Consider the following 64,180-nt stretch of genomic DNA (forward strand, 5'->3'; position numbering starts at 1 on the left):
GGTGGAGAGGGACAATTCGATCTTGGACCAAGAGTGTAAAAAAGCTTGTCTTCATCTATGAGAAGACTTTGTTGACTAAGATAAATGGCAAATCACTTATTTGCTTGCCAAAAAAGCCTGGAAGACTCACCACTCCCCTGAGAACACAGAGGCTGGGGTTTAATGGTTGCGGATTGGTGCTCTGCGCATTACCTGAGAGAGATTTGTAGACTGCGGGCCTCATCGCCAGAGCTGACAAAAGCTCCCTAGAGCAGTGGCCAGGACAAGAGCAGAGGCTGGGGCAAACGCCCGTGTCCCGTCTTGGGTGCCACGTGGCCTGCCGTGACTGTGGAGATCTAGCAGCACGAGATACTTAGCTGTGCTGGGGGAGGCGGCAGAACCTCGCAGTGCAAAGAGCTGACAGCAAGAGGACAAACCGGGTTTCATAGCATGTAAGTTCCCTCCTCTGTAAAGCACAGGTCAGCCCTGGAGTTGGAAGATTACTTCATCACAGAGAGTAAGTGGCAATACTGAAGAAAACCTAAAAGCAAACTTAGTAACACCATACGGGTGCTGCTGCATCAGTATAGAGAACAGCATGTTTGCAGTCATGTCTTTCCATCAATTGCTGCACACAGAAGTTCCCGTTGTTTATTTTTCTGTCATCGGAAAACATGGATTGATTTGCTTAGGATCATGATTCCTAATTCAAATCTTCCTCTATAGCATCAGAGCAGAGGCGAAAAAGGGAATCCAGAAATAAAAATAAAGTAAATTTCCATTTAGATTTCAGAATAAAACCTTAATCACGTTTTCTTTGAAACACAGAAGAAGTATGTGATCCTGATTTTGTGTCGAGCAGTAGCAATACATTTAATATTATCTTAGAATTGTCAAAGAAAAACAATATAAAACTTGTACCAATGGCTCTGGAATCAGGCTCCCGGACAGAAAACGTGGACATACCGTATGGCCCATCAAGTTGCCTCTGGAAGCAGTTTAGCCATTTATTTGCTCTGTATTAATACTAGTCAAGTATGAAAGAAATTAACAGCCCATAAAATGCATAGGAAAGGTAATAAAAATGTTGGAAGACAAAAAGTTGGAATTTAATCCCTTCATAGAAACATTCTCATTGACCATTAAAATGCTGCCTTTATTCAGTTATTCCCATTAACAACTACTGCAGACTGCTAACGGACAGGCAGGTGGTTGCGCTGGGTCAGGTTTTCACTCTAATGGAAGTTCTCCTTTGAACTCAATACCTCCCTTTTAACCACCGAGGGCTGTTAGACTTTCCTGCTTCTCCCCTTTGGGATTCCCCTTGTGCCCTCAGATTTTTCCTCTTTCTGGCATCTTTGAGCTTGTAGCTCTGTTCCTGAGATCTCTGTGCTGGACCAGCGACCTAGTAGGTCTTTTAAAGGAAAATAAGCTGACCTTGATGCCTATTTATACAAGAAGTAAGTCTCTAAATAAAAGCCATGAGCTCGATCTACTGATCAGTCTTTTGAAGCAGCTCCTGCTGCATACGTGATGCCTGAAACTGCCGGAACAACCTTGGTCTAGACATTGAACGGACTTCGGCACGTCTGATCTCGAAAGCATAATCCAAAGTTTTCTAATACGATGCCATAAAATAATGCTCAATCAAAAGAGAACCTGCAATTAGATTACTTCTAGTTTGATTTAATGTTCTGAAAAAGGCTCCAAGCCCAGTGCCAAATGCCCTAACAACGGCTAGACTTACAGGAACAACCCAGGGGTACTAAGACTCCTACACAAATACGTCTGCCAGCCAAACAGCCTTAAATAATTACATACATGTAACAGTTAACTTTAGCACGTTGACAATAAAAATAAAAGAAAAACTCCAGATAAGTCTTTTTCCCATGACTGTGCCTAGGAATTTGATTTTGACAGTTCTCAAATTGTAGTTTTAGCTGGCGGTTGAATTACTATGTGAAAAGTTAGTAGCATAAAACAGAAAAACTTTGCAACCTTTTGCAACATAAGCAGGAGTAAGCACTGAAGAAATCAGGTAATGTCTCCTTTACAGGGCAGTTATTTTTATATTGATTATATTAAGGAATTACTGTCACTGTAAAGGTAAAGATGGCAACGATAGATGGTTGAATGATGTTCAAAATAGTTTATTAAACAATTTTTCATCAAATGTTGAAGAATGGTTTGTGAATCATATTTTCCTACTGTTAAACCATTTCTATAGCTAGTAAATAAGCTATTTCTGAATTTTTGCCAGCTTGCAGTGACTAATTTATTTAAATACAATTTTTTCCATTATTCATCCCCTTCTCACAGCATTTTTTTCTGTGACAGACCTTAATGTGACTTACTGACCAATTTCCCTTATTTCCATTAAACTGTAAATTGTATTTAATTTATTACCTTTTGTATATGTAGCAGGTAGTGGAGGATACACAGTACGGGGAAATGTAGCAACACAGATTGACCATTCAGCAAGATCCCACTCACCTCTACTCCCCCCAAACCCCAAGCAATCAACTAATCCCACAGAACACCAAACAATAATCCTTAAAATACAACCCATAATTGTAAAATCAAAGCCACAGATGCCACCTGAATTTTTACCCAAGAAGGCAGATGAACCAGGAGGACTATGAGGTCCATTCAAAGAACCTCCTGTAGTAACTGGACAGTATTTTAAGAGCCCTGGATAAAAAGCATGTTTGGTAACAACTTCAGATGAATCAAAGTATACACAAAGACCAAATAAACTGAAATAAACTCAATGTCCCATTAAAAAAACACATCCCCTGGCACAACAGGTTTCATCTACAGTAATACATTCTGTGACTGTATTTGCCTAAGCCTTGCTAACATAGCATAGGCCAGAAAAAAAATGTACTTGATTCCTGCGCCAGGCTGAACTCTTCCCAAACACATTAATTTCCCCTCTACTGTTTGAGTGAAAGCAGTTTCCCTTTATATGAAATAGGAATTGTCCTCCTGCCTTCACAGGAGTCCAGGAGTGAGCACCTGATGCCCACACAGCATTTTTACTCATCATCTCTACAAATAGTAATTGAGTACGTAAGCATCATACAAATCTGTAGCCTTTTCTTTTGTACCAATGCAGACTTTTAAATATGAGAATTTAAGCAGGAGAAAGGGGTGGGAGGTGGGGGAGAGGGAATCAAATCACTGCAGGCCCCTTGGCCTTACCGTTTTTCCAGAGTCTATAACAACAGGGACCTCTCTGCTTTAAAAAAGCTCATTCTGTTCTCTGACTGTGCTGTGATGAAAGGGAATTTGCATTCAGCATATAGCACCAGCGGTCAGGGGGAATCACTTTCTCCATCAGCGACTGTGCACTCTAAATCCTTTGCTAGTTCAACTGCTATATATTTGATTTTAATTAAAGTTCTGTCATGAATTATAAAAGACCAGATCTTCAAAGTCATTAATTAAGGCCCCTCGGTGTCTCAATACTAACATTATAATGACAAGCGAGATGTACAGTGCCTATCAACAAGCGGCTGCCCAGCAGCCGCAGTAAAGCAAGCAGAACTATTATTCTGACACGCTCAGGACGGCACTTGCCGATTGTTACGGGAAAGAGCTCTCCCATGAATACAGCAGGACCACGGCAGGCACAGTCCTGCTTCGGCGCGGCCCTACTTATAAGTAATGTGCATCTTCCGAGAATTTGATAAATGGCTCACTCGGGGAGGTACTCCTTAGGGTCTATCTCTGAAATTCAAAAAGCAGGACTTACAAAGCCTTATGTGGCTTAGGAGCTGAGCATGCAAGCACTTAAAACTTAGCTCTTGTTCTTACTACGGTGTACAGTGTATTGAGGCTACCCGGCTTCCCAGTCAAGGAGTAGACCCCATCATGCTTACTCACATCTTTCACTGCAAGATGCCTCGTTAAGATTAACAGGATCACTGACAAAATACGACGTTAGCCAACATCAACATGGATGGCAGGATCTGTCCCCAGAAGTACTTATGATCATGCTGAGTTTACCAAGCTTAGGCAAATAGAGCAGCAACAAGACTTCTTTCTTCTGCCAAGCCACCAGTGGTGTGGAGTTTCTCTTAAAAGTAAATTAGCTCTACATATTTTATCCATAAGATGCATTTCACTTTCAATTACAGAAGCCACCAGCCAGAAGCATCTCCCTTTCCTTACAAGTAACCCCACTTATTTTTTGGAGTCACTTCACAAAGTGAAATAGCACTCAACAAAAATAACTAGGTATTTTTCCCATGTTGAAACTGTCTGGGAAGCCTACTACAATAAGTAATAACCTCATTTGTAAGTTACTGTGGAATCAGACCCTTGTAAATAAGGGAAAGAGCCAAGAGCTACATGAAAAGGGAAAAAGGGAGTGTATAAAATCAGGTGCTAATAGTCATGATTTTTTTTTTGAAGGAATACAAGTTGATGCACACTTTTATGTTGTATGTTGAGCGCATAGGTTTACTTTGGAAACAGCTCATTTACAGATGCACTCTCCTCAGAGAATGCCAATAAATCAAGACTAAAAAAATCCTTATACAAATTAGCTTGACTCATTTTCCTAAACAAAGGTTTCCTCGTACTCCTCTGCAATTGAAAGCTTGAAACTAAAACCTTTCCTTACTGCACAGCTGAGGTGTGGTTTAAATTTTGTTTTCTCTCAGTGCACAACAAGATGCGTGGGCAGGCCAGACCTGCTGGGGCTAGCAAGCAAGGCCCGTGAGAACGCCAGGGCCATCTTGTCGCTCGAGCCTTTCTTTCATCAAGCCGCTTATCTTGACTGATAGGCCAGCATGACCCTCTTTAAACTCAACAGCCCTGCATGCTAAAAAGGGAGTCCTTCAGATTCACAAATAATGAAAAACATATCAACACACAATTTCGCAGTATTCCACACAAGTTGTTCACTCTGTGATCTCTGATATTAATTATTATTGTATAGAAACTATTCCTCTGAGTATTTTCACAGATTCACCCTGAGGGATAGCCTTATTTTGTGTCCCACTCATGGGGGTTTAGGAAAATTTCCACATCATTGTCATGCTATTGAATATGTTTAATAGATCTTTGTAAATACTGGACCTCCAGGCCATTTCTATATGCCCCCTAACAGGTTATATTAATTACACACTGTCAGTAAGATTTGATTTATGTTGCTTTTGCCATCAACTTGTCCCATTAATGAATAAATTATATGCTTTGCATAATATCTGAATTGTTATTAGTAAACAACAGAAGAACCTCCACAGCATCTGTGTACCCACTTGCTTCATTATGTACATCCATATGACTATGCAAAAACTCAGTTTTCTACAAAAAAAGTACGGCTTAAAAATAACAACATTCCTGAAAAAAACACCCGGAAGCAAAAATGCCCTTTACAAAGATGCTATGGCACCAAGACACAATGAAGTCTTTGACTTCCTGAAAGACAATTCTGGGCTACTGTCCAGCTCCGGCTCCCCATCAAGCTGATGGCAAATGTTCTGTTGGCTGCTGGGAAACCTTAGCAGAACCGTTCACCTGTGTTTTATGGGCTGCTCCTGAAACCTAGTCCTCAAGAATACAAATCTAGAACATGACCATAAAAGCATCACAAAAGGGTATTAGTAGAGCACACTGGAAAAAGTGGGTCCAAAAGTCTCCTCTCAGATTTTCTAATTCACCTAGAACATTTGAAATCACATAAGAGCTAGCAGGGCAATTTCACAAAGCTTCGCCAAAACACCATTCCCTCACTTTCTCTTACAAAATAAGCAAGTCATTGCATTTTTCATTTGCTAAGTGTCTTTCCCCAGTGGTACTGAAGGAAAAATTCTGGTAAGAGTTAAACTTCTATTCTTCTTTGAAAGCATCGGCAAGGCCTACGTCTTCAAAGGAAGGCCAAAGAGACCCAAGTATGTTCACACTGGATGAAAAAAAAAAAGTACAATCTCTCCCTTGCTTTATTAAACTATGGCTTTTTTCATGAAAGTACCATACTTTCGCTATTTCGCTCACTGGCAGAATTTTCACCAGAGACACATTTCTCTTAGTGACCTTAACAGTTAATAGCTCAGGCATTTGCTGCTTACTATAACCAGTGTCTAAACAGACACCTAGAATATATATTTTATTTTTATATCTATTACATTAATGATTGAAATTTTGGGGAGAAGAGCGGGCAACGACCAAGGAGGAGTAGTGGAAATCAGTTTGTAACGAAATCTGTGCAGGCCTCAGAATTTCTGAATTAACTAGCTAGTAGAATGTTCAACAGCAACGAATAACCAGAACGCCACAAATTCAAGTGAAACGAACTCAGACGATCTCATTTTGTCGTACCAGATACTTGAAACTAAATAATTAAAGGAGGTCTGAACTACGCTGCTCAGAATTAAAAAACTGAAAAATAGGAAAATGTGTAGAGATGACAGAAATTTCTCAACCGAGTTTGCACTTTGAAGCTTCCCTCGAGTGTGTGCCAGCGTTAGGTAGGCACACAGACGTTGGCGCTGGTGCCACACGTAAGCTTGGCCTGGGGTTTCGACTGAAGTCGCTCAGCGTAGTTCCGCTGAACCAATTCACCCAACAGAAGCTTTGCAATGGCAATTGACAGCAGCTGAGGACACAGGCTGGAATTTCTGCTTCAGACAGCAGTATAATGAACATATGCAATGGAAAATGCCTTGTCCAGAGTAACAGAATTACCAAAAATTCATTTCTAATTTAGCAGCAAGCTAACAAACCAAATCCATGTGTCAATGGAACTTCATGTCCTTAGGACCTAACTTCCCAAAACAGAGGAGATGAGAGAAACAAAAGCAAAAATATAATTGCTACCTTAAATGCTGAAAATCACATCTGGCACCAACTGCTGGCCCTTTGTACGTTGTGCCCCCTCATCCCTCCACCCACCCACACAGATTTCCAACAGTTTAAAGACTCCCTCATGTGGCGGTCGGATACTGTGAATGTGGATCACAGGGGTTTGAGCCAGCACTGAGCAGGCAGACAGGATATCCAGATAAGGCAGATATAAATGACGTGGACAGTTAAGTCTTACGCTCCCTGTTTGGATCAACTCTTCAGCATACGAGTCTTAGGTGAGCTCCCTTGACTGCAATGTAAATGAGCTCTTGCTGAAGTTATTAATCCTTTTAAAGTCAAATGGGGCCTGCTCTGGCTAATCATTGCTTCCTAGAGACATCTTTCCTGTAATGGATAAACTGCTAACACGATGCCTTTCGCTATTCCTACACAGGTACACGTCACCATCAGTCAACTGCAGCAATTGGTATTGCAGGCACAGAATAAAGCAGGTGGCAGGTACTTGCAGCTTATTGTTCTCTGGTGCAAAACACCCAGAAAAAAAGATGTATTCCCTTAGTATACTGGCATTACTATCTGCACAGATGGTCCATCTTTAGCAGCGGTATCCCTAAGGAAGCAGCAGTGAGTAGACAAGTGAGTGCATCCCAGGTTTGGCTGAGCTTCAGGCTGGCACCACTCTGGAAGCTTTGCTAGAAGTGCAGTGGCCTACAAGCCAGACATGGGAAACAGTGTCAGCTTCCTTTAGCTTAGGTGAATCCCAGGCTTTCTTCCCGGAGCTCTTTGGTTTTCCCCATCCTTATAAACTCCTCTTCCTCAGACAGGAAGGGAGGAGGCACTGGAGTGATGACCCAGAAGAACTTGCAGAACAGGATCAGGGCACAGAAAAAGGAGTTGCAAGGCAATCCTGGCAAATTGAGAAGGAGCCAAAGACCTGGATAAACTGGACCTGGGACAGCCCCAAGGGCACCTTTCCTCAAGCCCAGGCAAACTTCTCCATCACCTAAGCTTCAGGTCTCCCACTCCCTTAGAAGTTCTTCATGAAACACCCTTAGAGCGCAACTCTGACAATTTGCTGTTGATTTTAACATTTGATTTCTTTTTGAAGAATTCTGCTAAAATCTATGCAGGTCCATCTTCATTAATCAAATGGTTGGTTTGTTTCCTAAATGGGAAGCTATAAACTGACAGCTCAGAACCTAGAAGTAGCAAATGCAAGAAGGGGATATGTAAGTATAGCAAGAGCTTACTTGGAGATTCACCCTCCACTCCACCCTGTTATGGGCAGGTGACTCTGTCATCAGATGATCAGGCACTTTCTTGCAACCTTAATTTTCCTGATAATTATTTATTTATTTAGCCTAGTAAAAGTTTTCAAGTTAAAACATGAAAACGCACTAAGAATAATGAGAAGCCCACTAAGAATAAATCCATTATCCTCCCATGAACTGTGCTCATTGACACTCCACCTAACATATTTCTCTGGAACCACAAGGAAATCACCAGCTTTTGACATAAGTTTGGAATTAGTGACAGTAGGAGTTGCTACAGTGCTTTTCTGGGATGACTTACTCTGTCAGCAAATTACCCAGAACACCACCTGAAGTCTAATCCTGAAACTGCTGAGCACTCCTGAATCACTTCAAAAATAATGCTCTGAAAACAGAAAAATCCTCTGATAAAAACACCATGTTAATACATGCGCATGTGTCTGTTATCACAGTTCAACCTACTGAGATATGAAGCTTACAGCTTAATAACGCAAGACATGATGACTCCCTCTTTGCCATTCTTCCTGAAGTATGTCCTCAAAAGAGGCATCGGACATCGCCTTAATGTGTGGTTTCTGCCATACAGTTCCTATTAATGCATAAAAGTAGGCATTTAAAAAGCAAAGCTGGCATCTTACTCATAAAGTAGGTGGCTCTAAAATTTGGATATGGAGCAGTTCTAACCTGAAACAAACCTGGTTAACCGGAGAGCAGGGTTCCTCGCTCCTGAATCAGGAGAGACCAGGCATATAACATACATTTCTTCCTTGGTATGGAAGCTACACGCAACATTGAAGTAAAATTTTTCCACAAATAAAAACAAGGTGTAGCTGTAATTATAACTGTGTTCGCTTTCTGTAGCTAATCCAGAGGTAATAAATATGTACATAGACAAAATATTTTACAGACTGAGCATTAAGCTAAGAGAAAAAAAGATCTAGGTTTCTCTTTCAGCTCTTCCATAAAGTTGCTAGATGTGTCTTCTCAGTGGGTCCTCTTCCTCTGGTTTTTCTTCCCCCCCTCCCCCTTTTTAACTTCCATGAATCTATTCAGTAGTCAGTAGTCTATATAGGAGATAATCTCTGCAGAGTATAGAGGGTTAAGGAATGTTTATGAAGTAAATAATAACAGTAGTCAAACTCTCAATCTATACTCGTCAAAAGGCATCAATTTAAATGCTTCAGATTCTGCCTGGTTTTAAGCTTATCTAGTCAGAGAACAGAATGCAGATTGTGCCATGTCATTTCAAATTCAGAAAGGCTGGTAGGATCACAGAATAAGTCAGGCTGTAACATCTCGTTCATCTCGTCCCACCCCAGCTGAAAGCAGGGCCAGCTACGAGGTCTGAAATTCCCTATTTGGGCAGAATTTCCCTATTCACGGGATTCAGCAGCACTGCAGAACCAGGCGGAAGAAAATCACCTACAAAGCACGCTGAGGACAGGATGATCCCACAGAACTTAACAAAAAGTGTGAGTAGACAAGAAATATTTAAACCAGAATTTACTCATAGCATGGCAGAACTCCTTCTCTCACAAAGAAGCGTCATTAGCATTTAATTTGCTTTGATTACCTGAAGATGGCACCTCAGTTACGATCTTGTAAACTATTACTGATCTCAAGCGGTCACAGATAAAAAGGCCTTTCACTGAATGATCATAAAGTCAATATATGGGTTTACCCAGTACTCACAAACCCAATATTCTATTATTTATTATATTTCCTAACTGAACATAATTTGTTTCACTGCTCACTAGCTGAAATAGCACCAGCAAAGTAGTTTGCCAGCAAAATTGCAACCAGAGGTGAGAAACAGCATTCCACTGCAAGTCTGTATGGTTTCTGTTGCCTTCCTCATTTCTTGAGGTAATTTGTTTAAAAGGTGACCTCCAGGTCCTCTCCCTGCCAGCAAAGTTAAGAAACAAAATATAGTGAGATTTTCAAACTGCAAGGGTCTCACAGACCATTCCCAAGTGGCTTCATCCATTTCTGCGGCTATGTTCATTAGGACACAAGGAGCATGTTGGAGTGTTCATTAGGTTTCAGTGAGGTTTATGAGCGTAACAGGAATGTGCCAGGACACATTTAGCTTTAAATGGCTTCATTATAGTACCCTTCAAAATGAAAGCTACCAAGCTACCATAAATTAAGTTAAAATTCTTATGAAAATGAGATAGTTCTTATGCTCTTAAGATTTACAACAGCCTCTGGCCTACTGCACAACTTTGTGATGCAACATGTAATATTTTTACTTGTTTAATTAAGGATAAGCTAAGAGTGACTTGGCACATGCAGTGAAGGCTTCCTTAGCTTTTGTTCTCTTCCAGTTTCCTGTGGCCAAACGCAAACAGGAGCTGTCATCATAAACAAAGCAGGAGAGTCGTTTCCCTGAACCAAGTGCCGGGCTGTGGAAAAACCGGATCAAATTTTCAGAATTGCTCTTGATTAAGGCAACTCTTAGAAGTGACTGCTTTCTTTGCTGAAGAGGAGGTTGAAAAAGGAGATGCAATTTCAAAGCTGAACCGTTAGGGGAAAGCTGTTCATTCATTTAACTCTGGTGCCACTGGACTCGCACATGGAAGGATGAGAGGGGCTTAAACGCAAAGCTACTTTACACAGAAAGGTCGCTCTGCATTTGAAGTTTTTTAACTCCTCTTCCTCTCCTGCGTGTTAAGTGCTGCTTCCCACAGCTGATTCACCCAGGGGCCATACAACTGCAGTGGTTGATTTTCATCCGAATGAATTCTTTGAGCAGCAAATGCTTCAGCTAGCGCTTTCTCTCTGAACCACCTGGCCCACAGTCCGAAACCCTTGCCCTTGTAAGACTACTCAGTTCAGGGATGATCGGGTGTAGGTAGCAAAACTGATATTAGAGTAAATCACAGAATTGTAAATATTAAATATTTTCAATCAAATAACAAAATATTATGAATAAATACCAAATAGCCGCAAAGTATTTCCTTTTCATTAACAGACCTATTTGGTAACAAGAGTCATATCCGCAAAGCTGTCACCGGTAACGTTCAGAGGAAAGCCGTAGCAACCTCTGTGCTGACACACGGCTCAGAGGAACCTTGGTGGTGGGAATGAGGGTTAATAGCCCCGGTTCTGTGACATGTGGCTGGCTAGAACACAGTTTTCATTCATGCAGAACTGCCAGCCTCCAGTCTTAGAGAGTCATGAGCCAAGCCCCTAGATTAAGGATATTCAGCTAAAAAAACATTCAGCTTGCAGTAACATCTCAAAGCTGGCGATATTATGAACGAAACAATAAGAAGACTGTCTGTGACGATGGCCACATTTGTACCAGTGCTTTGACTAAGGCAGCTACAGCAATGGACCAACCTCCTGCATAAGCGAGTCGAGAATTTGGTACAATTCCCCCGACATCAACTGCTGGAGATCATTTGTATTTGCCGAATCTGCCCGGTTCTCTCTTACTCCATAGAGAGACAGGGGAAGGTGACAGACCAAGCTCGCAAGGTGAATGCCAAGCGCCTGGGAGCCCTGCGCACGCAGCCCTGCAGCCCGCGCAGCCTAGGCGGGAGCGGACGGGCAGCGCAGCCTCGCGCGGCTCCACCGCTCCCTGCACGCTCTGCCTCAACATCTGTAATCAAAATGTTGACTGAAAGGAGAGAAAGCACATACAACTAGAGCAGATTCTCATGTCTGTGGCAAAAAAAGGGGCTAAAAAATAATACAAATGCTTAGCCGAGAAAGTAACGTTTAGGCATTTTTTTAAAACGTAAAATGAACCCAGGACACTTGAACATTAGCTTAGATTTTGCCCTTTGCTGCTCTCTGGCATAACTAAATGTGTTCACATATGCAAACAAGGAGAAAACGTGGCCTCTTTCAGCAGTAATAAGTATCTGCCTGTTGCTACCTTAAAATCACAGCAATCTCAAATCGTAACTGCCCTTTTCTCATGTTTCCACTAGTTTTCAGACTTCCTCTTGTGGTAGCTTGAGGCTGCGCATCTGGATGTTTTAAACATACAAAGGAATTGCTAGAGCAAGCAAAAGAGAAAACGGTGCAGAGAGCTAAGATGTGCAGATAAGCAACTGGTGTACCGTGCAGCTAAAGTAACCGGTCGGGAAAACCTCTCTCCAAGGAGAATAGCGCAAGTTTAGGCAGAATGAAGACCCACATTGTCTTTGGCTTCATTTTTAAAGTACTATTAATCCACGTCTATCTTTTTAGCAAAACTTTAGCTGCACCGTCACCAATCATTAAGTTTCCTGGAGACAGCACTCCAAAAACAGACAAAGAACTAGCAGTGGTAAGTCTTGGTTTCGTCTTTGCTTCAGATTTCTATTATTGTTCTTCATAAGCAGATGTTTCTTTCTTGTTTGAGCAGAGGCTAGGAAACGACTGTTGCATTCTCTCGCTGGAGTCTCTGGAAGAGCAAGCTAGCTAGCAAAGGTATCAGCTTTCAAAAGTAAAAACTAGAGCCAAGTAACGTTTCCTCTCTTAAAATTTTTAAAGCCAACAAAGAGTCTGGTTTTTTTTTTTTTTGCCTTAAGTCCGAACATACAAAATAATTTCACTAAATCACTGTGACTATAGTCAAAAGACTCCAACAGTTAAGAGGGGAGAAGGGCAAAAAGATACATATAAGATTTGACTGAAACCATTTAGAACGGAAGGTTGCGGAGGCACACTTACATAAAACTGGGCTTAATGCATGCAGCACATAGCTTTGCAGAATTTTGTTTTCCAGGTTGTTTACCATGCATTGCATAAGCACAGCTTTAAGGAGCAACTACAGCCGAAAGCTGGCTCGAGTTTCAGAAGCCATAATGACTAGTTCTAAGTTTGAAAAAAAAAATCTTATCACAGCTTTGAAGACATATTCTTCTCTAAATTCGATCTGGAACAAAAAAAGGAGTTTAGGTTTCTGAATGTGACATTAGGAAATTACAGCTATAGCTCTACAGCATTTTATTCTAACCTTATTTTAGCCCTGTGGACCTTCATAAAAATGACATTATGGAGAAGTCCATTTAAGGGGAGATTGAGATGGATTATCCTTATTTTAGCATGTAAATTATAGACATTTCTCTTCTTCAGCAGTAACTCCATTTTAAGGAAGATTGAGATAAATTATTCTTATTTTATCATATAAAGGGTTGAAAGTTGGTCACTTTTCTTTAGGAGCTGGTATGCATCTTGGGAAACCTTGCCAGGTTAAGGGAGGTCGGAGGGGGGATAGAGCGAGAATCTGCAGACAGGGGGGCGGGGGAAGCGGCAGAAAGTTTAGGAAAAGCAGACAAACTGACCCCAAAAGGGCTCTCCTCAGCACTTAAAATCATCCAGGGTTTTGCCTTGGCAGCATGACAACCAGAGGATGGGGGCTGCGTGTGTGGGAGAGGAGAGTGGGGTCACACATGTCTAACGGTAATTTAACCACGCTTAAATAATCTATTTTCTTAGACACAGTCAGGCTTTTATTCAATTACAGCAATCCACGTCTCCTCTCATCTTTATTTCTCTCAAACAACCTATTTATTATGTGTACTCCGAGGAAAATTACAAGCTGTGTTAACACTGCAGCTCTTCTTTGTCTTTGGTGCAGTATTCTTGGGTGACGCTAACTGGCTGCCTTTCCCTCAGCCCCTCCGTGTGAGCAGCCCCAGTACTCAGGAGCAGGACACAAATTGCTGTGTTGCAGCTGGACCCTGTTTCATTAACGGGCTGGATCTAAATTCCAGATCACCACAGCTCCCTGCTGACTCCGGGGAAACTGCAGTTTGCAGCGTAGGCCAACATGTGGTTTACAGAGACACTAAATTTTCTTCAGGATTCTCTTCTCCTAGAACAGCTGGTTATGTTCATTTCTCATCTTCAGTAAAATCACCATTTTAGGAAAAACTGAGAGGGCTTAGGTTTATATTTATAATCCTAGGAAATAAAATTCTTTATCATGCCTCATTTTATATTGCTTTATATTATCATGCTCCCAAACCAAAAATGGCAAGAGCAGTATGCTGCTGCTTCAGTAAACTTCAGTCCTGATATGTGGTCTGTTCTGTGTCACGGTACTTCACTGGGAGATACAGACAGAAGCATCATATAATATGTCAAAAGTACCTCGAGATTAAAATCATAATAGATCCTGCAAACTGGCCTGTTTGTGCTCTTAACGCACTTCTCATCATGCCACTCGGCCCCATTAACTATGAGAAGCCAGAAGAAACTCAGTCACAGCAAAGGTGAAGCCGGTACAGGATGTGTGTGCCCGCTGCTTGCTAGTGCAGCTGTCTCCACTGGAGGAATACCCCATCAGAAGAAGGTGTTACAAAAAACATAAAGAGTAAGCGCAGTCTGTGCTCAGCCAGTAGATGGATGGAGGACCTTCCAAAGGAAATGGTGTAACAACTTCAGTAAATCTTGACCTCTGTTTAGCAGGCAGCCTGTTGCGTAGCCACATTTTGCTATTCCCCTGTTAAGAGCAGAGCTGAAAAAGGATTTATCCTTCCAGGTGGAAGGATACACCTGGAAGTTTTGTTGGTTGCTTTTTTTCGGGGTCATTCTTTTTAGTTTGAATGAGTAGGTTGTTATGGCAGCTGTCACCTCGGGCTACAGACTGCCAGACAGGCTCTCAGGGTTGGTCCCTTCCCCAAGAAGTCCACAGTCAGTCTGTCAACATTTGATGTTATGGGGAAAAAATACTAAGTTGTTTGGGTGAGGTCACTTTGTATTGCACAGAAGGTGGTGATCACGTATGGATATTTGAGACCACAGCTGTGTACCTACAGTTTAGTTTAACAGAAGTACGCGACGCAGCAATACGCATCTGAAGGACACGGCTGCTTACCTGGAGCAATTGCCAGGGAACAGACTAAGCCACAGCTCCTCCGCCGTCACAGGCGGACTTACTGCACTTACACAGCACACCTGGCGGTGTCTGCAAATCACCTCCAATGGTTAAAAGGGAGGAACTGACATCTCCTAGCTCTTGGGCTCACTTTTTTTTTTTTTTTCAAACTACTGCTGTTCCTGCTGATTAGGTCATACTGAATGAAATGGAAGTGGGATAGAGCTGTGCTTTTAAAATTATTATAGAAAAGACTAGACAAAATGGATTTGCGCTGCCTTTTTGAACCTTTATGACTACTGTTTTCTAAGAAGAGATAATTTTGTGGTCTGTCACCTTAAAGATGTATCAGAAAGACCATCATCTGTTAGAGGACTCAGTGAAGATATTAAGCAGACATTGATGGGATAAAGGTATCCAGGTGATTGAAACACTGTCAAAGACTTTCTTCCTCAGGTCTGTGCGATGGTTGACTCAAGAGCAAACACATACAACATTCAAATAGCTCTATGCAGTTTAAAAACAGTGTTTTTTTCTTCTCAATTAATGTGGTCTCATTTGTGAGGTTTCTTTGATACCTTAACTTGACAAGACCCTCATAATCCATAGAGTCTTCCAGGAGAAAAAAATATACAAAATCTAAAACTGTAAGCAGATTTATACATCATAAAGAAACCAAAAAAAGATAAAATCATTTTTACTTTGTAGTTCTACATTAAAGCTCTATGCTCTACTTATTAATAAAGCAATTCATTAAGTAAAGGTGATAGCTATTAGAGGGAATGATTGCTTAATTAGCAATGTTGTGTGATCAAGGATGGTTTATGTCAATTAAGGTGATTCTGCTGCTCACTCAGTTACTAATAATAGTAATTTTCAAAAGAAAGCTTGCAAATTACAGATGTGAAAGTTGACATGGAATTGCAGTATTTATTCATAGTGATTAATTCTCTCCTTTATGAATTTTAAAGTCTTTGTTCTGTGCCTTTTTTTTTTTCCAAGCAATACCTGAACAAATACTATGGGTGCCCAAAAGACAATTGCAATTTATTTGTACTGAAAGATACTTTGAAGAAAATGCAGAAATTTTTTGGGCTGCCTGAAACTGGAGATTTGGATCAAAATACTATTGAGACGATGAAGAAACCGCGCTGTGGTAATCCAGATGTGGCCAATTACAACTTCTTTCCAAGAAAACCAAAATGGGAAAAAAATCATATAACGTACAGGTACTGGCTAGCACTGTTGGTTGTTACGCATACGTATAACAATAGACTGCTTTTAAGAACCAATTAAATGGAGTAGTCAGATGTATGGTAGTGCTTGGTAGGCCACATAGGATTTCTTGAATGATTACCTCTGTGTTTGGATAATTACTGGATGCTCAAGCAAATACCTCTGAAATTTCAAATTGTAAAATTTAAGGAATAATAATCTAAAGCTCAACTTCATGGTTCTGGTTGAGAAAATGAGATGTTGGTTTTGTTCTGTGCTCTGCTGCAAGCATCCTGAGGGATCTGGAGCACAAGTACCCCACCGACCCGTCCGCTCAGCAGGGCAAGAGTATTTTGCAACTGCAGAGCATGTGTAGGAGGACCAACTCCTCTGTATTCAGCAGTCATGAAAACAGAGGTCATCAAACACTTTTTAAAATAGAAGAAATAACACTACTGCTCACTTACCAGTTGCTGTTGATTGGTCTCTCATGTTATACTTTTCAACAGTCAGGAACTAGATGAAATAAAATTCTACTTAAGTAACCAGCTGTAAATGAGAAATGGTCAGCAGCAACGGGAGTAAACACTGCTAAATAAACTGCAGGAGTTTATTAACTCCTCTAAAACTAACTCTTCATGTTAAAAATCTAACATCTAATCTAACCGAAAGACCTAATACTCTAACTACGTGAGGAACTTAAAAATTTAAAAAGAAGTAAAAAATGGTATATTCATTATGCCCATTATTCCTAACAGTTTAAAAAGTCTCATTTATGACCATAAAATTCTCTAATGACTAAGAGCAGTCAAGTTACCCCAGTTCAGTAAACAACTGTACTTACTTAATCTTGTTTCCATACTCTTGACTGTGGCAAGTACAAGGCATTTCAACCACCCATGAAATAAGGCTAGACTAACATAAACCATTCAGGGATTGAAACAGCCCCACATTGCCTCACACTTGTCACAGACTGAGCACATACGTATGACCACTAGCTATAGGTCAAGTAACATGCCTACTGCAATAGGTTTGACATGTTTTCATATCTTACTACTACCCTAAAGAATTAGGGACCAATATTGCTCTCATTAAAGTCAATAATAAAAAATCCCATTGGCTTAGGCGTCCAGGAACAAACCTTTAGCATCGGCGAGAGCAAGCAAGAGTAGATTTGTCTTAGCTGCTTTGCTTGGTCTGGTGCTTCTTTGCTAGTTACGACTCAAAGCGTTCTGCAACTAGTCTAACGGACTCTGACTGTCGGACTGCGGTCGCGCTCCAGCCTCCTCATACTGATACGTTCCTCTGATAACAATTTCCTTAGGCACAAAGTAGCTTCATTCATTACGTGCAGCAGCAGCAAAGGGTGGGAAGCTTCTCCTTAGAGGGAGGTTAGCTGGCTGCAATATAAGGCACTAATAAGTCCAACTAGAATACAGCAAGAAAAAGGAAGCAACGTACTTATGAGCTTGCCCCTCTGTCAGGTCAAGTCTACGACTTCCTCTTATGTGCTTTTGCCTTCTTCTGCTGCTTCCCTGTATTTTCTACTGGCAATGTAATTGGCACGCTGGTGAAGGATTAACATTCATTTACCATGAAACAATATACAGCTACCTAGGAAGGTGAGGGAGAAGGGCTGTTGTCTCACTAAAGAGCAAAACAATCCATTCTAGAAACCTTCAGAACTATATTGAACTCTCTTCCGACACAGAGGAGGCTCAAGCGCTCTGACAAATCAGGGATGTGCTTATATGTTCAAGTCTAAAAAGTGAGCAAGACTTGCAAAGTCTTTAAAAAGTTTACGAAAATGTAAATCTCAGTGGAGCAAAAGACCATCAGGTGTTGTCTTTCTAGCACCTCAGCACTAATGTAAAATCCCAAATATTTTGGTCAAGGCATGCAAGGCTTGCACTGGCCTGCAAGTTTCACAGCCTCTGGCTATATAATCATTTTTCTTTATGCTGCTGTATCATTTTGAAGCAAAATAAACATTAAATGCCACAAGTAAACACCCTTCTGGACCAGGGGAAATCTAGATCTTATATGCAGTGGTTTCACCCCTCAATCGGTTTCACAGGGCACTCTGCGTTTTGTTCAATAAGCCAGAAATACCGAGAGGGGGTTTACCTGTTGTTTAACTCTTCCTTTTGCCTCTAAGGATTATAGGTTATACACCAGATTTGGATCCCGAGACAGTAGATGATGCCTTTGCCCGAGCCTTTCAAGTCTGGAGTGATGTCACACCGCTGAGATTTAACCGAATAAATGATGGAGAAGCAGACATTATGATTAATTTTGGCAGATGGGGTATATTTTTCTATTTTTACATATGTTTTTGGTTTTGTTCCTTTCATTATTTCTCAGTACTGGAATGATCTACCCTCAATAAGCACTACCCGTGAGCCTTTCTGGCAAACCTTGTCCTAGTCTGCACTTGGCTCATACAGGATAAGATCTAATTTCACTAAGTTTTTTTTTTCTTTCTTATAATTGAGAGAGAGACAGAGAGAGAGAGAGAGAGAGTGAAATATTTATACAATAACCTTATGTTATATTTATCTTTCCAAAAGAGAATTGCTAGGGGCAACATCTTATTTTTAAATTTACCAATCAGAAATAGAACTGGGAAATATTGGTACAGATCTTCAGATGATGTGAACTGGCTTCCCTCCATGGAAGAGAGAGGAATGCCATCAGGCTCTTTATTTATAACTCTCTGCTCAGTTCTTCCAGAGTTAGTGGAAGAGAGGCTAACATGCTGGACCTTAAAAATGGATTTGTGACTTCCAGTTTTAACTCCATAGTTCATCTCTGCTCTTTAGCATAGCAGAACGAAGGCTTGCAACGTATTCTTTAGTCTTGAGGAATTTCAAAGTATGGACCTCAAACTGAATTCTGGTTTGGGTCCAGCTCATGATAGGTGACACAATTCATACTAGTTCTACATATCTTCCAAATTAATTCTAGTTTCTGCTGAAAGAACATATATAGCTTTTCAGTGTATACCCGGGGCATTTTAACTTATTATGGACAGCCACAGAATTTTCAGTACCGATGAAGATTCTTGTGCAGCTAATCACTTGGGAGGTAGACCTTGGAACTGAAGTGAATAGTTTGAAGAATAACTGAGCTCTGTGTAGAAGTCTCCATTTCAAGCTGGTTTTCTTCACTTTAACAACTGATGAGTTGACCTCAAAAGCTTCAGAGATTCTGTACAGTACTCAAAACTTCAGATCCTCATCCAGACTGGCTTGGTTCTCAAAAATGAACTCTTACAAAAGTAGAAGTGTTCCCGCTGGTTTTAGTATTTGCTGATTAGAGCCAGCTCAGAAACAGTGGGGAAAAAAGCTTCTTCCCCATTCAGTCGTTCTTATCACTTCACTGCATGTCAGATTCACAGGATTTGGGACTTCCTCAAGGTTATTCATTGCTAAGCTTTCTCTTAAGCAAAAAATATGCTTTGAAATGAATGCAAATTAAGCATGTAAATGTATGTTAAAAACTGGCCCTTGACAACTGACACATTAGCCAACTGAAATGAATAAACTAAACTAATATCAAGAGACCAACCCCAGCATGAAATCAGTGCAACAGAGTACAGAATCAGGCCTGTGTATTTAGGGCTTCTGTCAAATGGCAAGACATCAGACCAAAGGCCTGAAATGATGCAACGGGAGATGCTGGCAGCCAGCTTTGATGCACAGGTCAGTGCTGTGGGAAAGCTATGAATACTAGGGTTATGCCCTTGCCAGCCTGCTTTAGCCACATGTGGTGTACTTCCAAGAAAAGCCTACAGTGTAATAACAGGAGAGCTACTTAACATGCTGTTGCCCTGCAAGCAGGCTGAACCTCCGAGTGGTCAGTGGGGAGGGGGGACAAGCTCATTCACGGGATCCAAGGCACTGAGTAAGAGTCAGCCTTCCACAGGTTCACTACCGAGAAACACTCAGCCAATTTGCTTTCCTGCTTAAAGAAGTTGGTGCCCTATGCAAAGAAAAGAGAGCACAGCAGGCCGAGGCGTAGCTGCAAAAAGAGCAGCTGCAAAGGGAATCCTGTCTTTGCTTTCCCTTCTCTGTGTTGCAGCCTGGCATTAATTCTCTGAAAATACCTCTCATCTACAGTGTTTAACGTTGTGTACGCATTCAGACATCCAGCATACGATACTTTACCGGCCTTGGCTGCCTTTTGAGTCCCTCCCACAATACTTCGGATATATACAATAACATGGCGCGACAACTGCAGTACAGTCACTTAACGTTCTCTTTGTATGAATTGGCCTCTTCTCTTCAGGTTGGGGCTTGCCAGCCCAGCCCATACCAATAAACTCACTCACCAGAATATGCTGCTGCTATCTTGGATGGGAACAAGGGTGCACGTGATAATTAGCATTCGCAATTACATGCTGACAGAGCTGAGCTCATCAGAAATCGCTCTTTTTTTCTTTGCTTTCTCCTGCAGAACATGGTGATGGCTATCCATTTGATGGCAAAGACGGTCTCCTGGCTCACGCTTTTGCGCCAGGGCCAGGAATTGGAGGAGACTCCCATTTTGATGATGATGAACTGTGGACTCTTGGAGAGGGGCAAGGTATCAAACTTTTTAGTGTTTCTGAGCATATGGCCCGTTAACTGCTGTGTTTTAATGCCATTTCAGGCACCGCGCTAAATGTTTTCATTGACATGGTTTAAGTTATCAGTCAGTGTTATGGAAAATGTTACTACAGATGAAAATTAATTCTTGCAATTTAAATTGTTCTCTATAAAATGTTTATGTAATTCTTGCACAAGTTTTTCATAGGATTCCCCTTTCTGCTCCTCTCTTGTTACCCCTTGAAAAACAGAACTAATAATAGGCCTGACGCTGCACAACCTTAAGAAAGTGTGACAGAAGTACAAAGCTATGCCTATGGAGTGCCTCAGTTTTTGCGTACTCAAGCTACACCACCTTTAAATTCATTTGTAAAAGGCAGACTGCTCAGTGCTTTTCTGCAGACATACCCTTTTAAGGTGACTCAAGCTGTGACTCCAATTTTTAAAAATGGAACCAGCCACCTGAATAAGGATTTACACACTCATGGTATCTGTCAAAAACTACTGAATTACGAATCCATCATGCTGATGATTGAAACAAAGTCTACATCAAATAGCGGATTAAGGACTTCTCCCAAGAATCTTTAACAGGCAGGTGGCCATACCCTTTTCAAGGGAACAATTGAAATCCAGAGCATATCACTGAGATTAGGCAAATTAGACCAAGTATTAGTTGTTTGGGACCTATTTTTTCTGCTCAAGCTTCACTGCAATCATTTCTTACTAATAATAATTCTTTGTATTGTAAAATAATCTCCAAAACTTAGAATAAGAATGCAAACTCATGCTTGTCTTTCATTTCAAATTCCAGTTTTCTCAGCTCTCCTCCAAATTGAAAAAATAATTGAACTTTAACATCAAAATACTCATATTCTGTCTTGGGCTTTCTTTTAACTTTAGCAGAAGCACTGACCAGTAGCTGTAGTAATTGGGCTGGACCCTTGCCTCAAAGTCACAACGAACATGAGGAAACCGTTCTCTGTATTAGTGGATGTACTGGACAAACGTTCAATTAGTTACTGCCATTAAAAAAATGCTACAGATAAGTAGATTGTCTGCACGCTAACATATATTATAGCACCAGTCCTGCAGTCTTAAGAAAAGCGTTTACATGTGACAAACTATACTAAACCCCGGGATCCAGGTGTGTCTGCGTTACCACCATATCCCCCAATGCAGCAGCAGATCTCATTCAAGTCAAATCGGAAATACCAAAGTGGTTTATGAGGCACAAGGCATATTCAGCTCACGCTCAAACTCCTGCCTGGAATCTTTCAAATTTTACTGAATATCTCAGACCACGTCACCAAAGAAGCTAAATTACTAAATATATTAACAGCATGTTTGTAAGTTTGCGTTGCTGTAGTAACGAAAACATATATTTTTCTGGGCTGAATTTAAGGACTGCTCATTCTAACAGTTCACAATGAGTAATATCCATGTAATTTCAAAATTACCAGTTATTATTTCAGCTATGATCACCTTGCCAATAGAGAGACCAGCAGAGTGTAGAATTTCAGAGTAGAAACCCAGGCTTCATTTCTATATCAGTGTCCTCCAGGAACTGGAGGTGGTGACTAGTCTCACCATGGCATCTGCTCTCTTTACAGTGGTTAGAGTGAAGTATGGAAACGCAGATGGTGAATACTGCAAATTCCCCTTCTGGTTCAATGGTAAGGAATACAACAGCTGCACAGATGCAGGCCGCAGTGATGGGTTCCTCTGGTGTTCAACAACCAAAGACTTTGATGCAGATGGCAAATACGGCTTTTGTCCCCACGAGTGTAAGTGGAACACTGTTTCCAAAGTTTTTTCTATAAGATTGCTCCCTCCTTATTTTTGTCTATCCACTTCTCCTTGTACTTTTTCACCTCCTTGATGGCAGATTTACTGCTCTTCAGTATCTCCTCAGTATCTGAACAGACCCCTAAAGACCTCTTCATATAAAAGACTTTGTAATTGATGATGACCTGCGCCAACACCTTTCTCTAAAATCAAGGACGTGTTGAAGATATGTCTGAGGCAATGCAGGCCTCATATACACATGTAAGATGCTATTAGTTCAGTTTCACGATCTAGGAACTGCAGCCACCTTTTGGAGTAAGTACAGGGCCAAATATGGAGATGGAACACGCTAAGTTGTGGAAATGTCTCCCAAAATTGTAGGCCATTCCATTAACAACTGCATCTCCTTCAAGAGCAGCAAGTGGGAAAAAAAAACCCAAACAAACTATTATTTAAGGAAGGAACCCACTAAGCCAAAGTCTCTGTAACTTCACATTCAATATATGAGTACCATAGATTTTACCAACTGAGGGCCTGGGTCCTCTGCTTGAGTCCAGGAACCCCTTTTATTGCAAAGTGACACTATTATTGTCACACACCACCCTTGAAACGTCCTCTTACTGCTTTTCAAAATAAAAATGATTGGCTTTCAACTCAAAACCAATGTCGGTACATAGTTATTTATATACTGGTACATTGTAAAATTGCTAGCCAGAAAAGCACTCGCATTTTTAGAGTTTTGGTTTTTAACACATACCTTAGGATTCTTTTACTGATGAAGCAGTTTGATTTGTTCACTTCAGATACAAGAATGACACAGTGTGTTTCAGAAGTCACAGCTCTGTATCAGTGGAAAAATGTTAGAGGGTTTAGAAAGCTGAGATCATAATTAATCTCCAGCTTTTTGACATGTGATCAGAATTCTAGGTTTCATAAGCAATTTATTTCGTATTTGGATTTATTTAGGAAGCACTCATTTACAGATGAGAATTTGTATAATGCTTTCATGTAGCCATAAGTTTTTTAAAATATGCATAATGTAATTATCTTGATAGTGAAATGATATGGCAACGTGGTTCCTTTTAAACATTAGGAACATATATTTATATGCTTGAAAACTTTGATGATGAGCACACTGGATATAAATTTTCAGACAATTAGTTGCTATGTGAGTGCTAATTTGGTCTCCAGTATATCATACAGCAAAAAACCTTTACAGAGACAAGTAAGTACAACAGGCAGTAGCTCACTGGGCTAATCTAGCAGATGGAAGATGAGAAGAGAAATAAGGGGCTTTTAGCCACTTATTCCATCTCCTGTTTGCCAACTTGAGTGCTGGCACCTATATTCACTTACATTCCCAGTACTGCAGTTTCCCACATCCAATTTTTTCCACTGAACGTAACTAATACTTTAAGCTCTTGGCAGCAGGGATTGTTTCATCATACGTTGCCCTATGTCCTGAGCAATGGGTCCACAGCGTCATTTGGAACTGCTACATGCTGCTGCTATGTCCTAATGAATAATAATACAGTTATGAAAGAGAATGGAGCAAACAATTGAACTTTTGCTGGAATCACGCTAACCCCACTTGGAACAATAGCACTAAACTTATTTATAATATCAAGGCTACATGCAGTCTGATAAGGACTTGCAGATTGCTGAAAGAAAATCAGCGATGCTTCAAATGCAAAGCTAACAAAACCAGACCAGCTTAGGGTTTGGCCAGACCAAGAACGCCTCAGAATAGCCCAACATGTCCCAGGCAAGCCCCACAGATTATGTATGTTAATATGTATATGACAATTAAATACTCATAATTTTTTGAAATATCATAGGCGTGCGTGCAAAAAGAGTTCAGCTACCCTGTCTTCAAAACTTCCCTGCTAGCCTACTGTAGCCAAACAATAAACAGATTCCTGTCTGAAGTTCATTTGCAAGACCGTATGGTTTCCAAAAGGAGATTTCAGTTTCTCTGCATCAGGATGCTAATGGTTTTCAAAGAAAATCTGTTGTAGAACATATCAGTCTTCTAGTCCTAACACGATAAAAAAAGTTCTTTAATTTCTAAAAATCTGATTGTCTATATATCACACCTACAGCTGGGACCTATCGTGCTGACAGCTACTTAAATGACTTACAGGGGATGAGCAAGCAGGAGTATGAACTTTTAATAGACTTGAATTTACTACAAAACAAAAACCTACATTACTTTGAGAACTAGTTCCTTTAGGCCTAACATTTACTTCAGGGAATTACATACACACACGCACCCACCCGCCATTTGTCACCTCTTCCACTCCCTGCTTTCCCCAAATCTCTTCTCCTATAGGATAAATCTTCCAGCTGGAAAACAGAAAAGATGGGTTTATTTCTTTAAAATACTTCAAATATTCAGATATTGTAGGAATGAAACCCAGATTATAGGGTAGCTGGACAAACAGACATTTCCATACTGTGGTTAATACCATTCTAAAACCCTAAGATCACACAAGACAAAACGTAAGCAGGGAGGCAGTGTCCTTTGTCAGGGAGTTATGAATCTGGAAGTTCATGTTCCTGGAAATGCTTGCATCAAGGCTTCTGAAACCCAGCGGATGCGTTTCAACCTTTTGCTTGTGATGCAATTGTTTTGCAAGATCCTTGAACAGTTATGCACAGCTGTTTCTGATTAAATTCAGAGGGGTATTGTTCACTCATTATTCCAAGGCACCATTTGCTAAATCCTGCTCTTAAACACAGACAGGGCACATCATATAGGCTGTGTTTGGAGCAAGATTCATAGCTGCCAGTGTTTTTTTCTCTCCCCTTTAATTCACTTAGGTTAGTTTCCTTTCTTCTCTTTTTATGTAGCCACTGTGTACATTTGGCAATATTTTTAAAGCTACTGTATCGCACTAGGGTTTTCTAAAATTGATCGTAGCTCTGCACCCCAGTCTTGTAGACTGCCTCAACTATCACTTGGCAAAGCAGAAGGCAGCAAAGAAGAAAGTTATTACCTGCTGCAGGCACCTTATGCAGGTGTGCTGAGCCTCTCCTGTGCCATCTGGGAGCCAGGGAAGTCGAGTCGCTCTCTCTTTACCGAACTCCGCTGACAGCGCAGGGAGTTTGGGCTCCTAACCTTGGCCCTCTACTATCTAAGATACTCATGTCTGTACTCTGCCTTACTCCCACAACCTCCCCTGCCAGAGAAGGACATTCACACTAACTAGCTGGTCACACATCACAGAGCAGTGGTTGGGGGTTTAACCCAGTCTGGTTTTCCCAGTTATGTCATCTTTAATATCAAGATGCGGAGTGAAGTCAGCAGGCTGTGTGGGACCAGCTCAGAACCCAGACAACGTCCTGAACAGGAGCAAAAGAAAAAGATGTTTCTTCCTCTGCAAGTCCCACAGCCCATATACCTCCCTGGCGGCGGTCGCAGTTCTTGTAGGCTGCTGCGGCTGCTCAACTGGCTCTCGCAGGCAGAGGCCTCCAGCAGATGCAGCTACCTCCACCTCGGACCTGCGCCAGACGGATTTTAGCCGTCTTCCAGCCCTGAGGTTTCCTTACACCGTGACTGGTTGATTTTTCTGGGAGAGCTAACAGTGTCATGCAGCTTACAGTTGAGTAACGTCCAATCTGAATCTGCTCTCACGTACAGCTTCACTAATTTTTAGGATGTGCAGCTGCTAGGCTGCAGAACAAGAGTCACACCCTTTCAGACTTCCTTACAAGCCCCTAAACCTTTTGTTTAGTTTTGGGAGAAACTGATCTAGTATCTTTCTTTAATTTTACTTTGCGATAAGGCAAAGAGTTTTCCAATTAATAGGGAGGAAAACTTTGAAGATCATTGCTGAAACACAGGATTGCGAGCATCACATGATGTTACCTCAGGCTAAATGAAAAAGTGCGTTTTGACTGTGACTCAGAAGTATTTCATGCAAAGCAATGAGAGACTGACTTTCCATACGGTTTTTTGCAACTTAGCCATGTTTAAACCAATAAAAAGGCAGCTATTAAAATACAGAGTTTGCCAGATCTAGAGCTGGAAGCAGCTCATGCGGCAAGTGAGTCATCTAAACAACTCAGCTTAATTTTGCTTTCCAATTCTATTATTAAAAAAAAAAAGTCTTTCCACGATCCATATAAACGCAGCCCTAGTTAATGCAGGTTTCCTAACTCATTACAGAACCTGGGATGCAAGCACAAAAATTTATACCATGCCTCTTTGCGGAAGCATAGTAAGACGTTGCCAGGTGTGTTGCAGTTATCTTGAGAAGCGCAGTTTTGCTGGCGATAGGATCTGCATGTGGTTGCTTCCATGTCCAGGATGCACAAGGACACAGAGGAGAGCTTGGCCAGATCAGAGGTTCAGCAAAATCATGCATGTGAGCCAGGCCCACAAGCTCCAAGTCCCCTCCTTAGTGCGACTGGAACTTACTTGAGAAACTTTCAAGTTCATGCCCCCAATGCTGTGGCCACAGCCAATTACTGATTTAAGTGAAAAAGAAGAGCAAAATGAATCATCTATGTGATGATACACCCATCGTCAGAGCCCTTTGAGGTCACCCTTCAGCCAGAATAGGCCTTGGGTCCTTATTTATTGCTACTCTAACAAAGTGGAGCAGGATCATAAACAGTGTCTCCTCCCAGCAGCATATCAGACTAAGCAAAGGAAAAAAGCTCCGAAATCCTACAAAGACACTGGGGCTGCAATGACTTTTCAATTAACAAAATGACTAAAGTGAAGTTCTAAATAACCCGCCAAACCTTCCCACGTAGATGTTTGGGTTTTAGCTTAAGATTTAGACTGGGGGAAGGACAGGAAGAAAGGAGTGTCCCCTTGGGATGTAAGAAAACATGGCCAAATCATACATTTTTTACACTGGCAATCAAACAGATGTGTTTCATTCCGAGGTGCTGTTCTTAATTGTCAAGAACTAGCATACAGCCTGCATGGAGGATTTCTGTTCTCGGTTCAGCGAAAGGCCTGGCCTGTTATGTTGTCCCAGTCGTTTGCTCTCATCTGTACATGGCACTCAGGAACAGTCCTACCATGGCAGATACCAGCCAATACAGCAACCAGGAGAGGACAGCAGCCAGGTGATTCAAGAGAGTTACTTTCAGATGCTCTGAGCCAGCTATGTTCCCAAATGATTCAATTTGGACATCAATTTTTTTTAGAAAAATAGGCCTGACTGATTTTATTCCAGAAAGTTTATTGAAATTCTAAGATAGACAACAGAACTCTTCTCTCAGTTTATTCTATGCTCCTTCTTCCATGAGACGTTTGTGGTGGTCAGGGATGAATCACGGGGCCTTGTTTGTGTGTGGGGGCGGACAACAAACAGCCTCCAGAAGAGCAACAGCCGCTGTCCAAGCTCACTCCCTAAGCAAGAGGCAGGAGGAGCTGCCCCTGTGCAGCTCTGTCGCCGGAGTGATATTCGCACTATCTTCCTATCCAGCCAGTGTCCAAGCGCAGCTGCATGGACTCTCAAAAATGCAGAGCAGAGCCTAGGGAAAAAGCCTATAGGGTGTATTATCTTATTCTGGCTTTATTGTATGTCAGCATCTTAAAGAAACAGAGCAAATCTAGGCAAGACAGCCATTAGGAAAATCGATCTAAGTTGTCCCTGGCTCTGTATAAAAGTTTATGATCCTACTTAATATTTGTGATGCAAGGTAAACTAACCAGCATAACACGAAGGAGCGTGAGTGGCTTCCTCAGAATCCCCTTTGTAAACGTTGTTTCAGGAAGGGATATTAATTTTATGTTATGAGGCAGGCTTATTATAAGGATTTGCACAATTCAAATCACATTCGCACAGCTTGGTAGGATTTTCTTTGTTCCCAGCTCGTTTATAAAGATGAATCAGTCATTCCTCTCTATACTTCTTTCCCTGCTTGCAAGCGAGACGGTAACATCCCCTGTCTATCTTGCCAAAGCGTTTTTGCTCTAAAACATGTGTGAACAGCACAGCGCGCAAGGGATATCTAATATAGCTAATATCTCTTCCCAACACCGGCAGCACATCCCGATCGCTCATCGATACGGAGCGCTCGGTACTGACAGTTGCTATCTCCTTTCCCCCGCAGCCCTTTTCACAATGGGCGGTAACGGCGACGGACAGCCCTGCAAATTCCCCTTCAAATTTCAAGGCAAGTCCTACGAGCAGTGTACGACAGAAGGCCGGACGGACGGGTACCGATGGTGTGGCACTACCGAAGACTACGACAGAGATAAGAAATACGGATTCTGTCCCGAGACTGGTAGGAGGAGTTTTGCTTTCGTAACACAGTCTCATTCGCCCGCGCTCTCGACAACCCAGCTCTCCCTCCTTGCACCTTCCCCAAAACATACCAAACGTGATGGATTAGGCACAGTTTCAGCATAGGTGGCCAAGGAAGTAACCAAAGCGGCAGTGGCCTACGTAAAGGGCACCGTATGCCGACGTATACCAAGTTTATCAGGCATGCACAAATGCCTCTGAACCATAGGACTAAAGGTCTATTCCTGCGGGATAATTGCAAGCAAGCCACCATTTTTTAATGGCCCTGGAAGAGAAGCCTCATATTAGAAAAGAAAGTGGGGAGGATATTTTAGCTTATAGTTGTCAATGAGTAATACTTAACATTTACACTTGAACAAAAACCCTGCTTAGTATGATAAGGCTGAGTTATTAAATCTGTCTAGCTGTTCAGGAAAGCTAAGTGAAATGGTTTCTCCAGGAGAATAAGATTTCTGCTTTCTTCACAATTTTTCATACTTTAAACTTAATTTTTACTACATAAAGGAACAAAATTAATTTATAGCCACGTATAGCTTGGCAGGTAGCACATTTTAAGATGCAGACTAGAGCAATAATTATTCATTTAGACTTCATAAATTACCTATTGCAGTTCTACAATCGCGGCCTTTTAACGCAGCCCTGGTGAAGCTCGTTTCACCCGCGCAACGGCCGGGCTCTGCAACGACGCTAGCCGAGCGGCGAGCAGAAGCACCCCATTTTTGGAGCCTTTTGAAAATGCCCTAACCATTTCAAATGGGGATTTTATGCATTTTGGTTTGACTTCCTGTTCCCTCTGACGTTCAGTTGTAACTCTTCAATTTTACCTTACAGAAAATTAGAAAAGAGAGAGAGAGAGAGAGAGAGAGAGAGAGAGAGAGAGAGAGAGAGAGGATCAAGCTCATAGAGTTGGACAGAGTAAAATCTACATGATAGTTCAACAAGGAAAAGAACCATTACATTGAAAATCAGTACGTTAAAGCTCCAAAACTCCTACATAACACAGTCTCTTTCACTGAACACACTTAAGCTTAAGTTTTTTCAGCATGAAAGGTTACCTGAGGTAGCTGTGTTCATCTTTTATTTCTACCTGATAAATAAATTAATAATAACGAATGAGAAATAAATATTTTTTCCCCTCCCAAATATTACTTTGACTCTTGCTCTTCATGTTCTTAAGTGGATTTCAGACTTTCCGCTTGCTTTATGTACAGTTTAGGAGAAGATCCACCAAACGCGATTCCCTTCTCCCTGTATTTTCCCATTGTTTTCCACAGCGATGTCAACAGTTGGTGGAAACTCGGAGGGAGCACCTTGCGTATTCCCTTTCGTTTTCCTTGGAAACAAATACGAGTCCTGCACAAGCGCCGGTCGCAACGACGGCAAGATGTGGTGTGCTTCCACCAGCAGCTATGACGATGACCGCAAGTGGGGCTTTTGTCCTGATCAAGGTAAAACCGTTTGCCACAGCAATACGCTGATGACTGTGTATCGACCACATTGATGATATCACGCTCAGCATGTTTTTATTGCCATACTTATCTAACCTGACCAGTTACATTGCCCCCCTCAACCCTCCCCACAAGTATCTGAGCGAACACCCTACCTTTAAACACGAAGGAGGTATTAGTTAAACAGCCAGTGCCAAAGCTCCTCTACCTGATAATTATAATTTTGGAAAATGTAAATGTAAGTATATCTTTCTAAAATACAAACACATTTTTTAAAAGGCAAAGAAAAATGTTTCTCTCGCCACCAGTTTTTCCCCTAGCAGGCCAAAACCTACAAGTACTGCAGTATTTCAATAGTTCATAAGAATTAGACTGTAATATTGGCCAACCTAGGAACAAGTGCTAAGTGTAAAAATCAATAAATGTATTCATGACTGATATTGACAAAGAAAATATTAAAAAAGAGAAACTTAAGTCTGCATGGCAAAAATGAGTATTTAAAGTTATTACAAATAAGGGCAAAGAATAACTGAAATGTAGGTAAAGTTAAATAAAGCAAAAGGCTTTTTTTCAGACATTTATGAACAACTGCTAAATTCAGGCTTCTGAATACGAGTATTTGCCCTTTTTCTTTTACGAGTGATAATAACTGCCATATTTCAGAGACTTGTCTGTTCGGGGATAACTGATAAAATGTTGTCTTATGATAAAGTAGACTATTTTTAACCTGTTCAGTATGATAGTACCAATTCACGCATTGTTCACGGAGAACATAAGATACGTTGACCTGTTTAACACTTAGATGCTATTTCATGACACGAAACAAGATTTGAGGTCTAGACTATAGTTTAATTGTTCTGTGCTTTAAAAAAAAAATGTATTATTTGATTTACTTTTTTTCCCCCTCACAGAAGAACTAAGACAATGGTCAAAGTCACTGTCATGGGAGACAGTAACAAGCCCATACTGACTACACAAGAGCTCTTGGAATACCTCTATTTCATGAAATGTCATTTCTGGCAACATGTATGACATGAAACTAGAGGGTATACATATTAATTATGATGTATTACAGTAAGATGTTTATTATGAAGAGATTTTTGATGGATAGTGAGGAAAACAAAATGAGAATACAGCAAATAACCTGTGCAGTACATTTTTAAATTGTTGTGTTACTCAGGATACAGCCTCTTCCTGGTTGCCGCTCATGAATTTGGCCACGCCATGGGGTTAGAGCACTCCGAGGACCCAGGAGCTCTCATGGCCCCAATCTACACCTACACCAAGAACTTCCGACTTTCTCAGGACGACATTAAAGGGATCCAGGAGCTATATGGTAACGTCTTTCTTTGTCAGCTGAATTCATCAGAAAAACAGACAGCACAGGCTGAATTTGGGGATTCAGGACTTGCAGTAAATTTCACACTGATTGAAATATCACAGGCGACAGAAACATTCCCTGTTCCTTTCCCCACCTCCTTCATGTTATTACCAGAGCTCCTATTTCTTACTATAACACAATTTAAGGATGAGGAGTCACTAAATCTACTGAATTAATGGAAGCCCTCGAACTCCTTTGATTAATGTCAAACCTATAAATGAAAGTTTCTAATGCCTTTACTGGGCCAATGAAATGCTGTGCTTTTCCCTTGCTTGAACTATCAGGTGTGGGTGTTTAGGTTGACATCACTCTGAGCATCCCAGATTGCATCTCTGGGCAAGAGAAGGGCTTTGTTTCCTGCCCCAGCTGGAAAATCCTTCACCCTCCCTTCCCACAACAGTTCAAGCTGTACAGTCGCAATAGCATTTGCAGATAGTGTGTGGGAGCTGACACTTGTGTATAGATGTGTTTGGCAAGCTCCAGGGGAAGAAGTGGGTTTAAGAATTTTTATGTTGGTGTATCTTTAAAATTTATTATTTTCTCTACAGACACTCTTAGTAAAATGAGTGGGAATTATGATCAAAATTCATTCCATTTCTTTACTTCCCACCTTGTAGAGCACAAGTATACTATAGTCTATGGAGCAGTCTAGGAAAATCTATACCATTTCTGTTTGTTTGCTTTTCACTTTTCTACTGAGATATCTCCCTAATAGGATGTGTCTACGTTCTACTGTACTCAACATCCTAGAACTGATAACAAGTCAAAACGATTACCAGATTTAAAAAAAAACCACAAACTTTTATCAAGAACCTCATTTGAGTCTTCCCTTTTCCTTTGTTCTTGGGCGCTTTAATTAAGACGAGGAATTGAGATGCGGGCAAGGTTAAGTGAGTTTTCTAAGCTCACGCAGCATATCTCCGATAGAGCTCAGACTTTAACGCAGGTTTCTGAAGTCACAGTTCAAAACCCAAGGCAAAACTATTTTTCTTGCTGCTTTATAACTGAAATAACCCTTTAGAAGCAGCTCTCTGTATGAAACAAATGTTCAGAAAACTTTGTTTTCCTTCACTATTCAAGATTAACTTGTACCGGCTATACTCACATTTTGTTCAATTAAAGTACATCAACCTGACGTCTAAGAAGCCAAATGCTTCATAAGGCAACACAGCAGCAGCCAAATAATAAACTAAAATAAAATAAACCAGATGGCAAAGTGCATGCACATTTGATTACTGATGAAGGCAGAAAAAAAACACACAATCACCTCAAAATGTACCATTAAATACTGTAAGCTGTTAGCATTTCTAAAAAGAAGAGAAATCCACTTTGATGTCTCTCTCAGCTGAGGCGCACATAATTCTGAATAGAGAGACATCAAAGTGGATTTCTCTTCTTTCTAGAAATCAGTTTAAAAAAAAAACACACACACTCAAGGTTAACATTTCAACCAAATATAGTCACTTCTGAATGTCTTTGAAGTTAAATAGGCAGCTCAACATGGATAGGAGGGAAAACAAAGACACAGAGATGTGTCTTGAATGAGACCACCCAGCCGCATAGGGCCAGCACTCGAATCTAAGGCCACCTGAGCTATGCTCTACCACCCTGCTTCAGAGAAGATTATATTGTAATTTTTTTTCCTTTGAAGTATTGTCTCCAAAATATTGCCCTTCCATAAATTCTGATAGTTCACGTTACCAAGGAGGCACCATATTTCAGACTTACAGAGTATTTCTGTTCACCGTTGCAGAAGTATCGACTGACGTTGAACCAGGGCCAGGGCCAGGACCGGGGCCAGGCCCTCGTCCAACCCTTGGACCTGTCACTCCAGAGCTCTGCAAGCATGACATTGTTTTTGATGGAGTTGCACAGATCAGAGGAGAAATATTTTTCTTCAAAGATAGGTAAGTGAGATAATTTGCTTACTGATGTGGCCTTGGGTGGAGGTCTCTGTCAGACCTATTTGTCAAAACCTAGAAAGTTATGATCAGGCACGATCTCTGCCCTTTCTTCTGCGTGCTTACAGAAAACAAAGTGTCCTAATCAACTCCTACAGGAAGGAGATGACAAATTCTGGGCTTATTGTTAAATAATAAGGAAAAAGATTGTTTATGTCAACTATCTCACCTCTTCCTAATTAAAGGCAATGATTAGGCCTCAAATTCACCTTTTCTTACAGCTATACTCAAACTTTTTTGAGATTCTGGAACATTCAACTTCACTCATTGTTTTAGGCAGTTTTATGCTGGTTTTTCATTTCTGGTTTCTGGCCTACACTGGGATTGCTCATGCCAAGATGCTATGACAACAACTGGGCTGGTGGTAATTCTGGCCAAAATCAGAACAAGGAAATGCCTGAAACCTCACAAAAAAAGCCTGCTCTCATGATATTTTCAGCCCAATTTTACAGACTAGAGAGCCAGAATTACCCTTGATGTCAACATGCTGGCTTCTGTGGAGTCGCACCAGGGCTGCGACCAGCTCAAAAGGGTCAAGTAGATGGGAGAAGCGTCCAAACTTCTAAATGCTTATTTAAAACAGATCTAACCCCCGAATCTTTAGAGGTTTACCCATCTGCAACGTTAATCATAACATTAGTGATGGAAGAGATGCATTAGTTAGTCTATTCTCTGCCAAAGAAGGATTCATTCCCTATAAAATATTTCCAGATGCCTTTTATAGCATAAACTACAAGAATTGTAATTCAGCAATGGAAATTTCATCACTTGCAACGGAGTGGAGTTCTGGAGGCACTGTCCTTCCGGATTTCATTCCTATAGTCTGCACTTATTCTACATACTGGTGCAAGCTTTGAGGCCAACTGCAGGAAAATTAGACAAAAATCTCAATAGCAATTTCTAAAAGATCCCCCCAAAAAGTAATCATCCAAAGCTAGTGGTAATAACCCCGAATGTCTGTTCCACCCTGGGGACACCGCTTAGCAAAACTGCAGTGCAGAGATTATGATGGTTTGTCTGGTCTGAAGAGGATCTGTTCTTTTCCCACATTCATAAAGAAACAATTATGCAAATTTCTGGAAAAAAATCTTGTCCCTGACTGCTTTAATGCAGGTTGAGTTTGAAATCATTCAATAATAGCATCATGTGATGCAAGGTTGCTGTAATGACAGACACCTCAAGGACACTAGTGGTTAGGACAGGCCCCACGTGTGTGAGGGCTCCAAGGCAGCCCACCCAAACAGCGATTTTGGTGCACGGGTGGAGACTGCCCTGACAAAATGAGCTGCAGCTCCCACTGCCACTGCCAGGGCCTGTATTACCCAGTAGCTGCTCAGCGATGTAGAGCATCTCCCGATGCTCTTGGTAGCACCATAGACACTACAGCTCCTTTTTTCCCTGCCATAAATCAATGCTAGATCTTTAATCCTCCACTACCCAAACATTCCCATTGTAGATGAATGAAGATCTGCGACAACTGTGTGTGCCCACATGAAACACTATGTCCTAACACATAACAACAACATTTACAAGCAACTGAAGCTGAGGAAGTATGAGATCTCCCGCATTCACTGCTCCTCACCATGCCCCCTCACAAAACACCATTTCTGAAACCAGCAGTTTAACAGTTATTTGTATCTGCAGGTGGTATAACGTCTAGCTATCTCCTCCAGATTTTAAGTTTTCAGCTGGAAGATGTGAAGGATTTATTACTATACTGCATGGTTTAATTCCACCCACTGGCTTTTCACACAATGAAGAGTCAGGGGCAAGTATGGATAATTTTACAGTCCCTGCTACAAAGCAATTTCTTGGATGCAATTACTTCTGGTTCCTCTCTATGTGACACCCAGATAATGTGCTCTGGGTTTGAAATTTGACTTAATCTTTATTGCAGACATTGTGTTCTAGCAATGGAGAAACTGTGATTAAAAAGCCCTGATTATAAGAATATAATGTTCGCCATTTCTATTACAGCTGCTAAGGGCAAAAAGGATTCATTAAACACATCTATGTGGGGACACTTCTGATATCTCTGGTACTATTACCCTCAGCCCTGTCAGCAGGCAGCAGGCTAGGATTCCTTATAATCCAGTGATCCATAATGGCAAAAAAGAGTCCTTTTTTGGCAAGAAATGGCCCCACTGTACTTGCAACCTGGGATCACAGAAAGCCAACACTGGACAGCGCCACCAGGGAGCTGCCCAGAGCTGGCCCCAGTGCACCAGCCTAAGCAGTTTGCCCAAAGCAGGGTCCACTGCTGCTACCAGTCTCATCAGAAAGCTAAAGTCTTCGCTTTGGCTCAGTGCCTCAAAATATTCTCACAGCAGTAAAAAAAAAAAAAAAAAAAAAAAAAAAAAAAAAGTTTTGTGCAGGTTTCACATTATTCACAGCATCCTGACCATCCTTTGCTCAGATGGTCAGGGCTTTGCTGTTCAGCCAGACTGCCACCCTGCCTCTGCTTTCGTAAGCTGGCAATCACATAGGACCCGATTCAACAGGTCACAATTTTAAATCTATTCCTAAATCAGGAAAGGCGTTCAGTATTTTCTATAATCCGAACCAATTAAAAGCATTTCACATGCAGGTACGGTGGGTCAAAGGACTATGTAAATACTAGAACAGCCTGTTCAAACTGACTCATGCTTTACGCGAACATTCAGCGAAAGCAGGCAACAGTTCTTTGTTTTGCTTTGGATTTGATTTGCCTATGAGTTTCTCAGCTTTCCAAATATTAGGGAAGCAACATTATGACTCACTATTGGAATCAAAACAAACATCTGTCATGTGCCGTGTGACTTGTATGGCTCATCTGCCTTAAGAACAAAATTGACCACAGCACCCAACTGTCATGCTAGAGAGGCATGAGGGCTAAGGAGCAAGAAGATCAGATCAGAGGAATTCTACCAAAAAAGTGTTTTCACCTCCCCTCTCAAATCACATCTCAAACCAAGAAAATAAAAGGGGAATTCCTGTAGGTGCTATTAGCCATAGAGAACAGTTGACAGCCTTGCCAATGAGGATGCACTTCGTCAAGTGATACAGTGCCCAAATACAACATTTGCACAGAAGATTTTGTTCTTAAAGGCAACAAAAATCTAAGCTTCTAAAGTTTCCCAGCAAATTAAAAACAACAACAACACAGATTCAGTCCTTTTACATGATTGCATTTGTTAATGTTGGAAAATCTTGATTATATTAAAGCATAATTTGAAATCTTGACTGTAACAAAGAATGAAATCTGTCTAGACATGTTACTTAACCTGATTTAAAACATTTTAAAATTTTCAAAGTGAAAGAAAGTCAAAATAATTAATTTCAACATTTTCTCAACACAATGAGCAGAAACCAAAATTCTCCTACGCCATTTTAAAACAAAAGAATTCAGTTTTGACAAAACTTCCCTTTTCAGAAGACAACTTCACCATTTTAATAAGCCTCATGAAATGTGTGCTTTCATATAAAACCTGCCTTCAGCTCTCTGTTGGCTCTGGAAAATTTGGAGTCCCTGCAGATAGTAATTATTAGTGCTGATTCAGCCATAAATCAGATCCAAACTTGATCAAGAGCTACTTTTATTAATGCAGTGTTAGAGAGATTTGTTACATGGATTTCCATTTCATAGCATATTGGATCCATTTTTCTGTCTAAAAAGTCATGCGTGAAATACATTTTATCATTACCTTTTACAGCCTTTTTATATATGTTTAAACATTGATATGAGTAAGAGTAATTAGCTAAATGCATTACTCTTTGCCTCTTTTTAATATAAAAACCTGAGATACGATCAGAGATATTTTTGTACATGTTAAAATACATACATATATGCAAAATGAGAATGAGTTAATATATTACTATCTTAGTTATGATTACCCTATGTCAGGTTAAATAAATATTCATTTTTAATTAAAAAGGAGACAAAAATAATGCATTTTGCCAGGTGCACTAGTGAACAAGCACTACAGCCTATCATAACTGAATACGTGGCAAATAATTATACTTGCAAATGTATGTTTCAGAATGTTTCATATGTCCCAGCTAATTTTATTTGTTCACAGTCAGATTCTTATTGATGATAATACAGTAATTCATTAAATTAATTCAGATTCTTGGGATCCCCCAAGTTTTAGCTTCAAATCCTGGGTTTCACAAAGGAACAATGATTCTAGGTAGGAACAGGTAACACCTACTCATACTTCTCAAAAACTAAGGTGCCAGTAGTATCTTGAGCTTCGGCAACATGCAGGACTTAATGATTGAATAATATTAGTATAAGCTGTTTGACCCGAGGCTTATTTAATAGCTCCAGCTTGGTGAGAGAGAGATTCCACTGCCTCGTTGGTTTTTCATTTTATGAAATTGGCAAAACTTTTACTCTGTTGAGGAAGAAAGTTGTTCGTTCTTTGGAGGAGGAAATAACAGTGCCCTTTTAATAGCAAAACCCCTCAGCACAAAGCTCTGCCATTTAAAGATAATTACAGCTTTTTAAAGCTTAAATCAAATGATGATCCTGCTTATACATAAAATAGCCAATAAATTACCCTTTGCATTTCTCTAATGAACATTTTTAGTGCTAGCAGTTCCTTTTACAGCCAAGCTTACTTCCAGGCTGTTTGATATACTGTTATTAAATTTGAACTTTTACTCACTACAATAGTAATTGCAAGAGCAATTCACAGAATACAAATCTCTGCTTCTGTCAAACACCCATCCATCTGCTGCATACGCAACAGCAGGAGACCTCTAATAGTTTAAATGCCTTGCAAATTAGTTTATTTGTATAATCGAAACACAGGATACATTGTGCTCCGATGCAAGAAGCAACAGGAACGCCAAAGCAATCAGTGCAATCGGCGTCAGCAATTTCCCCGGTGGTCCGGCACGCAGCGCGTTGCGCTGCAGTACCGTGCTCCTCAAAGAGCCGTTGGCCTTTTCAGTCACTACAGGAAAACAGATGCGAGTGTGCACTGCTGCTAGGCTGCGTGCAAGCGTGCGTGTGCACGCGCACGCGTGTGTGTGGCCTTTGCCAGAAAGGATGAGAAACAGATGTGCTGGTGAATTAGTTCTTTGTAAAGCTCGTACAATCTTCTGTTTGGCTCAGATTCATGTGGAGGACTGTGAACCCCCGAGGTAAACCCACAGGTCCGCTGCTGGTGGCTACGTTCTGGCCTGACCTGCCTGAAAAAATTGATGCTGTCTACGAGGCCCCTCAGGACGAGAAGGCTGTGTTTTTTTCAGGTACTGGCTTGACAGTTTAAAACGTAAGTAGTCATGCGTAGAAACGCTATGTTCAAACTCAGCTCCTCGGAAGCTGTGCCTGGGCCAGGGAAGTGCCTGCCTGCGAGCGGTACAGCCCGGCAGACCCTAAACATCCCCCATGGAGGATTTTAGAAAAAAGGCTGGATCTGAAAGACTTTGAGCAGCATTCAGTCTCCACTCTACCAAAGGGCACTTAAGCACCTGGAAAGATAAGTTCGGCAACAAGCAGGACTAAACAAGAATTATTATTCAATGCAAAAAGCAACCCCAAACCAGCAATGGAAGCTCTGTTTTCTCATGCAGCGCTCTGTTCTTCTTTCTTCTCCTCTCATCCTAAGCTATCATCTCCGCACGCACTGCTTGAGAAGACAAGGTGTTCTTTCCCCGTGCCTTTCCTCGTCTTCTCCCCCTTCGCCAAAGCGTGACTCCTGCTCGGAGCGCGGGCTCCGCAGGAGAGGCTGCGGCGGGCGCCCTGGCTCGCTCGGCGCCAGGTCAGGCTACCAGGAGGCAGCTTCCCGTCCGCCAGGACTTGCACATATGGTTCAGCTCTACTGGCCAAATCAGTGGAGCTGGGAGGCTGTTTGCAATGGCTGAAAAACTGAGCCAGCAAAAACTGGACTCCAATATCCACTAAAAACATGACTAAACATCTCCAACCATGTAAATACCATATGGCTGGGGCTGCTGTACACTTTCTGAACAGGAGGAGAAGAAAAGTAATAATCTATCCCACATGTCTGAAAGGCCGTTTTCCTTACTTTACGTAGTAAAACAAAATAAAAAAAAAACACCTCAAAAATCCTTTATTTCGGCCAAGTAAAAACACTAAATATTCCATTTATTATATATATAAGCCTAGTGCACCTGCATCTCTCTCTCCCTCTGTCCCTTTCTCTCTCTCCTTCTCTTTATATTTTCGAGGAAAATATAACTAAAGTGCTTTTAAAAAAATTAAAAATGAGAACTATCAAACAATCAAAGACCGGTTGAAAGTAACCTGCAACCTAACTATCCTAGAACACGTTAGTGAGATCCACCCTTTGCTCCTGGATGATCAAACCAATAACTCCGCAGAACTCTCTGCTGCACTTCGCACCTTGCTCACATTAAATACTTTGCTGTCAGATCCAACTTCCATTGAAACCAAGAGAAATTCTTCGGGAACGTGATATAGAACCAAAGACATGTCCTTTCATGGATGAATCTTTCCATGGCTTTCAGTGAACCCAAGAGTGGTGTTTACTAAATAAATTACAATTCCATGTAAAGAGCACAGAACCAGACCTCTTCCACTAGCACATATTTGGAAGCACATTAGAAAGCGTTGTACAGCAGAGGCCAAGAGAAGCAGGGAGTCCAAGCAACAGCTTCCTATTAATTGGTCAAGAATATTCTTGACTAAAACCATGGCTATATAAAGGGGCTGAGCACGAGCTTCTGCATTTGACCTTCAGGTGCCCATGCATGGTTTATGACCATCTCCATCATACGGAAAATTACTGACATCATTTCTTTTACAATAACTGCAAGTGTACTTCTCTTGCAAGGAGCGGTATGTTAGATGAAGACAGGCTCTGCCTCCAAATGTTCACAAAAATAACTGAGACAGTTGAGAAGCAGAAGAGGAAGCAAAAGCACACAGAGGTGAAGCCATTTGCTGAGAGGCAAGCAGCAATTGGGAAATAACACCAGTAACTAATTACAGTATACCTGCACTCTAAGCCAGGGCTTCACCGATGGTAAAATGCTAGAAAGACTAGTAATACAATCAGTGTGATAAAAATTCCCGTAACAACGTATAAGAGAAGAAATATTCCTCTGTGTCTGACTACTAAACAGTGTTTGTTTGCTCTGTTTCTCCCCCGCTTAGGAAACGAGTACTGGGTTTATTCAGCCAGTAACTTGGACCGGGGCTTCCCAAAGAAGCTCACCAGCCTGGGACTCCCCCCTGACGTGCAGCGCGTTGACGCAGCCTTTAACTGGGGCAGAAACAAGAGGACGTATATTTTTGCTGGAGACAGATACTGGAAGTAAGCTACATCACAGCGGCGGTGGTCTGCCCTTAGCCGGGCTCGTCCCTCTAGCGCTGAACGCACGCTCAGGTGCGGCAGCAGGGAAGCAAACATGGGGGTTGCATCCTTTGGCAGCCCAAAATGAAGGCTGCCAGCACAGTGCTGAGGGCAGCGGTGAGCGAGACCGCCGAGCCCGACAGTATGGCTAGGAAAGCACTTCAGACAACAGCATGTATTTGAGAAAACAGCTTGTAAGGGAAGAGATGTGTGTGCATCTCTCTGCAAGGCTGCTCACCATTAACAGCTCATCTCTGGGAGCACATGTCCCAGCTGCTGCTCCCTGCCAGCCCCAGGCTCCCTCGGGGCAGGTGTCTCTGCTGTCAGCTCAGTCACTGCTGGACTTTTTAAGAAACGGGCTGATCAGTGAACTCCAGAGGCCAAACCCAACCGGTCTGCCTTTGAAATTCTTGTGCTAAGCCACCAGGCTTGAGGTGCTGGATGCAAAAGCAGACACCACCGTGCCCATCAGTGCGTGCTGGCGCACCAGTATTCCCTTCTGCAGCTGACCAATACATCACCAATACATCTGCTCTACTAGTACAGCTCGTCCCAAGGAGATCCAAACAAACCGCAAGAAGTGCGTCTGTTAGCACTTTGGAAAATTTTGGACTGAATTCATTTCTACAGCCTCTACAGTCCTTTTTAAGTTTTGAGTACAACCTCAGGCCAGTTTTGTTGCAAAGAAGTCCACAAATACATATAAAGATGTATCTGCACCAATGTTCCTGTTTGAAAGACTATGAGAATCAAAACATGATGCAACACAAGCAACCAAACTCACATCATATTAAAACAACTCTTGCATTGCCGCGGAGCCTAGAAGCCCTCATCAACACAAGATCTACCTGTGTTAGAGTAGCACTTAGTTAGTCAGCACTTCCACCAAAAGCTTTATGCTTTAGATAGGCAAAGCGGGCAAAGGCCTATTTTATTAAAAGAAGAAAAAAGGTCCACAGGAATTTAGTGACTTAACTATGGCTATACAGGACTCTCCAGCAGAGCTAGGTACTGAACTGCATTTCTCTTTTATTCCACGCATTTCAGCACAACTTTGCTGGCAGATAACTTGCTATGAGAACCTGTTCTGTACAGGAAGGATATCTGACGCAAAGATGAGGAAGGAAGGTCTTTAAAATGCCTCAAGTCTATCAGGGTGGTAGAATTAAATATCCTACGCTGACCTAAGGAAAAGTGTAAAACAACATATGTAACAGAATTGCATGATCCTAACCAGCAGGAAGATTTGGCACAATATATCATCTTAAAACGCACACACGTGCTTAGGTGCTCTGATGAAGGGAGGTGAGCTAGCCCAGAAGCGAGGCTCCAAGCCCGGGTTTGCCACCAGAAGCCCCTGTCAGGAGCAGGGCTTCAGGCCAGCAACGCAGACGTTCATCGACAGGCTGAAAGTAGAATTGTTCGTTAACTGACAGTTTGGAAGTGAGTTAAAATATATATATATACACACACACACAGATATATATATATAAAATATATACATACACACACCTCTCTCTCATTATCAGAAACACCAGCCAGAAATCTTAAAGATTCTCCAGGCTTTTAGGGCCCCTTTTCAGAGAGATGCTATATCAATTATCAAGGAGGTGTCTGTTTAATTGAGTCCATTTTCTATGAACAGTCATTTCTTATATGATCATATTGGATGAGTGTCTTTTTTATATCCTAATGGCAGTGGATTCCTGTAAGTAAATAAAATATCCTTTCACAGTTACCAACTGATCATAATTTTCTTTCAACTTTGACAGCACTCTTTTCCATTATCTAAAAATATATATATATAAAAAGAACTTAAAACCTAAAGATTGTTATTCATTTTTAATGTCATATTGTAGAGCTGATCTTGTTGGATGTTTTCAAATAGTTTTAATAGTCATTTGCAATAGCTGAGATTCCTACCAAAACCTACAGACCATGAGTTCGCAAGCTGCTGGCCTCCTCCGTTCCAGCCACTGTTTGGATTAACCGTACTCTGGGGCCTCCAATTTATCTCTCTAATCACAGAAAGCATTTTTATCAAAGTACCTTATCAATTGCAGTCACTGCAGAATGCATGATTTATTGTTAAGAAACCAAAGTAACTTTAAGTGATATCTATCTGTTTAGAGAAGAAAGCAAGCAGTTGACAAATATCTGAAGAAAAATAAAAAGCATGAGTGTTTAACACAGACATCACAACCCTTCAGTATGTGGCTGTTTTATTTTACACAAGGGCTCTGCCACATGGAATCAAAATAGTTTTATACCATAGTCCTTCCCACGTCATTATCGCACATACTTTATTTAAATAGATATCTGGAAGCCTTCTACTCTCCCTCCTTCCAGCCCCAAGCTATTTTACTGTCATCGTAAGCAAAGTAAAGGTATGTGATGGAGAGGAAGAGGAGCTGGCTCATATTCCACAGCTGAAGTTTTACAGATACACTGCAAGGTACTACCTTTTCTTTAAATATCCCTAGAAAAAATAGTAAGAAATTTAAATTAATTATCTAGGTTGATTTTGACCAACTTACTGCTCATTTGTACTGGTGCAACTTTGGACACAATCCAAGAAGTTTCATACAGCAATGAGGGAAAGGGGACACAAGGTACACGCAGATATGGATAAGAGAAAGCAAGAACGCAAGTGCTTCCCTCCGCTCTTAGTCCCAGAGGCCTCTGCAAAGCCAGCTGTCCTGAAGAGGTGATGCTCACGTTCATCAAGCCCTCACAGATGCAGCGATGGAGCCCGGTGCACGGTTCGCCTTGCACAACTGCTCAGGACACCTCCAGCCTCCTCCAGAGCACCCACTCCGATCTGTACAAAGGGGACAGGCCGCAGTCTTGCCCCTTCCCTACCTGCCACTAAGAAACTTGCCTCCCTGGGACACCAATTCCCTAAAAATGGGGAGGGAGAGCATGGATTATTTGTTTGCGAGAGTGTAAAACCAGCTTTGGACAGATCTACATTTGCACTGGACAGCAGAGAAGGCACCAAGTAACGAAAATACCCAATCATCAGGCGATACGGATGCACAACGTTCTTCCCACTTCTGAAGGACACAGAGTAGATCCGACTTCCCTGGAGTTAGCTGAATTTACATCAGCTGAGGGTTGCTCTCCAAAGCATGGAGCGTGAAAGCCATTGGGTTTATTTCAAAGAAATGTATATATTTTTAAATACGCATTTATCTTTTAACCATCACTGGGGAAGGGCAGGACTTTGTGAAGATAACAGGGTTTCAGAATGAAATGTCACAGAAAGTAATGTGTAATTTACTAGTAATCCATCAATTATATGGGTTACAAGTCTAAAATGTCAAATAAGAAAAAAAGATAGTCATTTCACCTTAAAATCTGACATCTTCAAATATTGGTTCCTGCCTGAAAACTGTTACCTCTCCTGGAATTATGAAGCTGAATTTCTGAAAAGTGTTTTGCTTAGGAAGCATATTTTCAATTCAGCAACAATCACATTTCCAGAAGCAGAGGAGGCAAAACGTCACAGGGTTTTAAAGGAATGGGGAAACTATAACAGAATGCAAAGAATATTACCAGCTCCTCTATTTTATTTTCTGTTGAACTGTTTTATATAGCCACAACCACTGTTTTATATAGCCACAACTGCTGAGGACTCCCTGAAAAATTATGCCAAATCTTAACATGAAATACAGATTCATAATGCTGGGATATATTTTTCTTCAGGTACAACGAAGAAAAGAAGAAAATGGAGCTGGCATCCCCTAAATTCATTGCTGATTCTTGGAATGGAGTTCCAGATAATCTCGATGCTGTCCTGGGTCTCAGTGACAGTGGTAAGCTGCAAACCTGATTTAAGTCACTAACAAGCTCTTTGAATTGTCTGCTGTGAAGCTTACTGGAGATTTTAGTTTCTCCTGCTTCATGAATAGGCAAGCAAATGCTTATTCAGCTTTGCATACTTCTAGCTCAGACTTTTTTTTTCCTCTTTCTTCTCCCATTAAATATCAATTGATTAATATCCTAAAAATCACAGATTTACCCTTTTAAAAAGGAAACGTTTAGGGAACACAGCCTTTCCTAAACATTTTGGTCCAAGCAATTAATAGTTATTCTAAGATCCTTCTCACAAAGCTCAGTTAATTTCAGTCTGCTACCTTTCTTTATCATTTGCTTCTTTGATGCTAATCATTTTGGAATAAAGTAAGAAATAGCTTTTAGTAGCATTTTTTTCTCCTGTTTGTAGGAAAAGAAAGCAAGTTAGTTTCATAAGGCTATATACTGCCTTGTGAAAGTGTCTTGAAGTGTCTTACCGCTTTGTGGCTATGTTGTACAGGACTAGAAATGTGCTACACATATATTAGGCTGCTAAATAAACAGAGAAGAGCAATAGATGACTCGGTCACTTTGATGTCAAGATGTCACTGAGGCTAAGATCTGGGTTTCGGTTGGTTTTCTAATTTGGGCACAGGGAAAACTAGCCTCCAGGAGAACTTTTTTTTTTAGTGTCGTTGGAGACGCTCACGGAAGTGGCTCCTGCCGCACGCAGCCCGATACGCAGGCTGTTTTACCACCCAACGGCATGGAGTGGGACAGTCTCTGGCTCAGAAGCTTCCCAATACCCAGACAGCTCTGGAGGTTCCCAATAGCCAGGATACCTCCCAGCACTATTTCAGCATCGTTCTGCCCTACCACGGCCAGAACTATCATCTCTGGCATCACAGGCACAAACAGGCAGCATTTTACTTCCTCCTCCTCCTTCCTCCCCCTTGGCCTCTCTCAACTGTAGCTGAGGGCTTGGCATCTTCTTTCCAGTGGCCTCATATTTTGTGCCGACAAGCATACGCGTCTGGAAGTACCGCCAATGTCACTAAGTCCTGAGTGACTGCATTTTTCACATCAATTGCGTTAACAAATATTTCTGCCTGGAAAATTCAGGCTCACAGAAAGGTAACCTCACTAGAGGCTCCCTTTAAAATGAGACCTCTGTTCTCCAGAAAGGGAGCTTTCAGGTATTTTTTAAATAAAACTTCTTAAGTTACATAAATATTTCAGAAAATATCGCTTTCAGTTCATTAGGCTTAGTGAAATCACACACAAAAAGTAGTTTTGATCAGGAATTACATCACCCATAACCCGAGTATGTTTTTTAATTTACTTCACAGGATACACCTACTTTTTCAAAGATCAGTACTATCTACAAATGGAAGACAAGAGTTTGAAGATTGTTAAAATTGGCAAGATAAATTCTGACTGGTTGGGTTGCTGAACTGTATGAGCTATTAATAACCAAATATTTACTTTTTTGTTATATGCCTTATCTGTAATTAGAAATAGATCTGAATGCTAATTACTGGACCAGTCTGGTACTGGCACCAAAACATTAAGTACCAGTACTGTACACATCAGATAATTTAAGTGTGTCTGCCTCCTCAGTATAGAAGAGATGTTTACGTATGTATTCTGGTACAGTTTTTCAGTTTTTGTGCTAGTCCTAGTAACGCTCGTAACAGAACACGCATCGTTCTTTACTCCCCCGACGCTTAAACACACGGAAACCTTTGGAGACTGGATCTGGCCCCTGCGTTATACGCATCCAAAGAGGCTCAAATGAGATGTACCAGCAGTGCACTTTGATTTTTTTTTTTTTTTAAATACAACTCTGTTATAAATAGGTGGTTTGTCTTGATGTTCTTCACCTCCTTGTGAGTTTGACCATTACTTCCATTTATTTACATAATAATACAGAAAGACTGTCAAAGGCACAGGTTGCCTCAGGATTTGATTTGTGTTGATGCATGATGGAATCATGGCAAGAAACTGTATTAAAGTATTGTTTTAAAGTACTTTATTTTAATACCTTAGTTAAATTTAGCAATTTGCTTCATGCACTTTGTTACTACTATATAACTTGTTTATATGGACAGAACGACTCAGATTTTTGAAGTCAATGTGTTATACATAAAAGTCAAGTATTAATGTTTAACTTGTCTTACCTTCCTGTTCTTTATAATATTGGGTTTTTGTTTGGTTAGTTTTTTTGCTTATGCCTTGGGCAACAGAAAAGTGTTCTTTTCACAATCTGATGCAATGTTTCTCATTTGAAAAAAAAAAAAGCAGAAAATAATGTCCCACACATGAAGTGCCAATGATACAAATAAAATCAAATTACACCGTCAACACTTCTCATGGCCATGCTTCCTTAAGTCATTTGCATTTAGAAACTCAGTAGTATGTTACAATGAAATACCTGTCAAAGGAAAGACAATATCACCCCAGTATATAACTGCATATTGGATTTATTTAGAAACCTGGGTGAATTTTTCTGTTAGCTCTAAAAACGGAACTGCACCAATTTAACATTAAGCAGAGGATATGGCCCACAAGCTTCCATGAAGCCCACTGCCTCTGCAGAACAGTTTGCATGCTTGTCCGTTAGCCACATTTTTCCTCCTCATCACCGGGCTATCCCCCCACAACACTCACAGCCAGGACAGCCACGCAGACACACATCTCCTACAGGGCACTTAGTAACGCTGAGAAACACAGGGAAAACGCTATCCCTACAGCTGAGGCGAGATGCCACTCTGCAAAGGAGCTTACGCAGCTTCACAAACAAGAAACGCTTTGGGAGACTCTATAGGTGGCATCACGCAACCCCGATCCTTCTCATTTTAAGCTCATGATTTAAAAAAAAAAAAAAAAGGCTATTAACCAACTAATACCTGAAGCAACAATCAGCCGATTTCTTCTCACATCCTCTACAACAACAACAATCTTGGTGTTTTTCTCTTCTAACTGGAGTTTTTCACTACAATATTTTGAAGAGATGCCACTTCTGAAGTGGCTGCATTTGCCAAACCACCTTTCCATTGCCCGCTATCCAGAGATAGCTCCCGCTTCAGGAAGCTTTTGGTTATGGCGATTACAGAGTGATTACCACCTGGATGAACCAGTACTACTTTCACCTGCGCCAAGAGAAGAGATGGACATCTCCCGAGCGTCGGCGTTCTTTTCAGCTGCCATCGCCTGCCCCTCCTCCAAGCAGTCCGGCAGCAGTCAGCGGGATCGGAGCAGTTATAACGGCGGTAGGTTGGTACTGCAGGTTTTCCAGACACCTGCCAACTTTCTCAGGATTGTAGAAGCCAGTGAGCCGTTGCGGGGATGCACCGTCTGTCCGGACCACAAACACCTTCCTAAACTTCTGTTGGCAATACTCTGTAGCTTTAATGGCAGCCAGGAGTTCCTTTGGATTTTTGCAATAATTTCCCCCTAAAGAATTTAAGCTCCTCCTGTTTTAAGCAACCATCCTCAGACAACCATCGCCTGAAGAGCCTTGTGTCAATACTGCCCCAAACTATGCTCTAGCATCTGTATTTAATACGAGGAAGGGTTTTGAACCATGGCTATACCAGGAAGAACGCCTGCAAGAGGCCTTTGCAGCTCCAAAATTACTAACTCACATTCTACCAATGACTGAAATAGTTTCCTTTTCCCCTCCAACTTACGTATATGTTTTGCAACCTGGCAATCTACCAGTGTATCTTCTGTAATAAGACGACCATCATTCTACAAAATTTTGCACATCTGGTGGGTTTAAGGAGTTCTGTACAGCTGCTTGTTTTCTTCTTGTCATTGTAAACCCGTTCCACAACGGCTACGTCACTGCTAGACAATCAGAAAGGAACAAAAGCCAGAAGCTTGAATGTTTTTCCCCCAAAGCCTGTTAAGCCTCAGCATACAATTCTATCAAAGCCTTGCCTACCTTGTGCTACCTCGAAGTTAAAGTCAGGTTTACTTAGGACTTTTTGATGTCAGGATAAGGTCGCCCACACGCTGCACAGGGGGTTGTAGCAACACAGACAGAAACTTAGACACTCCTGCTCCCGGAGCTGAAGGACGTTTCCTCTCGGTGACCCGCAGGACAGGCCGTGCGTGCTCAGCAGGGCACCCACCACCAGCAGGGCAGGCTGTGCATGCCCAGCAGGGCACCTCCAACCCAGCAGAGTAAAGGGCAGCACTTCAGTGACTGCTCTGTCGCAAGACATGAAAGGCAGCCAAAGCTATAATGAAATGCCACACTTTAATACTTAACTGACACAGCAGCCTGAACCGTGAATCACCCTTAACAGTTTGCCTCTCACTAACACTGTTTTTGTTAAAAATACATTTTCTTCCTGCTATTTTGTCATAATTTACATAGCAGCAGTTCCTCAAATTTAAATAGTTGACACCAACTGTGCCATTCTTTACATCAGAAGAAGGTCGGTCCTTCGCGCCCATTCCAGACAAGTTATTTCTGCTTACAAAAACGCGCATGTTTTTCACAGCAAAGACTGGGTGAACGGACGTTCGTCAGCTTTGGGAAGAGACTCAGCTAACAAATGACCGGGCCCTGGGGGATCTCCGCACATGCAGATTTATTTCTGCAAGGGGGAATACTCTGTTCCCTGGCTGGTTATGTAGAAAGCAAATAAGAATTAAGGTATTTCAAGGTAGGGAACCGTAGTAAGGACAAAAAACATAAAACAAAACCCCCATAACAACAACAAAACCAACAGCTCCAAGACTCCATCGGAAAAATGGCACAGGGTCAGGCAGAACTGGAGGAGTCTCCGCAGCTGCCGACAAGGCTCCCGCATACCAGAGCCCATCAAACACTCACAAACCACTACTGCAAATACACCCGCTTCCAGCACTGCCTTTTAAAAAGGAAGCGAGAACAAAAAATGGCATCTTCGGGTAAACTGTCCAGTTGTGATATTTACACACAAACAGCTAGGATTCCCGGCAGCGCTACCCGGGAAGCTGTGTACATAGCTTCCCCTCCGCTCCAGAGGGCGGCAGCAAGTCTGCACCTGTGGAAAACACAGGCTCAAACTCTGTAGGTTTTTTCCCCTCAAAAGATCTTCCATCAGTCTTTTCGTAATTGAGACAAAGTTTAAGAAACTAGCAGAACAACAGAACTATACAGTCTTACGGAGAAAGGCATGCCAGATGTCATTTCCTAGAATACATGAGAATCTGAGAAAAGGCACACTTTCTTTATGGCCTGTGCCAAGCTACCAACAGAAGTGAGAGATTTTTCCATTTTTTTGATGTCTTCAGATCACCACTGGCTGCCTTTTTGGAGAAAAACTTTCACTCCGACACAGCATGCCCGGCGTTAATACAGAGTAACTGGGAATAAATCCCTGGCCTGGACCATGCGGGGAATGGACTAAGTGAGACAATGGTCTCTTCTACCCTTGGGATCCTTAATCTATGAAATTAGTTTACATCAGTTTTGGGGTGGGGGGAGGGAAGGTGTGTATATAAATTTAAAAATGCTTTTTTTTTATATAACGTATTAAATACATGCCTGCATGTGCGCATGCGCACACACACAAATAGCTCATGCCTGTGCTAAAATGTCTTATTTAATATTACCCTGATTAGCGTTCAATTAAAACATTCATGTGAAGTAATAACCCGCTTAGCATGTAGCACCAGCTTCTTCTCCCTTCTCCATCCAGCCCCATCCAGAGCAGCAAAGGAGAACACGGTGCTAAAACTACGAGCAGTCAGTCTGCCCAGGCGTTCTTCCCTGGCAGCACTAGTGGAGAGAACAGTGAAGAACTTCAGAGTAATCAACAGTTCACTGGGTTTATTGTTTGAAAGACAAATAGTTTTCCCCTAACTGCTGAACAAATGCTGGGAGGGCTGCATGCAGATTGCCTGCTGATACAGTCTCTAGATCATTCTTCCACTGGTTTTTGCAAACCCCCAAATTCCTTTTCTACTGCTGAAGTTAAGCCTCAGCCAGCATCCCCACACCCACGCTCAGACTCTACCGGACAACCCACGAGCCACTCCGAAAACCTGAGATAAGAATAAGAGGCCACATGTCACTACAGTCCTGCATTTCCCTCACTAGCCCTGCTGCAGACTGTCTGCACAATGAACCAGAGGGTGACAAAACACATAACTTGCAAGCTTTCAGCTGTGTGTTACTGCCCAGTGCTTTCCTCTGGGACTTCCCAGAGCTGCTCCTGAGTGACTAACTCGCTCTGCTGTTAAGAATTTGCCAGCAGTGCCAAAATAAACTTAAAGCTAAGAGGATAATTGTTTTAATTTGCATTAGCTTGGAGCTTGGCAGCCCATCCCTAGAGTTATTTGGAGGTGGCCTTCTCTTGTAAAAGACAGAAATTCACAATGTCAGCCTCTCCAAGTGCATTTTTATCGATTTATTTATTTAAGGTTTCTAACCACTGCTTTAATCTTGGACTGCCTCACAGCTTCATTGTGTCTTGCCTGCACCATTACAACAGCCATGACACTGTTGCCAGAAGGGCTGAAGCTAGAAAGCAGCTTTGCATCCTACACTTGGACACTGGGCAAGGATGAAGACCCGGCACCTCCACTGCATGAAATTTCTTATCACTGCTAGCCAAGAAATGAGGAAAGTTAACCACAGCTCTCCCATCAGGCGTCACATCACACAGTCAGTTGTGCCACAGAGACACTATTTCTTCTGTGGTTTCAGCTATAAAAGACAACGCTGGCTGCTGCCCTCCTTTTCAACTCCCTTCCTTTGACCCACACTGAACTGCACCGCAGGAGAGCTCGCTGCTGAGGCAAGGCACCGACTATTGTATTAGGCAAACGAAGTTGAAGCAATTTACTGAGAGGCAAGTTTTACAAGCAAAAGAAAGAAATTCAGTCCGTTTTCTCTCTGTGGTCAATGCACTGCCTAACCTATTCCTCTAAAGGGAGAGTGTGATTTCTCACTATTAAGACCAAGTAAGGCTCATTACATTCTCCTATCTTGCATTTTCATGCTCTGCTTTTCCATTTAGAAATATGCCCTTTTCAAGACCACCGACAATTCTTTTGTTCAGCAGCTCAAAAGCATGAAGTAGGAGGACCTACCCTGCAAGTCCTTTTCTGCTGTTTGCCATGTGGTCAGAGAGATCTCTGTTTATGTCCTTTTAAAATCCTCATTGTTACTTTGTAGCATTCCTTATGAATTATGCCCTCCATCCATTCCTACCTTCAGGAGTGCTGCTCTGCATTACTATGTATCACTGTCTCAGTCCTCTACCTCTTACACTATGTTTTATCACTGATCACGGAAGTATAACGTTGGCTTGGTTCAAGGCTCAATAGGTAAACTTTCGGTTATCATTCTCATGCAGTAGCTTTGAATTTAGAAACATCCTGCAGCTAAAGGAACTAAGGTTGCAACCCAAAGGTTGGACATCCACATAATGGACTTTCAGCTTTCAGGCTGTGCTTTAACCAGAAGGAAACAAGTCCTTTGAGGAAATGCATTATGTAACAAAGCATTCGTGGCATCTACAGATTTTGTTTTGGTTGCGCTGCATGGATATCACCTCTTTACTTCCACGTTCTTTCAGCTCCACTTCCCACATAAACAGCTAGACACTGGGACTAAAAAGACAAGGCGGCAGGGAGGAGTTAGTCCAATACCTGCAAATTGAGTTCAAATCCATTTTACGAAACAAGATCATGTCACTTCCAAAGGTGTTTGTCTGCATATACTCTTAATTTTTGTATGTAACTTTTGTGCTATCAATGGGAAAATCTGGAAATATCAGGTGGTAGAAGTTGGAAGATGGGCAGATTCTGTCCTTGAACATCTGTATTTCTCTAGTGAAATCATGAAGTCCTTAAACACACTGTTTAAGGCACACTACTCTTTTCTACTTTTAATTAGGAGTTCAGAAAAAGGGATATACTTATTCCAGTTGGAAAGGCCGCATAAGAGCTTTCATGAGAAGGTATTTTCTTTTAATTTTCGGTCTATCTATTTAGAAGTATAAATATACCGATTTACAATATATTATGTGTATAAAATATTATTGTATTACTGTATTAAGCAGAATTTCACAGCTGTGAGTGGAAGCTTCTTATGCAATGCATGGCAAACACAGATAGCAAGACGTCTATGTAAGACGGCAAGGTAGCAAAGGTCGGAGATATTTGCTCTACCTAGAGCACCCAGAAAATAGCAATTCAATAGCATACCAGGATTCAGGTCATATTTCCTAAAACATTGAGAAGCCAAAATCTGCAGATGAGCCTGAACTAGACTGAGGTGATCACCTCATGCTTAACCCCATGAAGCACTTTTAAAAAGGTCCAGCAGGTGCCTATCCGCACCCTTTGGCCATGTTGTTTTTGGCAGGTTGGGTACATAACCACACACACTGACGGGGTTGCATTAAACTAAAGACTTCAGAAGAAGGTTACTTTACACCCTTTTAAAAAACATTTACTTTTCAGGGTAGAGTGATGCTTATCACAATAGGGTTCACAGTAAGGGATCTTCACTTTACCTACTACAAACACAGCCAATCGTACAGGTGACTCAGTGGCAACCATACTTTTCTGAAAAAGAACCAAGCATTTAATTAAGAAATCTCAGCAAATTTAAACCCTAAATCTAGAAGGCTAGCATATGAAAGTTACAAACAAATTAAGTCTCCAAAGAATTCGTAACTCCAGATCATCGCATCCCCTACTTGGGATCAGATACTGTATTTCTTATTCAGGCAGGAACTCCCATCGACTCTCACGGGTGAGAACACAGTGAAGTGCTAGAGTGCCCATGCCTCATTTTGGATCTGAAGAGGACAGCAGATCCCAAAGAGGACAGCATCAAGGAGATTTCAATAACGGCTAAGGACATAGGCAGACTTTAGCAGAGAAGTCAAGAATAAAGATGTTTTTGCCAGTAAATCAATTCAAATCTAAAGCACTAGGAACATTTCATCATAAACCCTTTATTTGATCTCTCTCCAATCATAGACATAACTATGTGCTCATACACCAAGCCAATCTGAAAGACACTCACGGATGGCATTCTTATCAGATTACCTTCAGTACAATAAACGCAATTGATTTTTCCACTGTGTTAGCAATTCTTCACATTAAATTATTGAAAGCCACACTCACCAATACATCCAGAAAGCTATTAAATATGGATTGCTTATAATACTCAGAGATCTTTATTCTCCCATGAAATAAACACTGCTGCGGATTTTAACTTGGTGAAGGCTTTCGGCATGCTAGGGCTAATAATGAAACCATGCAAAAGGCACTTCACCAGTTTTCACGAGGCAGGGCAAAAACGCGCAGGCAAACATTTGTCCAGACAAGGTGGGAGTCTTGCCTGGCCAACATGACATCCCTCTGTAGTCTTGCTCAGTCTCCAGCCACGGCCTTCTCCAGTGCTCTAAATACACTCTGGAGACACAGCACTACCCACAGTGCCAAACAGACTATTTGCACCCACTAAACAATTTTTGAGAACTTACTCGCACAGATTGACAGAATATGTATCTGCAGCATTCAAGCCTGGATTCAATTAGGGGAGAAAATCCCATAGCTGGATTCAAGACTGTGAACGGTTCCTGCAAACACAGGCAAGAATACTCCTAAAATTGAAGGTTTTGTGGATTCTGCAACCTCACAGGGCCTCTGTGTTTGGAAAATGAAAGTATGTCTTATTTAATAATTCTAGTCTTTGAAAAGTTTTGCTCTGTAAATACTAGCCATGTAAAACCGAATACAGTCTCTGAAAATTAAAACATAATAATAAATATTGCTAAAATACATTACATTTCTGGGGCACGTTGGCAACTTTTCATTTTCCTAAGAAAACTGTGTCTCTATTCAAAGGTTGTTATACTCAAGCATTGAGGTCCTACCTTCATGGGGAATTTTTCTTTCTTTTGAAGTGAAGTGGTCTAGAGTCAAGGGAACGCATTCTTTCTCACCTTTTTAAACCTCACAAGTAAACACCAGGATTAATTCACCTTCCTCATCTCCTTTTGGAATATTTCATTCCTCCTCATTAGTATTTTAATCTCAGCTGGCAAAGGCTGTGCTCTGTGGAGTCTGAAGAGCTTAGGAACATACATGCTACAGCACCCATTTATGGGCTCATTTTTGAAATTACCTCCAAGCTTTTTTCCCTCGATGCGTTGAACTCGCTCTAGTTTCTCTACTCGAAAAATTAAAGATAACGATTCATACCTTCTCTGTAAGTATATCATGAATGCTAACGCAGTACTTTGCTATGTAAGCACAGAGGTCTCTCGAGGAGGCAGCAAAAGAATCCGGACTCGCAGCCCCATATCCATTCCTCTGCACAACACCGCCCCAGGGGAGAACCGCCTCCCCATGTTTCCCAAGCAAAGCGTGATGAGAAAAGGGGCCCTTCGGAGTTTTCACACTCTTCACGGGAATACATTTTCGTTTCTCAAAAGTGGAAAACGAGGGTGAAAAAAATCACCCCAAGTGGACTGATGAGAAATGCACAGTTGTTTCCAGGTACATCCGGAACGTTATACACGCCGGCCGTAATTAGCAAGTTATTCAGACTTTCTACTCAAATTTCTCTTTGAGAAGTTAGATGGGTAAAGTTAACTGCGCTATGAGGAGATGTAGCTCCCAGAAACGCACACAGTTTCAATACCTGTATTTTGATGGAAAATTAAGCTCTGTTGCTCTCCAATGCAAACATTTTTAAGAATCGTATCTAAATAACAGAGTATGTGCTGAATAACTGTGGCATGAATTGAGCTAGCACGGACACCACATGGCACACTGAAAACAGCACAGGAACGTCTGCAAAAATTACAGTGGAAATAAGGATAATCAAAGGTCGAGGACTTATACAGCCCTATTTTCTTCTAAGCTTAAAAACAGGCTGCATCCTCATTAGACTCCTCTGTACAATGTCAAGGTACTCAGCTTAGTCAGAAGAGCATTTGTGAAGCGAGGAAGTAAAATAGAAGTGTTCATGAAGTTCAAGGGGAGGAAAGCTTTTGCGGTGCAGAGAAGGGGCTCTGCAATAAGTGACAGGGTTAGGAGAGAACTGAGCAGCAGTTACAGCAGGCAACACAGCCTTGCTTCTAGCTCAATTTTATTTCCAGAGTCAGCAAACAGGCTGTCATACACAAACATTTGGAAAGAAGAAGCAATTCTGAAATATTTTAATTTATGTAAGGTTTTCAGATAAAGTAGACTATCGAGTCCAGTAACCGGACAAACAATGCCACTTGCAGGCCAAAGCAATTCACTGCACCAGCCAACTTAGGGAGCTGATTCAGGGTGAACTAATCAAAAGCGCCTTCCCCGAATCCAAATCCCCAGCTCCCCCACAGCAAAATCATGTCCCCAGAACAATCCTGTGTAGCAAAGGCAGCACAGAAAATAGCTGTATCCCTCCGAGACCTCAGCGCAGAACAGGAGGCTGCCAAGCAGGAGGCTTGCAGGATTTTGTTCTTTCTGTCAGTTACTTTGGGGCAATACCAAGCTATTCAGAAAGACAGTGGGTATTTAAAACATCAAAAGGCAAGTGTATTTTGCTGGGAATAAGTGTGAAAATGCATTAACAAAGACGCTTCTTTACAAAGAGGGAGCCCCGACATGCTATCTTCCGCAACTCTCCTGCATACCTACTGCATATACTCTGGACCTACTCCTCAGGGGAAGCTTTATCCCAGCGTTCACCCGTCCCTCCCTCCCTCAGGCTCTGCGTTTCAGTGACCACCCTTCCAAGCCAAGGAAGGAAAGTCATCCAAAGCCACCAGGCGCTGCGGCCAGAAGAGGGTGGAGAGCAACTGTGAGCAGTTGGAGGCATTTCCTCGTGGTAGGAGGTAAGTCCCCCATCGCAGCTCCTGCCAGCTTCAAGAGCAAAGATGGTCTTTATAGCTGCACAGCGCGCTGCCAGGAACCCTGCGGTCTGGCCCACGTTTCAGCAGTATTGAAGCTGTGCACTGTTTATACTCCAAGCCGTTATCTGTATTTTTCTCCAGACGTGCATATTGTTAAATTCTTTGTTTTTTAAGCTCACACTACCTGAAGGTCATGTTAGCTGGTCACCTTACCTCATATCTCTAGCATTACTCAACACATGAAACAGCATTTATTTCATTCTAGCCTTCTCTTCCCAAAGTCATTTTTAGAGGCTTTGGAGTGGGACTAGCACAGCAACTTCTCAGCCCAGAGAATGGGGAGTTAGGCTATGCCACTACAAATAAAAGGTGCTGCACAACTACAGCATCACAATGACCATTTTGTCAGAAATACCGTTCTGCCCTTGGGAACGAGGCAGCAAGGAATTTTGCTAATTGGGAGTGATGATTGCTGCACGTTCTCACTGCTGCACACACTGCTGGAGAACAAAGAAAAGACCTCTTGGTCTTGGCTTAGCAGCGAAACTACAGAGCTACAGGCCAACTACTTCACAGGATTAACTGGAAAACATAGAGGCTGTAAGTGAGGAGGATAGCAAAAAAAGAGCAAGGGAAGTGATGGAACACACGGACGTTTGAGACAAACAGCCCATGTGGGGCATCTCCCTAGAGATTACGGCTCGACATCACCGTCAGGAAGCCCTTGCTGGTCTCATCTCCCCAGCATCACCCCACCCTGTGCATCACTCACCACCTACCAACTGACCCTGCAGGGCTGCAACATAAAGCTACACTTGGGGTCCAGAAATCCTTCCTCTCAGCCAAACAGCTTTCATAGTCACTATCGCATGTAGGAGGACACCAAAGCATCAAGCATCACGGAAATACCAATATCAACAAAATATTGACAGGATAAAGCAAACACTCAAGAAGCTCAAAACTCTCAGAATAGCTACTTCACCACTGAAGGGGCAAAGCAAAGGTCTTCTTTCTGCTATTATTTGCAAGGGCCAAAAAAAAGGTCACCACAAGAGGAGTCATTGTAGACAAAGTAATAGTTAAGTTATTACTAAAGGCAGAACTACTGATTTCCATTACCCTACTAGGGCACGTTTCCCACAACTATGGAGAGTTATCAGAATACAAAATTAAGTCCGAACAGGTCATGCTCCTGGCAAGCTCTTTACTGAAACAGATGTTTGTCAATAAACAGAAATTTAGCTATACCTCTCTGGCATTTCATTATCTGGACCTGAAAAATAGCAGTAAATATTTCAAATTCACATAATTAATCTATTCTTCCCTGCTGTCTAACATCCATCAAGATCTAATCTATATTGGCAAGACCTCTGTTTTCGTGGTGAGACGGGTCCACTCCATTAAGATGAACAGGTTTTATCTATAGCACAGTCTGCATCACAGGTGGCTATTCCCAAGCATACTTCCAGTTTAGCATACAGCAAGATTCTCCTTGTTTATTAGAGCAAAATGACTACGCTAGCAATAAACACAGCAGCCTTGAGTCAGGGATGAATGCGAGCTGTTCTTCCTTTCCTATGTCACAGCGCTTCAAAACAACTCAGTCTTCATGCAGACTTTGGGAAAGGGAGGGTTAAAGTGAAGGACACTCACCCAAGTGTGATATCCGAACAGCAGATACCCATTTCAACGTAAACCTCGCATTCAAAGGCCTGATTGTGCCTATGCGTAGTATTGTTTGGGTAGCTTTTAGTCCCAAAGCAACACTGTCATAATTTGGCTTGATCTCCTTAATTTTCCCCTCACATTTCAGCCACTGATTACTACAACTATCCCAGTCACTTTTAGACAGGCATCAACCCTCAATTTAAAGGCTATAAGCAACAGAGAATTTACCAAATCCCACAATTGTCTTTTTAAGTAGTTGTGTTTCCACAACGCCATGAACAGCAGCTTATTTTTTATCCAGTGCGAAGGATCTGAGGAAACCACGGAGACATGACTGGGTTCCCAATCATGCTGCTTATGAACTATGCGCAAACACACGAACCCTGGTAAGCTGAGCATCTATCCAAAGCCCTGCATCAGGCCTCAAGAGCTTAAGAATTAGGCAGTTTATACACGTACGCAAGAATTTCATATCCAGTATTGAACTTGCTTTCAATGAATTTGTTCATAACGGTCTTTACCCCCCAGTATTATTGACTGCAGATGTGTTTCCTAAAATATGCTTCACTGTAATTGGTTGATAGTAACTCTGTTTTACAATATTCTCTAACTCAGGCTTACGCTCATGCCCTAAGCAGAAGCTAGAACTATTTGGTCTTTCTAGAATCAAAGGGTTCAACAAGGTTAACTTCACTTTTTCAGCTTGGTAGAAAGAATGAACCTTCCTCCTACAGATTACCAACGGACAGAAATTTATAAGCAACTTTTTCAAGCAGGGACCCTGCAAGCATACACACAAGGATCCTTGCTCTTACAAGGGGGAGCGTTTCCCTGGCACCTTCCAAACTACGATGTTTCTCCTCCCCTTTTCCTGCCCTCCGAGATCTAGCCGTTGATTTGTGCTCGTGGACCCCAGAGGTGGCTGTGCTTGGGCGTATTATCCCTGTAGCTTTACATGCGTGTTAGACAGCACAGCACACTGCTCTGTTTATGACCTTCCGTTAAAGTAGAATGAATTAAATACAATCATTGATATTTAATAGAAAAAAGTGCTTCCACTGTATTATTATACCCACTTCTTCAGGCAAAGACACGTCTGAGGTCTGAAGGTACAAACCTTCAGCGAGGCTCAAACTCAAGGAAATGATTCCTCCTTAGAAGTAATAAATGAAGCTCTTGCTTTCATCAACCTGTATGTGATTGATTGGCAGTGGAATAAGTAACTTCAAAACAGAGGGACTGTCAAATATTCCATATTCCTCCCTATTCATTTTATTTATCAGTTACATCATCTGCCCACAGCAAAGCCTACTTTAACTTTTCCCAGGCTCCTGATGCAACAAATCAGAAGAAACTACAGAACAACATGGCTTACACACAAATTGATTTACACTTCTCCCTCCCCTCATTATTTTGGAAGTCAGTAACATTTTCTTTCCTAAGTCTCTACACCAAATTTGCTCTAAAAAAAAAAAAAAAAAAGCTGTTTTCATTAAGCACGTTACAGCTAAATAACAAAGATGGACAAGCAATTTCCTGAACAGCTGAGCACAAATACAGTTACAGGCATGGGTTTTCGCAGTCTAAATATTTTCAATCAAAGCAGCTCTGCATGCAATTAAAAAAAAAAAATCAAAATAAATCTAAATATTTTAACATCAGGCAATACCTATTCTAAAATAAATAAATCAATCACATGTTCTTAAGAGTCAACTGGATGGCACAGAAAAACACCCTGGAACTCTGACAATGGGACTGCGTTTCCCAAAAAGCTTTTTTTTTTTTGGTGATTACAACCCATTAGTCTTGCATCTCTATACCAAGAAGTAGCTTCAAGAGCTTTAAGTAGTAACAACACTTTCTACTTCAAGGCACATCATAAACATGAACTAATTAATCCATGGGGCACTTCTGGGAACCGGAGAGTTTGTGGAGATGAAGAACTGGAGGCCCAGAGCAAAATGCCTGTTGCCGCCAGAGTAACAGGCGCAGGATCCAGACCACCACGGTCCCCGAAGGACTGATCGGCGTTAATCCCTCCCCACGGACGGCTTGCGTGGCAGCCCACGGGCAGGGTGGGCTAAAATTCTTGGCCTTTCATCTCCAAGTTCCTTCACCACAGTTTCCCCCCCGAGAAGCATTTATACCCAGCTGCAAACTTTGTGATAAACCATGCTCTGACAGAGGAGTCTCCTCCCGGCCTCCCCCCTTCATTTTAGGCTATGCAAGCATATTTAGAGCTCTTTACATCCTCACAAATTGGTCTCGTTACACTCCATCCTTTTTCCTTTTTATCCCTTCACTCTCCTCCCTAAAAAACCAAACCCCACTCACTCAGTTCCTGAGCTGGCCCCCGCAGGCTGACACGGCTACCAAGGAAGGAAAGCCAGGCGTACTTGCAACCGTTGGTAAAACGGTGGCAGGTTATTTTCAAAGTTCCAAAGCTACAAGTCCGATTTCTTGGGAAACTAAAAGTAATGACTGCGAGAGTAACAGGGAGATTCAGACAAGGACGAGGCTGGCCTCGCATTTAGGAAAGGAAATCCTTTGACACCAAAGACAGCTAGTACCTGAAACACAACCGGCAGCAAAGCATTAACACCTCCGGTATCCAACTTTAATGCATTAATGGTTACACTAACCCTTGGCAACCCCTGAGAAGCGGTCTAAGTGATACTGCAGGGTAAAGTTAAGTGGATAAAACGCTATCAAGGAAAAGGTGAACAGAAAGCATTCTTATGGAAAAACTTAAACGCTCTCTACTAAGGTGCAACAAGCACTTAGAAATAAAACTTGTGCCACTCTGTATCTGCTAAGAGCACCCCTGTAAAATCTGGAGTGAGACATGAAACGAGAAGGCAAAATGAGCTTATTAGCGCCCTTTGGAAGGTTTTGGCTACCCCCCTCTTATTTTCAGAACTTGAGGGTACATAAAAACATTCGGAAGATCAATTCCCCATGGCATTTTTGCTCTACTGCCATGAACGGCAATCCAACAAGCACAGACAGCAGTCGGGGAGATTTTATTCCGCATCTCATGGCCTAAACTGTGTTCTAGTCTGCTTGTAAGATTTACCGCTGCGGCAAGAAGACATTTCTAAAGAAAAGACAAACACTGCTATTTACATAGAAAACACATTTCCCTGCCTACTGCAACATAAGCTCTTAAGTGTTTATTGAAATTTAAGTATAATAAAGCAGCAGTTCAGTAGATTTCAGATATTCGTGGCAGCACATTTTCCTTGAGAGGCTCATTGTTTTTCTTTATCATTCTTGACATTTCATACAGCACATTATGAGCTTTTGCAGAGGAACACCACTTTTGCCAGAGCAGCAGCACGAATTGCTGGGTGGGGTGGGGAGGGGAAGGCTCACACTAAAGATTATTAAAAGATCTTCCTTTCCAAAGTAAGAGATGAATCCAAAGGCATAAAGTCATCTGAAAGCCCAAATCCTCTACAAAAACATCAGAAATGAATGAGGGGGTACTCTGATTTTCAATAAGAAAGTCCCCTGTGCACCTGCAAGCTCTATCTGTTAGACAGGCCTTGAATGGTCAGCTGAAACACTGCAGCACGATTTGACAAGACAGAACATGAAGTTTAGAAAACTTTCCAGATTTCTGCCTGTCATTTATATGTCTAAAAACTCCAGTTGGCATAGCTGGAATATGGCTTTCCAAGATCAATTCCAAGGGGCTCTAAGCCCCCACACCAAAATTAAAATTAGATTTTAGTTTAAAAATATATACTAATATTCTCTTTTGTAGCAACACGGAGACTAACTCCATGTTTACTTGCAAACCCAGATAACGGCAGCTCCTGGAAGTGATTTGTTGCTCTGCCTATCTAGCTCATTTGGCAACTGCTTTGATATAGAAACTGTTAGCAGAGCTATATACTCTGATGTTCTTCACAGCAAAAGCCACTTGCTTGAATTAGTAACTGTCAGAGATACCTCGTAAACATCAGTTCACATTGCACTACACTTATCCTGGGGTATACCTCATCCATTCTTTTTTCCTCCTTTTCTTTCTGCTGGTTTCTCCTTATCTGCCGTCACTTCCCCTTTTCCATTTAAATGGCACACACCCTTTCTATTTGCCTTCCTATACCTTCGGTTCACTTTCTGCCAAGACCCCCAGGCTAGTCAAACGTTCCTCACTCCAGATGTTCTGTTTGCAGACAACAGCAAAACTAACAGTTTCCTTAAAATTGTCAGTTAAGAAATCACTAAATAAGGTAATGGACATATCGAGCTATACTGCACCGTTGGACTACTTCGGTAGGGACTGGCACTGCATAATTTATCCTTTCAAAAATTCCAGATTCCTAGTTTTGGAAGCTTTAGTATTTACCCAATGCTTACCGACAAAATGGCCTGATCTTCTTCCTGCTGAAATCAGTGACAGATTTGCCACCGGCCTCAATAAGAACAAGGTCCCAACACCACTGGCCCAAGGCTTTATTATTTCCCTTCATTTCAGTACAAATCACAGGAATTAAGAAACGCGTCTCTACCTCAAAATTAAATCCTTTGGGTGTGCAGCAGCAGATAAAACCACTTTGCACCGAGATAGCACCTTCTATCTCAGCGCATTTTATAATTGATTATGCCTTTCAGTCCCTCCTGCAAGATAACTGCATGCTACTGCAGAGTGGAAAACCAGCAGAGAGAGTTGCTCCCGTTTGCCTGGCACGGCAAGGTAGAACACCAGCAGCCTGCTCCAGCCCCTCTGCTGCTGAGGATAAACACACTCCCAAGCCTTGCTAACTCATCACCACTTTGCTTGATGGCAGCTGAGCTACAGCTCCATAATCCTTCATTAACATCTGCATTTGTGATCTGATCCTACTGGAGAAAAAGAGGCACAGGTTACTATTTTACTATTCAAGGCCCAATACCAGCCTGCTGTACCTGCCTCACAGGGTCCAAACCATCGTCCAAGCCAGTCAGGTAGAGTCAAGGCAGTATTTCTAACCCTAAAGCACGTTTCTAGGCTCAAAACTTCTTTGAAATGAGGAGTTCCTGTGCTTGGGCAAAGCACCCATAACTGGTATCTGAAATTTCCTTGTCACCTGCATGCTCTTCTTGAGAGCTTCCCTTGCATTTTGGCATGCCACCTACTTTAGTTACAGTTAGCAAAAAAGAATATTTATTCTTAACACCTAAATAGTAACAGCTCCTTGAAAACCACCAAGTTCTTCCTAGTCTCCTCTCTAGTCTTCGCTCCTTGTTTTCTTGCAAGAGAACCACTGCTTCCACCCCACCTGCTCTTTGCCTCTAGAAAAGGACTTCTTATAACCTGCCCCCCAAAGTTAATAAAATCCATTATGCACTTCACTGCAAAATTCTAGCCCCATCTCTACATCACATCAGCCTTATTTGTAGGTACCTGTGTAGAAGAGACACCAGCCTGGTCTTCACAGCTCTTCAGGTCATGACTGCCAAACAGCATAGAAGCACCTGAGTCTGCTTTAAATTACCCAGCTTTATGCAGGTACATTAGCAATGTACCTGCAACATCTGTGCACTCCAGGGCAGATTACAATAGCCTCAGCTGAGCTCATACACCTGAATTTTATTGCTATCCTTACAATATCGCAGCCACAGCTATCTTAACAAAGGTGTTAGCACTTAAAAAGGCATCGAGCACCTTCAGTGAGCAAGGCAGCTATCTGCAATGCTGCAGAATGGTCAGGTCGATGGTCAGGTCCAGACTTACATCAACACATAGGATAAAATGGAGTTCACAGTTTGACCCAAGCTGCACTGTGTCCTAAGGCTTCCATCTATTTTTGTTTAGTCGGGGACACTGCTGAATCTTTGTCTTTCTACTGCTAAAACAAGTTCATCAGGACTTTCTCATCGTACCCACTGTCAGGAGTCTATGGACTTCAACAAAATTCACTGAAGCTGGTAGAGTTATTCCTACAGATGCTAGGCAGAAAATGTTTACTGTACGTCTTGCCCCTT

The 64,180-nt window shown here is 41.7% G+C and overlaps 1 protein-coding gene across 1 annotated transcript; it reads left to right on the top strand.

Annotated features, from left to right (window-relative positions):
• Positions 1–11,983: 11,983 nt before the first annotated feature.
• On the top strand, positions 11,984–47,027 carry MMP2 (matrix metallopeptidase 2). The gene is made up of 13 exons (XM_009678294.2): positions 11,984–12,348; positions 15,889–16,115; positions 18,260–18,408; positions 20,560–20,688; positions 22,301–22,474; positions 28,554–28,727; positions 30,022–30,195; positions 31,376–31,531; positions 33,330–33,483; positions 38,639–38,775; positions 40,667–40,826; positions 44,574–44,683; positions 46,013–47,027. The coding sequence occupies exons 1-13, from the start codon at positions 12,205–12,207 to the stop codon at positions 46,114–46,116; spliced, it is 1,992 nt and encodes a 663-aa protein (XP_009676589.1). The 5' UTR covers positions 11,984–12,204; the 3' UTR covers positions 46,117–47,027.
• The last annotated feature ends 17,153 nt before the right edge of the window (positions 47,028–64,180 follow it).

This window comes from Struthio camelus, chromosome 10, assembly GCF_040807025.1.
Source record: "Struthio camelus isolate bStrCam1 chromosome 10, bStrCam1.hap1, whole genome shotgun sequence".
Taxonomy (NCBI): domain Eukaryota; kingdom Metazoa; phylum Chordata; class Aves; order Struthioniformes; family Struthionidae; genus Struthio; species Struthio camelus.

Coding starts and splice junctions, on each gene's coding strand:
- MMP2 (XM_009678294.2), top strand. CDS start 12,205: ATGAAGACCCACATTGTCTTTGGCTTCATTTTTAAAGTACTATTAATC. Junction 18,409..20,559: donor GATTAATTTTGGCAGATGGG/GTATATTTTTCT, acceptor TTTCTCCTGCAG/AACATGGTGATGGCTATCCA. Junction 22,475..28,553: donor CGGCTTTTGTCCCCACGAGT/GTAAGTGGAACA, acceptor TTTCCCCCGCAG/CCCTTTTCACAATGGGCGGT.